The 62174-nt window shown below is 33.7% G+C and overlaps 4 protein-coding genes and 1 non-coding gene across 7 annotated transcripts in view; 2 read left to right on the top strand and 3 right to left on the bottom strand.

The window, feature by feature from the left end:
- LOC115979104 (toll/interleukin-1 receptor-like protein) overlaps positions 1 to 1444 on the bottom strand; it is a 2780-nt gene extending 1336 nt beyond the window's left edge. For both annotated transcript variants that reach the window (XM_031101071.1, XM_031101072.1), the window contains exons 1-2: positions 917 to 1444; positions 1 to 664 (exon numbers count right to left, since the gene is read on the bottom strand). The exon at positions 1 to 664 is cut by the window's left edge and continues 1336 nt beyond it. In XM_031101071.1, the coding sequence (XP_030956931.1) occupies positions 1 to 560 (560 nt within the window). In that variant the 5' untranslated portion in view covers positions 561 to 664; positions 917 to 1444. The remainder of the gene's footprint in view (positions 665 to 916) is intronic.
- Positions 1445 to 9689: 8245 nt separating this feature from the next.
- Positions 9690 to 17691, bottom strand: LOC115979102 (cell division control protein 48 homolog B-like). The gene is made up of 12 exons (XM_031101068.1): positions 17116 to 17691; positions 16930 to 16974; positions 15824 to 15879; positions 15505 to 15654; positions 14665 to 14772; positions 14046 to 14145; positions 13567 to 13851; positions 13316 to 13485; positions 12347 to 12475; positions 11133 to 11220; positions 10930 to 11007; positions 9690 to 10297 (listed from the first exon to the last, which is right to left on the bottom strand). Exons 1-12 carry the CDS (start codon positions 17275 to 17277, stop codon positions 9815 to 9817), a joined length of 1854 nt encoding a protein of 617 aa, XP_030956928.1. The 5' UTR covers positions 17278 to 17691; the 3' UTR covers positions 9690 to 9814.
- A 3297-nt stretch (positions 17692 to 20988) lies between these two features.
- Positions 20989 to 31707, bottom strand: LOC115979101 (asparagine synthetase domain-containing protein 1-like). 2 transcript variants are annotated; one of them, XM_031101066.1, is made up of 15 exons: positions 31218 to 31707; positions 30518 to 31099; positions 28982 to 29342; positions 28299 to 28492; positions 28060 to 28195; positions 26946 to 27224; positions 26686 to 26783; positions 26357 to 26471; positions 26063 to 26168; positions 25869 to 25962; positions 25238 to 25443; positions 24027 to 24126; positions 23814 to 23930; positions 21881 to 21937; positions 20989 to 21410 (listed from the first exon to the last, which is right to left on the bottom strand). In XM_031101066.1, the coding sequence occupies exons 2-15, from the start codon at positions 30617 to 30619 to the stop codon at positions 21297 to 21299; spliced, it is 2079 nt and encodes a 692-aa protein (XP_030956926.1). In that variant the 5' UTR covers positions 30620 to 31099; positions 31218 to 31707; the 3' UTR covers positions 20989 to 21296. The 2 variants fall into 2 exon arrangements, with proteins under 2 accessions (XP_030956926.1, XP_030956927.1); XM_031101067.1 differs by lacking the exons at positions 20989 to 21410; positions 21881 to 21937 and having other exon boundaries at positions 23822 to 23925.
- Positions 31708 to 31741: 34 nt separating this feature from the next.
- On the top strand, positions 31742 to 31813 carry TRNAT-CGU. Its single transcript has one exon. It is a non-coding gene; the product is annotated as a tRNA-Thr (tRNA).
- Positions 31814 to 42705: 10892 nt separating this feature from the next.
- Positions 42706 to 47690, top strand: LOC115979119 (nuclear transport factor 2-like). The gene is made up of 9 exons (XM_031101085.1): positions 42706 to 42890; positions 44134 to 44321; positions 44952 to 45249; positions 45379 to 45569; positions 45653 to 45797; positions 45923 to 46044; positions 46135 to 46200; positions 46906 to 46957; positions 47170 to 47690. Exons 2-9 carry the CDS (start codon positions 44136 to 44138, stop codon positions 47418 to 47420), a joined length of 1311 nt encoding a protein of 436 aa, XP_030956945.1. The 5' UTR covers positions 42706 to 42890; positions 44134 to 44135; the 3' UTR covers positions 47421 to 47690.
- The last annotated feature ends 14484 nt before the right edge of the window (positions 47691 to 62174 follow it).

Here is a 62174-nt window from a genome sequence, read left to right as displayed (position 1 = left end):
CTAGCATAGTCCAAAAAATGGTCAGACAGCTCTAAATAATCATCTGGGACATGTTTGTTTTTAAACGCTTTTGATAAAAATAGTAGAAGAGAATGTTCATGATTCAATCCATTAACTTCATATATTTCCTTTACATTATGTGCTATCAACACATGCTCATCTCTTGTTGTTATGATAATTCTACTTCCCGGACCAAACCAATCATGCTCCCCAACTAAGAATTTCAACTGGTCCAATTTATCTACATCATCAAGGACAAGAAGAATCCTTTTACAACATAACCTCTTCCTAATCTTGATAACTCCATCATACTTATCTCCAATTTTCAAATCTGTTTCCATCAAAATATTAGAAATAAGTTTCTGTTGCAGTCCAACTAAACCATCTCTTTCAGATTTTTCCCTAACATCCTCAATAAAACTACAAGCTTCAAATTTAATAGAAACCATATAATAAACAACTCTAGCAAGAGCTGTCTTGCCTATTCCCCCCATCCCCCAAATCCCTATAAAGCGAACATCATTTGACCCTAAAGCTAAACATGACTCCAATTCCTCCATTTGAGAGTATATTCCTACTAGGTCTTTGGCAATGTATGGTAATGCATCATACTTCAAGTGAAGAGATCCATCCCACAATGTCTTTGATGTTTTCTATCTCAGAGCTACAATGAACAAAGTACAATATGCATTGAGTTTGAGCCACCAATAGAGGTCACACGAAGAATACGACGCATATATAAAGTTTAATTCTATTGACTAAAACAAAAATATATAAATTGATTCGCTGAGGACAAAATTAAAAGAAGTAGAATAAAACATGGATGTAGATTTGCTTAAGGTTCCAAATAGAGTTACATATATGAAGTGGGTCATCTAAACATTTAAAAGAAATAAATAAGTTGAAGTTAAATTACCAATCTTCCTTTAAATACCATCCGGCGAGGTTGCCCACTTGTGTCAAAGCATCTTTCCATTTCTCAACCCTCTCTTTGTTCTCCTTTTCTTCATGTTTAACAAATGTCTGCTCAAAAGTTCCCATTTGTTTTCGTACATCGGATGGTTCCACATAATGAAAAACAGGTAGAACTATCATTCCTGTCTCATTTTTACAATGAATGATCTTTGCAAGTTCATCTAAGCACCAAATTGAAGATGCATAGTTTTCTGAGAGAATGACTATAGCAAATTTTGATTCTTCTATCACTTTCATTAGCTCTGGTGAAATGGATTTTCCTCTCTCAAGTTTTTCACCATCCTTAAAGGTGACAATGCCTTTCTGGATCAAAGCTTGGTAAAGATGACCCATAAACTTGTAGCGGGTGTAGGGATGGCCATACCTATTGGGTAATGGATATCCAACCCTACCCGATCCAAATGTTTCGGGTAATACCTGATTTTTCATGGGTAGAAATTAACCGGATAGAGTATGGATATTACCCGAATTGTTCGGGTAGGGTATGGATATTATCCAAACCCGATCCGTAAAAAAAAAAAAAAAAAAAAAAAAATGAAGGGAAACGACATCATCCCCTAAAATCAAAACAAAATGGATATCTGAACTGGTAATATTCTTATGCAACTTATACCAACTGTTCTTTTCTTTTTTCTTTCATTTCTGTGCATGGATGAATCTTTACACTTCTCTTGGTAATACATGTATATACATATATATATATATATATATATATATATTTTTAGGAAATGGAAGATCTTGCCTTTATCCATCAATATGAGATCAGCTCTTTCGGATACTCTTGATGATCTTGATTTTCATTCTTTTTCTGGTGAGAGCTACCCATCCAACCCAGATCTTAATCCCAAAAGCACATACAACTTTCATGCTTCAGTCATAGAAAATCCTCAGACTGACCTTGGGAGACCGGCAAAACAGCTCAAGACAAATATCTGGAATTCTTGCGCCACTGACCATATTCCTTCAATGGCTGCTTCTTCATCTTCCTCACATTTGATTTCAGCTTAACCAGGTAGGTAGGGTATGGATATTTTTTTATTGATTAGTTTTTTCTTTTTTAAGATTGGTTAGTTTTTATGTTAAAATGTTTTGAATTAAAAAAAAAAAATTAAATGGGTTTCGGGTAGGGTATGGATATCCATGGATAATATATTCAGGTAAGATTCGGGTATGGATATTAACGGGTATTGATAATCGGATATTCATGGGTAAACTTTTCGGGTTGGGTATGGGTATACCCGATCCATACCCTACCATGGCCATCCCTAAGCGGGTGTCCTCGCCCCTGAAACTGAGAAAGACATCATACTTCCGTCGGGCAACAGAAGAAGAAGAACTTGGGAAAGCTAATGAGTCCGTTTTCATGTCCATTAAAGCCCTTAGAAAAATAGATCTGCATGCAAAATTAAAAAAAAAAAAAAAAAAAAAAAAAAAAAAAACCAAAAAAAAAAATAATAATAATAATCAATTAGAAATTTAGAACCCAAAAACGATTAAAAAGAAAAATAAATTAGGGAACAAGAAATAACTTGATCCCCAACCAAACTTGCGTAGTTTTGAAAATGCGTCCAATCCAATCTGAAATTTGCGAATGAAGAGAGGGAGAGAGAGAAGACTGAGGAGAGAATTTGGAGAGGACCTAGAAATTTGGAAGTGATGAAATTTCAGTGCTCCTTTTAGGAACTATTACAAGAAACTTCCACTGCTCTTTTTTATTATATTTTTCTGAGTACTTCCACTTCCTAGAAATTTCAGTGCTCCTGAGAGAAAACAAAGAACTAAAGCATGAGTGTGTTTTTTTTTTTTTTTTTTTTTTTGAGAAGAGCTAAACAATGAGTAGATCCTGAGAGGTCGAGAGGGTACAATGAGAATGGAAGAAAGTGAGAGAGGGAAGAAAAAGGTCTGGTCAAGTCAGGGAAGAAGGTAAAGAGATGAGAAGGAGAAACAATAATATCTGAAAAGTTGGAAAGTGCTAAAGACATAAAAAAAAATGTGAAAGGTCACATGAAATGTGAAAGTACAGAAAATGAATTTAAAAAAAGGATTTTGTTAAGGGCATACAATAATTTTTATTTTTGGAAAAAAAAATTTCGGAAATTGAAAAAATATTAACAATTTTTTCAATTCTCGAGAAAATGATTCTAAAAATGGATAACTTAATGTGTGCCTTAACACATTAACCTAACCCTTAAAGTTCTTTAAGTAGGACATTGGCTTAAAAATCAGTATTTTTTTTTTTTTACTATTTATCATTTTTTTCTTCTATAATAAGTCTAATTTTACTTTTTAGTACTATTTATGAATTTTTTGTACTATTTCAACTACTTTTAGTTTTATTTACAATACTTTCAACAAAAAGTTTTCAATTTCAACTAAATAAACTCTTTCCAAACGGACTCTAAATAATATCAAGTTTGAATTTTTTTAACAACTAATCTCATAATTATATCACTGTATAAGGAATTTTCTTTATACTCCTAAAATAAGTAATATATATATATATCCTGAATTTTCGGAATGCTACACCAGCACACAACGATACCAAAATATTCCAATCCAACGGCCAATCCGAAAAGACATAAAAAGAATTCAAAACTTTGGTTTATATTGCTTTTTTGCTTTTTACGTTCCTTCCAAGTTAATAGTTTGTTTATATATTTATTAAAAAATTCATTATTAAAGCAAAGTAAAAAAGTCATACAATTGTCTCTTAAGAACTGAGATTTTGAAACTTTAAAAAGAAATTCATTATTAATTTTAACATTAGAACAAATGAATAAATTTTAACTTTTTAACTTTTCTCTCTCATCCACATTCGTTGATGCAAAAAATCTGTCCATTTTGTTAAAAAAAAAAATTGCTCTTTCTATTTTGCACCCCCATTTTTACAAAACTCTCATATCAATTCCCAATTATACACATTTATTCAATAAAATATTCATTTTTTTCCCACTATCATCTCTCTCACAGCCCCAACACAACCCACACAGCCACCATCATCCAACCACCCAGCCACCATCATCAAGCCACACAACAACCCAGCCACCATCCCATTCAACCAAGCTACCAAATTCACATACCCATTCAACTGAGCCACCATCAACCAGCCTCCAAAAACCCAAATCCAAAGATCCATCATCAACCTACCCAATCACCATCATCAAGCCACACAACAAAAATCCAAAGATCCAATCACTATCATCACCATCATCAAGCCACCGTCATCAACCTACCCAAATCCAAAGATCCAAAAACCATTTATCAAAATCCCAAAACCCACTAGAAACAAAATAAAACCATCGGCAGTAAAGGTCACAGAGAGTGAGGGACGGCGATGACTGTCCAACAAGATCGACGCCTCCCACTGTCCGGCCATGGAAGCTGCATCAAAGTCCAGGTGCGTCTAAACTAGATACCCATTCAACCCAGCTCTGATTGACGCCTTCAACCCAGCTCTGATCGATGCTCATGATACATAACCCCGCTGATCTGTGGGCCAGCCATGGAAGAGGAAGCTTATGAGATGAGAGAAACAGAGAGCTGAGAGGGTTGATGCGGAGAGAGAAAAAAAAATAAGAAAAGAGAGAGGTGAGAGTCAGAGGACCAGGGAGAAGAAGACAGACGAGGGAGAGAGAAAAAAAGAATAAAAATCATTTGCACATGAACAGTAGTCATGCATATGCACAGTTATTGTTCATTTGTAAAACAGTTTTTTGTATACTTGCACATTTTTTTCATTGACTGATGTGGGTGTTTTTTGAGTTAAAATATGTAAAATTGAGCAATTTTTATATTTTGTAAATTTTTGCATCCACTAATGTAGTTGCTTTACATTCAAAAAGTGCAATTGCATAGTTCAGGTGCTCATATATATTGTGCATATGCCTAGTATTAGTTATACAACTGCGTCTTTGCATGACTAAAATTATAAATCATGTCAGCTCAAAAAAACAAAAACATAAATATTGTTAGTTTTATGTATTAATTACTTAAATCCACTCTAAAAGTCTAAATTATAAATTCTTTGCACTTTGCTGTGCAAACTAATAAAACTTCAAAGTTTAAACTATCTTCTTAAATTTAATGGAGATTGTGCTTTTTTAGCCTCACTTTATTTTTAACAGTTTTTTATTTTATTTTATGAGAATTTATTTTTAATTGTGAATAAGACACAATTTGCAAGCATTGTCGAAAACATAAAATTACGACTCTTTGGTCTAAAGTCTTAAAACTTTGATAGTGGGGATGTTGAGGCAATTCTACATGTTCCCCTAACTTGTTATCAGACAAATGATGCTATGTTTTGGTCACATTCCAACAATGAGTTCTACACAGTCAAATCTAGTTATCTTGTGGCTAAGATCATCACAATAAAAGAAAAATAAATTTAGAGTTCAAATGGGGCATAAGCAAGTGTGGTCAAAGATTTGAAAGTGTACAGTGTTTGATTCTCAACACACCCATATCTCAATTTTTATAATTCAGTTCTCAATTTTCAAATTCCTGCTTGGAACCCAAACTTGAACTCGGTTTTTGGTTTGTAAAAAGCAAGTGGGGCCTATGTCAGAATGGCTACCCACGTTTCTTCTACAGACGAACCCAACCTGAAGATAAAAGAAGAATGCAAAGTTGAAAAAATAAAAGCTTTGACCTCATAAAATAAACCCAGAAAATAAAGACAAAAGATCTCAGTTTTAAGGGTTAGGTGTTGATATTTGAAGTTTTGATCTCATTTCATAAATCCAGTAAATAGCACAAACATCATAAACCCAGAAAATACTCAAAAAACTAAAATAATTTAGTCCGAAAATCAGAGCAAAAAAAGACTGTAACAACTAACAACACATCAAACTCCACAAAATTTTAACAATAGATGAGACTGAGAGAATCAAGGAGACGCACCTGAGATTGGGGCTAGAACAGGTGGATCTGAAATTAGGGAAGAAGAAATAACTTGATCCCTAACCTGAGACTTGCGTGGTTTTGAAATTGGGTCGAATCAGAGTGAGTAGAAATCCAATCTGAAATTTGCATATGAAGAGAGAGAAAAGACTGAGAAGAGAATTTGGAGAGGACCTAGAAATTTGGAAGTGATGAAAAAGGACCGAAATTTCAGTGCTCCTTTCCGGGAAAATGCAAAGCTCTCTTTTAATATTAATTTAATAAAGTTCAGTAAAATGCTAAGTGAAAAGTGTTTAACCAAAAAAAAAATTTTTTTGAAGAATGCATGGGTTGAATTTCATATAATGGTTTTTAAAAAAAATACAAAATAGAAATCTTTTTTTTTAATTCAAAATAGAAATTCAATTCTAATATAATCTAAGTGTATATATGTGTGAAACTATTTTCTGAAGACTTGGGGATGTTTGGTACTTGTTTTTTCTCCTTATATTTTGTTTCCAAAAACAATTTTCTACTTTTGAGACTAAAACTTGTTTGGCAATCTAAAATGGACAAAAAACAAAAATTGTTTTCAAAACTCAATTTGTGAAGGAAACTGAAAACATGTAAAATGCTGTTTTCAGTTTCTAATTTTCAAAAAATCAATAAAAACATGCATTTAATTTAATGAATCTGTCTCATTTAATGAGTTAGCATTAGAGTTTAAATTCTAGTAACAACATATTTTAGTATTTTCAATTTTTTCTTCAAAAAACAATTTTTTTAATTTCAACTAGCCAAACATGTTTTTTATTTCAAAAATACAAGAAAATCATTTTTTCATTATATTCCTCAAAACAAGTTTTTGAAAATAGAAAATAAAAACCGTTACTAAACATAACCCCAACCCTTGCCCCCCATAGTACTCCACAACCACTTATATTTGTGAAACCGGAAAGATCATCGCACTAAGAGTGTGCAGTGATAAAAGAAAGTGAGGTTTTAAAAAAAAAAAATTATATCATAGGTATTTAAGGATCCTATTATTAATGTTGTTTTGACTTTTCTAATATATAAATCTTACACATTACTTATCCCAAAAAAAAATCCTACACATTAATATATCAATAATCATAAAATAGAGATTACAATATGTATTTATTATGTGTTGAAATAATAGTTATTATGTTGACTGTCGACCAATTTGTAAGTATTTATTATAAATTAAACATTTTTCAAAGTGAACAACTTTCATTGATACATGGAAAGCCATCTTGCTACTAGATAGTACATAGTATTGGTTGGGTCTTTTGGTGATATTTATATTATGTTTTTAGTTTTTAGTTGTGTTTCTTTACACTGTTTTAGGCATATATTTTGATAAGGTATATTTCTACAAGTACTCGTGACCTATATTTTGATAAGCTTTAAGCTACTATATAAAGGGCTATACTGCTATTTCGAGTAAAAAACTTACTACCACGACCATGTAACAATTTCAAGTCCACAGACTACTTCTTTTCTTGATTTATAGCAACCACAAGTTCTCCTACTTGTGACTTTGAGACTCTGCTCAAAAGTTTCGAATCTTCTTTAAAATTTTTTATGCAGTAACTGAAAAGATCATCAAGTTCTTAACGCAAATCTTGATCTTGACAACTCTATGTGTGTGTATGAAGGTAAACATCTCTCAAATCTCACAAAAGATTCAACACACAACTCTCCAAAGACTTGTAAAACGTAGCTAGGGTTTTTCCTTTTATACTTGGAGTAAAACACTTAACCCTACATGTCATATGGGTTTGGGCTGAATTGGAATTTCTGTAGAAAATTAAATCTGCACGAGTTTCGATCAATGGAGTCTAATTTTTTATTGATCGAGCTTTGCAAATTTTGTCCAATAAATCCTGTAATCACTCGATTCCAATTTTACATTAAATCACACTTTGAGCAAGCCTAAACCTAGACTCTATGTTTTAATCATGGTTTGCCAACATAATACATATTGAAGTTCTAATACATTAGTTCCTAAAGTTATTATTATTATTATTTAAAATTTATGTATAAATTTATTAAACTTCTACTATTTAATAGGAGAAAATCTTCTCTTAAATTCTCTTCTATTGGTGGTTTTAAGTGGTAAAATATTTTGTCATCAAATAAGAGATTTAGTGTTTGAACTTTATCTGCACTAAAAATTAATTAGTCTAATGATAAATTGTAATTATCATGGAGTGATTCCATTATTAAAAGTCAATGGTATCTATAAAAAAATAAAAATTTCTCATTTTTTTTTTATTTTTTATAATTCAATAATCAGGGGAGTTGAAATTTGAATATGGAGGTCCAAAACTACAAGACTTTAACCAATAGGGGGGAAAATCTTGCTTTGAATTAAGCATTGGATCCAATTAACCCATTAATAGCCAACTACTAAAGCCCAATACCTTAAAAAAAGAAGAAGAGCCAAGTCTTCAACGTAAGAGGTCCCCCAAATTGGGCCTTTCAGACTTCATTATTGATTTGCTTATAAGTTCACCAGTAATTCTGGGAGGAAAGCCCTTAAAAATTAAAAAAAAAAACACATATTTCTCGCGACGCTAGAGAGAGAGAAAGTGTGTGAGATCGAAAAAAAAAAAAAAAATGTAAGCCTCTCTCTCATAACCATTTCAATCTTTGGCACATTGTCAGTATGTTATATCCAAATATTTTATAGGCCCATGACCTGTTTGATAAAAATGTTTGAAACACTGGTCCTATCTTGTTATCCATGACTGCATGACCTGTTTGATATGTCTTATTCTACTACTATTGTGTGTAGACATTGCCTCCGGTGGAGAGCGTTCACGAGACTAAGCCGAAACAAAAACCTGAGAAAGAATGATATATGGTCTTTTAGCCATAATGTAGGAGCTGATTTTAGTTTCTGGATAGGTAGATCAACACGACAATGTATGTGGCCTATCTTTGAAGCCAAATCCAAGTTTCAAAATTTTTGCGTGTTTTTCAGTTACATTTAATTGTTACGATCATTTTCTTTTTTAATACCCAGAACTGTAACCTTGTAATTGCTACTGTGTTTAAGATGTAATTGCACTTAAGATGTTGGAAGAAATGACTGAAAGAAAGTTAGGTACATTTTTAGTTTGGTTTCCACAGCAAGTTTTTTCATAGTGCTTAGCTCTAGCCAACGAATCATGGAAATAACTGACAATTCATTGGAACTAAATCTAATTCAACGAGAAAAGTACTCACTTTCTGCTAATACAGGGTTATTGTGGATCATATTTTATTAAAAGCTTTAATTTTCTTTTAGAAAGAGACTTATATGGGAATGTTAGACTAGAGGATGTTTTAATAGCTCAAAATTGAATATAACCAATGCAAATGAAAAAAACATGGCTAAATGCTTAAAATACACTTTACAATCTTCAGGTTTGGAGTCAAATCTAAATCAGTCTAGTCGCTCTAATATGCCCCAATTATTACAACGATGTTAACGTGCAAATTTTGTTACAGTCTAGCCTGACTAAAACAATGCCTTTTTCTGTCCAAAGCAACATCATGTGTATAAGTTAAAAACAAAATTCTAACCGATGTTGATAGACCACATTAATATTATTGTAATATTTGAACGTGTAAATTATAAGTTTTCATAGTTGAAAGACCAATTTAGATTGCAATCTCAAAAGGGTGTATAGCATTTAAGCCCCCCAAAAAAGATTTAAAACTTTGTACAAGCCATATGAATTTTTGTATATTTATTTTTTAAGATAACCCTCAACATTACACTGGGAAGCCAAAATACATAAAGGTCACTTTTAGTTAAGAACTCTCAAAAATCTTTGGAGATATAACATTTAAATTTATAAATTTGTAGTGACATTAAACTATGGAATTAGGGAGGGGAAAAGGCTAATTATAACAAAAAAAATAGCATACATCTCCAGCAAATTCTTCAGGTAGTAGCTAGTTCAAGTAGGGTTTGATCAGTACTAGTGAGAAAATATTTAGCAGCAGCAGCAGCAGCAAGTAAGATAAAGCTTACAACACCGACTTTTAGAGTAAATAATGGACCCAATGTTTCTTTTTTGTGCTTGCTATCATTCTTGACACTAGATACAAACTCGCCAGAGCGTTTCACAGAAGGGTTTTTCATAAACGATGCATAGGAATCAATTTCTGCCCTTGTTAATGCGGGTTTCAAAGAATCCTTAACAATCTGGAAATGCCGATCACACACAACAGTAGCAGTAATGTCTTCCCTCAAAGCAACAATTCCAGCTTCCCTACACAGACCCTCCAGTTCAGCTCCTGTGAAAAGTTCGGTATCTTCTGCTATTCTTCTGAGATCAACATCCGGTCCTATTTTCATATTACGTGTATGTACACGAAGTATCTCATAACGACCTTCTAGATCGGGTAGTGGTACATATAGTACCTACAATTTCATTAATAAAAAAAAGACAGAAGTCAAAAAAGACTCTTGCCTTAGACCCAAAAAACTAAATATTTAACAACAGGACACTAACAAGCCAATACTTTTTTTTTTATAAGTAAGAAAGATGTATATTGAAAAAAAACTGCTTAAGCAAAAAGAGCACAACGCAAACCAGAAAAATTACAAGGGAAAACCACAAAAAGACCAATACTTGTTTCCCACACTAGACTATAACTTTAATTGGAAATTTGGAACAGTATATCATACATAAAAGAGTACCACAAAAAGTTCAGGAATCTGAAGTAATATAGTGTTATCTCATGCAAAAAGAGCACAAAGCAAACCGGAAAAATAACAAGGGAAAACCACAAAAAGACCAATACTTGTTTCCCACACTACACTATAACTTTAATTGGAACAGTATATCATACATAAAAGAGTACCACAAAAAGTTCAGGAATCTGAAGTAATATAGTGTTATCTCATGCAAGATGACAGGGATGCAAACTGATTCACTAACTTGCTATTTTGAAGTTCATAATCTCAAACTTTGCACTAACTAGAGAGAGACCAACTTTACAAGTATAATACTCACTATGAACATGAAGGACACAGTGAACAAACTTTCTTACCAGATCAAAGCGTCCAGGGCGCATAAGTGCAGCATCAATTGCATGAGGACGATTTGTAGCAGCCAAAACAAGAATTCCCTTAAAAAGAAAATGAGCATAAACATGAATTAGAGGAAAAGAAACTAGAAGCTCTTTCCATTTTATCCTACAGAAAATTTTAAGATAACTGGAAAATAAAATAATTATTGCGAACAAATGCTTACTTTAGCTTCTTCTAAACCATCCATTTCAGTTAGTAAAGTAGATAGAAGCCTCTCTCCAACTGTAATGTTGCTGCTTGAACTTCCACCTCTGCCATTTAAAATAATAATAATCATATAGAGGAAGAAAAAAAAACCTACAAGTTTATTAATTGTGTTTGGATCCCATCCTAACACCTTCCATTGAAAGCCAGGACATAACCTAGCTCTCAGTGCAAAAACTGGATTAAGTCATTAATTAAAAATCTTAACAGAACTTATACATCACGCGATCATAGTTTTGCAACATTGAGCACTAATAAGGTTGTTGTTGTTGGGGGGGGGGGGTTGGTGTGTTGGAGAGTGAGGAAACAAGCCAAATTAAGGTTACATGTAGTATAGGGCAAGTTGGTTAACAAGTAAACCAGGCTAGCTGATATCATACTTAATCCTGCATGGCGATAAATAGTTAATGGTTCTCTATAGAAAATCTGGTTGTTGGAATTTTGTGGACCAACTGACACAGTTCAACCACCTAATTGTTCAGGCTTGTATCACCAGGCAACCATTTTGGGTTTCCAGAACAGCAAAACACATACATACTAGAAAGGATGTAATATGTGCTGTCCTTCTTGAATCATAGGAATCGTAGGGAGACACACAATCAAAGTGAAATCATGCTGTCATCATTTGAAAGTGAACAGATCAATCCTTAGAATAAAAGGTTTTAGAAAATTTGATGGAAATTTCCTCCTGTAAGTGATTAATTTAAAAAAAAAAAATAAAACCTCATATAAAAGGATGAAATACAGATGGTCTTATTTTAAGCATTATGAAAAACAAAATGAACTCATTTATAAAAAAAATTAGCAAAAAAAATGATTCCATTTCCCATGTCCTTTGTAAAAATATCCAAATTATCCAATATAAATTTTTACAACTAGAATTGAAACAAAAAAATTGACAAGCATGATATCCTGTGGAAACCAACAGAAAGTGAACACTTACATCACAATCCTTCCATGTATTGCATCCCCACAATCTTGAGTTCACATTATGTATTCTTAAGTTGTGTAAACATATCTTTGCATGTATCACAGAGTTTGTCTAGGCATGCTTGTGGAGGTTAGTGTCAAAACATATCTTTGCATGCACCACATAGTTCTATGCTAATGTCAAAACACGTGGAGGGTAGTCATATTTAGCATGTATTAACAACACGACACAAGCAAACTAACCGTTTAGCAGCAACAACGTCAGCCTCATCAAAGAATATTATGCTTGGTGCTGCAAGGCGAGCTCTCTGAAATGTGTTCCGCAACAAAGCTTCTCCCTCTCCAACATACATCGAATACAATTCTGCACCACTGATTCATACTTTATAAATTTCCAAGGCATACAAATCTAAAAGGTTGAACATAAAGATTTTCATAACCATAAGCCAAAGCCAGACATAAACCTAATCATAATCTGGTACGGGATCAAATGTCAGGGAGGGCTCTTTTGAAGATAACAAAAATAGCCATTTAGGGAGCGCCAAAGAGAACATTTTGCCATTGGAAATATCATTTTGTTAAATTGAGGGAGAAAGAAAAAAAAAACTCATCCAATAGCTTGTTAGTTTTTTAGGAAGGCCGATTTTATTTTTTTTTGGGATGAAATATGGGCTTTAGATAACTCAGGAGAAGATTATTTTACTGATAGTTATTGCAAGAAACCCAAGGAACTATTCAAATTAGATAAGGAAAATCCTTCATTTTTTTTCTTTGTTGATCTCTTCTTATGCAAGTCCCTAGATTAGCTAATTCTGCACAGATTTTACAGTTAAGTGCTTCGCTTGATTGAGAGCGATTAAGGGATTGTTTTAACATCTTAGTTCATTATTGGTTCAGTCACCTTGGCCACTGTTTACTACCCGAAATCTCTCCAGACGGTACAGCTCATTGACTAGCCCATTTGCTAATCTCAAGATTGTTTTGTGATGGTAAACATTTATTTTGTCTACCACTTTGATTGAGAAACCAGATAGTTAAATTTGAAGCTTTCAGTCTCAAATGCTTCTTTTTAATTTTCTGATGAGTAATCTCAATGTGCGTATAGCAGGTGATTCATAAAACAGGTGGACTTCAATGCTAAGCATATAATAACATCCAAAAAATGCAGCATGAGCTACATATCAGTTGTTGGGACAAGCAAAATGTTCGAACCTCAGGGAAAAAAAAGAAGCTTGGGCGGCATGAGCTGCAGCTTTAGCAAGGGTCGTTTTTGAGCATCCTGGAGGCCCATGGAGAAGAATTCCTCGTACAGGAGATACTCCCAGCCTTGAAAATGCAGCAGAATGTTTAATAGGCCACTCAACAGCTTGCCGGAGCTTTTTCTGTCCAAGAATTTTAAAAAAAGGTGTCCTCAGGAGTTCCACGAGGATTTCAATGCAAAATGAGAAGTTTATATTACAAACCTTCAAATCTTTTAGTCCTCCAATGTCTTCCCAAGTCACCTTTGGGATTTCCACAGTAACACCTCTTGTTATGCTGGGCCCAACTATGGTTTTTGCATGTTCCCAGTCTTCAATTGTTAAGCTGAGCACACTGGCATCTTCATTTGCATCAGAAGACCTTTTGACCGCAAATATGGTAGCCTCACGACATAAAGCTTCCAAGTCAGCCCCAACATAGCCATTGCAAGATGCAGCTAAGGTCCTTAAGTCAACATTGGGATCTAAAGGAACCTTCTTTGTGTAGAGCTGAAAATTAATTAACACAAATAATGTCAACTTTCAGCCAATAATAGTGTACTTAACTATCCAACCTCCTATCAAACTAGCTAAAAGATTTAAAATTAGTTTGAAGCACTACTGGCAGCATTTTGGTAGACTGATGAGTGTCATAGGATAATGGACCCAAGGATGGCACATAAATTTAAGAGACTCATGCTAACCTTGAGAATTTGAAGGCGTTCCTCCTCAGTAGGTGTAGTAACTTCAACTTCAGCATCAAAGCGCCCTGATCTTCTTAGTGCAGGATCAATTGCATCCACTCTTCGTACACAGAAATCAGATATTAAAAATACATTTAAAGGTTTATACAAACAGTACAAAACAAAGGAACTGGAACTGGAACTGGAAATCATATGATATTGAACTCATAGTATAATTCAATTGCCTTAAGTTCTGTAGAAGATCAGGTAGACTCGAAAGTTTAAATCACCACGAAACAACAGCCCATTGCCCACAATAAGCTTTGACATAGAACGAATGGTAATAACCAATTATAAAATTTTCACACAATTCAATTTAAGAAATTGCCATAATCAAGATACAATAAAAAAAAAAATCACAAAATTACAGCAGGAAAGCTACAGAAAAATGCGCTAAGGCAACCTGAAATCATATATTTGTAGCAACTCCAAATATATTCTATAAGTCAATAACCAGTAATGAAAAATATGTTGACAAAGTAAATTTCTTAAGAAACTTTTATAGATGTACAATAATCAAGTTTGTAGGAAAATAGAGCAGCAGAAACTCTAACTCTATAGATCTGAGAGAGACAATAACCTGTTAGTGGAGGCAACTACGACAACTTGTGGTGCAGAATTTGAGGAAGCTTTACTGGAGTCCATTAGTGTAAAGAGTTGAGAGGCTACACGAACATCTTGCTCCCTTCTGCATATGAAACATCACTTAGTGCAGCCATTACAATCAGTGTCACAGGGACACAGTTCAGTTATATGCCATGTTCCACATCATCTTATAGGCAAATAATGAAAAAAGCAAATGGCATTATATCTGCAGTGTGCCTCAAATGTCAACACACATGTGCATGCACAGAACAGTTAAAAAGATAGGTGTTGGAGAGCAGATAGAGATCAGAAAAGTTTGAGTTTTTGGCCACTAGAAATTTAATCAACAAGACACTGCAACAAGACACTAGAAATTTTATCTCATTGCTCATGATCAACATCATCCACAGTTCAATTACCAAGGATATGATACTCATAATACCACCCCTCTTGACTAGAGCCTAATGAAACTACAATAATTCCAATTCCAAAGGGCCAGAAACTCAAACAAAGCCAACCTAACAAAGTCTTGATTTGCAACACTACTTAATATATCAAAATTTTATACTTATCATAAAAAAAAAAAAACACTACCTAATAACATATTTTTCAATAAGCATATACCCACCTCAACCCACTTACATCATAAGCCCCAACTTACAGAGGAAAAAAAAAAAGAATCTTCCTCTCCTCTCCTCTCCTTATAACACCTTCAAGTACTCAATTTCCTTATGCTATTAATTTTTTTGCCACGCATATTAATAGAAAGTGCAGTTCAAAAGTCCATACATCAAATGGTGAGGTAACAAATACATCAACGTTCTCATCTACATACCTAAAATCACGACGAGGACAGAGTGCATCGATTTCATCGATAAAGATAACTGATGGCTTGCCCAACATTGCATGGGATGATGCCTCTGAAAATGCCTCCCGCAAAACTTTCTCACTTTCTCCAGCATGTGCTCTATGAACAGAGTGTGGACTGCAGAACACACCCAACAATAAAATCAATCATAAAATGATGAAACAAATAAAAAGTCTGGAGGACATGAAACTATAAACCTTTAAGAGAACAAAGGCTTCAGCACCACACAAAGATCAGTCTTCAAAATCTAAAGCAAAGAACATACAAATAAGTGATGATCCCATACCTGATAATGATTAAATGTGCACCACATTCTTGAACAACTGCCCGTACCAAACTTGTCTAGGATAGCAAGAAAAATAAAAATAAAATAAAATGGAATTAATCTCATAACTTCGAATACAAGCAAACCAAACCAAGACATCATCTCATCACCAACTATAAGCTACTCAGACTTGAATTAGACAGACAAACCTAGATACGCATACATGTAGGCAAAAAGAGAAAAATAAAGAACATGTACTGAGTTGTGAACCCTGTCCTCATCATTCCCTGCAAAGAGTCAGCCTCCATTGATTGTGCAAAAGAATGAGTTACAGAAAATTCACCCAAAAAAATTGTAGTACAAATTTTCACTTTGTTTCTCGTTTTCTTTTTGTAAACCAAACATAACACAAAACTTGAACCGAAAATTTTGAAGGATAACCAGCTTCCCAATACTAAACAGAAAAAATCAAAAAATCAAAACTTGCACAAACCTACAATGCCCACATGTCAAGAACAAAACCTTGTACCAAGACATTAACAATTTCATCAAAAGTGCGCACACATTTCTTTCCTGAGGCTGCATTTTTAAAACAAAACAAAAAAATGCCGAATTTAACATAAACACACCCCCCCACCCCCCCCCCCCAAAAAAAAAAAAAACACACACACACACACACACCATTGGACTCCATTTGCCACAAAATAAAATCTTTCAAGAAAACAAAATTGATTGCCACTAACCCAATAGGGGAAAAAATGGAAATCATTCCTCAAACTTCCTTTTTATTTTTTTATAATGTAGGGAACCTTTCTAAATAAGAGCCCTTTAGACTCGCCTCTACCCAGTAAAATTTACGGGCAACTAATCCCAGTCACCAGAACTAGTTACCAAGGTAATCCAAGGTCATTCGCCCTTGCCGGACTAAGCAGTTTATGCTCATGCCCAGGACCAAAAACATACCTCAAACTTCATTGATAAATTCCCACAAAAGCATCCCATTACCTATATATTCTTTGGCCAAGCTAAATGAATCCCAATTCACAACAGAACATATTTAAGTCTGAACAAAACAATACCCATTAAAGAATATATAAATGTATGTATAAGTTTGAAGAGAGAAATACCTTTCCAGTGCCTGGTGGACCATAGAGAAGCAAACCTTTGGGCCACTGGAAGCAAACCCAGAAACCAATTAGGCTAAAACTAAAGCTAGAACATAATACTAATTAATAACAACGATTCAGATCACTGAATACGAAATAAAAGGTAAATAAAGTAGAGTCTTTGTTTGTTTGTTTGTAAGTACTTACTTTGAGACCGAGTTTTTTAGCTTGTGAAGAGTAATAGAGAGGAAAAGTGATGAGCTCTCTGAGTGCCTGAAGGGCTTCAGCGTTTCCTGCTATCGCTTCTTCTGCTCTCCACTGCTTGTTTTCCTTGTTGTCGTTGCTGATGTTGCTGCCTTCGCTTTCCATTTGATTCGACAGAGACCCACAGTGTGTGTTGTGTGTGCTCTGCACAAATAAAAAAAGAGTGAAACAGAGGGAAAACGACCTTCGCCTGAGGATTACACAGGTTCGTGGGTTTCGCCGCCTGGTTCGTGGGTTCACCAACTGGGTTCGCGGTTGATCTCTTGCTTCATGTGGTTTCTGCTTTGATCTCTTGTTTGTGTTTTTGTTATTTCTTTGGTTGTCGTGGAATTTTTTTCAGAGGGAGAAGAGGAAGAAGAAGAAGAAGAGACTGAGGCTTATTGGTTTTCGTTTGTGGAACTCAGGGTTTAAAACTCAACTTCCCGGTGAATTTTCATTGAAATCAAGTCTCTTACCCTTGATACGTTAGTTTACTAAATAGTTTAGCAACTATGGAAACTAATAAAATTGTTTTAAAATTGGTGTTATTTTGAAAAAAAAAAAATCTCCAAAACTCATATATGATGGGGTACTATCAATTTTTTTATAAAAAGTTTTTGGATAAATTGCAAAATACACTCCTAACATTTGGAGTTAACTTGAATTTAATTGAGTTTTACACCCTAAAACTTATCTCTATTAGTAAAATTAACTTCTCCATTAATGGTTTGTTGACATATCCGTTAAGTGCCACATTAGCAAATAGAGCACTCCATTGGTATACCTACCAAATCTCTCCAAAAGTTACTTGGGCAAGTTTCTCCAAAAAAAAGAAGTTACTACTTAATAGTGCATTAATTTCCAAGCAATTGAAATTTGGTATCATTCACTCATGATCACCATCAAATTTCAATATTTATCATTGTGTGTTCCTGTCTATGGCAATCTATGGGGCATGATATTGATAACACCTTCTAGCCACTCAGGGATACATTTTTCATTGCTTTCCACCAGGAAACCAACCTCTTCCATATCTAGTATAAGGATCTCTTTAATAAACCTGCCCCAAGTTATTTGATGGTACTCATATCTCAAAATTTGTAAAAGTTCAAACAAGCACCTACAAGGATCACATGGTTCTAAAGAGGGACAAATCGTGTACTAAAAACACACACAAAAACGCATATTGGACAAACTATGCCTTTCAAAATAGAATGCTGATCCAGGAACAGTGAACATGCTAATGATGTATGTATGACTGAAATGAAATTATGAAAACACTGAAATGCAGTAAATATTCCTCTCTAAAGCATGTAGTAAGTCATCATTTTGACTAGCCTCAATGAGCTCGGTGCAGATAAGGTAGAGATGTCACGATGCAATAGTGGAAGGAGATGCTCAAGATGCTTTTTCTCATGGGAATTACTATCAATCTGAAACTTGATATGGAATTGATTTGAAAGTAAAAGAATTCTCCAATTCATTTAGTATAAAATATGATACCATAAGCTACGAACACAAGAGGAGTTAATCTATCATTTTCCTTTACATGCAAACTAACACAATGGTGCGCATAAGAACTTGGTGATATAGATCACACACAGCTTGGTTGCATGCAGTACGTGAGTGAAGACATGGGAAAATGTTTAAGAACCAATCACAAAAAATTAACCTAGGGCAAAAAAAAAAAAAAAAAAAAAAAAAATTGGGGTTTAGATTATTGAAAACAATGTTGAAGCATACAATTAAGAGCATTCATATCTGTGTATGTAAAATAGCATAAGCCCCAAATTTTGCTAAACCAAACCCAAAAATTACCTACATCAACTTACACATCAATTGTGCAAAACGCATGTTTGCTACCAGACTTGTGCAAATATACACAAGCATTGCGGTTGCGCATTTTGTTTTTTTATTCTTTTTTTGTGTTTCCCAATGATGTAGGAAAAGAGTGGATGGTGGTTGTAGCATGTGCAGAGAATTGAAAAACTTAAAAAAATCAAGAAAATTTGATATTTTAATGAAATGGAGTTTGGAATAAATAATTTGATATAAATGTTCTGAAAAGTGATTTTTTAAAATAGAAAAAAAAAATAGGTTCTTATGTTAAAATAGATAATAATAAAAAATGAAATAAAATTTTGTACGAGCTGTTATGAAGGCTAAAAAATGCAGCTACCTTGAGCAAATGAATATATTAAGTGCTCGATGATGGTATAATGGATATTTAGACAGACTTAGGGGCTAGTTTTTGAGAAAATATTATGTAGGCTTAGACTTAGGGTATAACATTTCTCTCACATAAATGTGGATTTATGTGCAAGATCCACATGTAAGGTCTACTTTTATGTGAAAAAAATGTATGGTACACACAATAATAATTTAACTAGTTTGTTTCTCAAAAAAAAATTTAACTAGTTTAAGGGTTCTTGTATCTAGACATTCATGATTTAATTATTAAGACCATCAAAATATATTCAATAACAAGATTCAAACTGGACGACATTTTGATCACATCCCTAATGAATAATGATGGAACGTTATCTCCCCCCAACTGAATACTTTTCCTAAAATTATACTCCGTCCATTAAGAATGACACTCCTACTCTACCTATAGAAACAACCCATTTATGATTCCAGCCAAGAAGACTAGTAAAAGGATAAGATTTCTATGCTTGTAAATAGAATAATACAACCCATTAAATACTGCATTTAAGATCTCTAATAAAATTAGCACAGATGCAAATTCCTCACATGTAACATTGCAAACAAACCAGAATTAACAAAAACAACAAAATAATGTGACTAACATATTTAATCCAATGAAAGAATGAACAGAATAAACAAGACTAAACTCTTTAAACAAAAAGAAACTTACTATAGAAAGACATTTTGGCTTCTCTCTCTAACTCTCTGGGTGTTGTTGGTTTATGTAGTGCAATTTGATAGTGTTTCATTTTCATGCAGTGTTTGGCCTCTTTGTATGTTTTTTTTTTTTTTTTTTGTTGATAAGATGCCTCTTTGTATATTGGTCTTTGTTGTTGTGTGCCACTAGATTATCTGAAACTTATCCTTGACATTTCGAGCTTCCTCGAGAAGAGAATTCAACAAGTCTTCTCCCATAAACTTTGGGATGAGTATGATTTGCAATAAATAAGGAGAGAGAAAAATAAATCTCTTCAAAGTAAAAAATTTAGGTACAGCTTACCCTGAACATCAACTGTTATGACCCACGGGCATAAGGAGCTAGAAGATGGACATGTGGAATTGGAAGCAGCCGCTGAGTCAGACAGTGGCTAAGTTATTGGACTTGTGATGTTGCCTTACGGAGTAGTTATTATTGTGTTAGGATAATTGTTATCATGTTAGGATAATTGTTATTTAAATTTGATTAAGTTGTTATTAGGATGAGGTCTATCTTGTTATAGAACCATAAGACTAGGAGTTATCTTGATTAATTGTATTTAAGCGTTAAGATGAATAAACAAAGGAGGAGAATTTAACCCAAATACTCTTTTCTTCCTTTAATTCTAGGAGGGTAGTCACCTCTAATACGACTAAAACCATTCTATCAACTGCAGATCATTGCATCAACCATACACTGGTTTTTACAAATAAGATGGCTCATGATAAACAGCAAAAATATATTAAGGTGACATCCTTCCTCAGCTAACTAATCTGCATAATTTTGTACTTTCTATGCAAGTTGCTTCAATTTTTCTCACCAGAGACTTGTAATCAGAAATTATGGCACTTAATTGTCAGATAATTCATTATTTAAGCTCAGCTGGTGGCTATGATAAAATGCAAAAGTGTAAGAATTAGTCAAAGCCATGGCTGTGAAATGACTCTTCCAACTCTAATTAAAGAATAACTCAGGATCAATTAAAAAGACTAAATCTTCTCGAATCTCAATTCATACAACAAAATCATTTAAATTCTAGTTACAAAGTAATAAGGTGCTTTATGATGCTGGAGGAACGGAGATCTGTGTGCATGTGCACAAAAACAATGTTGGTGATGGCTCATTGTCATCATTCATTTATAGAGCCGAGACCAAAAATGCAGGAACTCCAGATTGAAGCAGATCAAAGCTCCAGAAAGAAAGAGAGGAACACATGCGAAGAATTAACCCAAGGGCGGTATTAAGTCAAGTTTGATGGCAATTGAATTACTGCACTTCCAGCAGACGCCTGATTTGCCGCACGGTTACTACCAAAATTCTTTCGATTTGACTCCCTCGCAATTCTTGAACCAAACTACACCAGTAAAGAACAAAGATTAAATCACTTTTTTTTTCTTTTTTTTGAGAAAAAGAGTAAATCACTTAAGAATCAAATAGCGTTTAGCAACATAACTTTCTTCTAGATAAAGCTCGTGAACAATTTGTATTTAACCCAGCTTGAAAGTTCTTTTGCATGTATTTGACTTACGACTTCATTGCAGAACCAATTCAGAGAGATTTTTATAACTAGAAAACTAGTCCAATTGATACTATGGATTTAATCATTGTTCAAAACGACAGAATGCTGATAATAGCATAATCAGAAAGATTGACTGTTAAATGCTATATGTATAGTAAAATTTAAAAAACACAGCATCCCCTTGAGAAGTGATATTACTATCTACCTAGAAAAAGAAAAGAATTCATAGTGCTAAGTGCTGCATAAACCCAAAGCATGGCAATTCATACATTTAAATGTTATAACATCTGTATAGGTATGCATACCTGAATTGCTCTTTTGGGCAGAACTGCTGCTTCATATAAACCAAGCAATCGAGCAACCTTCAACAAACATAATGCACAAACAATTAAACATCTGGCCAGGATTCATGACATGAGATACTAAGCCTGAATTGAGAGCCATTGATTTAGTAACGGATTTCAAATCCAAAAATGAACATGTAAGATTTCTTTGCATATAACAGTAAAAGAGAAATCAGTACCAAAGTTATAATTACTGTACCATACCAGCTACAGTGGTCAATAGATTTCATACTGGTTAGTAAACCTGTACACTTAGACCCTTGAAATGTATCGGGTTTAAATACCAGGATGTTTCAGCCTATACAGATTGTTTCAGCTGTTTCCAGCTGGTACAAAATCATAGGTTTTTTTTTCATAATTTTTTATTACATGGGAGAATAATTCCTTTTGAGTTGAGACGATATGAGTCTATTCTTAATAAAATGATGAGTCAGGTGAAACTATTTTGAATTCATGAATAATGGATTACACTGTTGATCGGAGTCAATAATCCTTTGGGCAACCAACCAGACCCTGCAGATCAAATTTTGATCAACAACTTGGAGGCATGGCTGAGTGGCTTAAGGCATTGGTTTGCTAGATCAGGCTTTCATCCATTGTCCAAGATTTCGCCGCTGTTGTCCCCCATGGGAATCTGGGCCATGTCTTAGTCCTAGTTCTGATCATCCAAAAAGACCAACTAAGCACTGTTAGCTTGGCTACCCTCTACCGTATGATTTGGAGGAAGGGGCAAATTGGTAGTTTAATGCTAAATTCCGTTAGACTTAACCCAAAAACAGCCGATAGGGGGGTAAGTATTACAGAGTTATAACTTTGGGGGGTCAATCATGCATTTTGATGGTTCAAGGGGCAAAGTGTAAAATGGGGTATAGTTCAAGGTGGAAAAGTGTAATTTCCCCTTGATTATATTAAGATAGCAAGATGATGAATTGGAATGGAACCTCAAGAAACTTCAACCTGGATCAAACCAGAATGTCTCCCTAACCCCATATAAGGTTTTTGTATTCCCTACACTCCATCAGAGTCCACTTCATTCAATAGAGCAGTTCAAAGTTCTTTTTTTGGATAGGTAATAGAGAAGTTCAAAGTTAAATCCTGTTAGACAGCAATAAATTTTCTTTCCACAGAACTTTATGTCACCCACACGTTTGGCTTGACATCTCAACTATAACCATGAACAAGATATCTTTTGGTATAATAATGGGCAATGAATAAACAGTTACTCATTTAACCAAATTATGGTCTAATATTTTCAAATGACAACCTTCAGTTTCCACCACACACAGCTTCAACTTGTCGGTCATGGTAATCATATTCCTTCAACCATCACCAATTTTTGAGATAGGTAGATAGGGGAAAGGGGGACGTGGGCTTCGAACCACAGGTATGGGGCACCACAAAGGATGCCATTACCACTAGGCTATCACTTGAATCCCAACCATCACCAATTTTAAGCCAGATGACTCCCCAAATTCGAGAATATAATATCAATAGAGATTGGGATGCTACAATGCAACATATGGAACTTCTCCCTACAGATGGTTTGTCAAATACTCATCAGCACAATACTCATGTTGACAACAACTACAAAGCCATTTCCTTAAAAAAAAAAAACTGTATTCATTTTTAACACTACATTTCTCTGGGGCATAGAAGGAATTCAGTCACATTATATAGTGTTATGCATTGTAAAGTACAAAAGTAAATATCATGCATAAAACCCAGAAGCAGATGCTCTTACAAAACATGCACGTATGCCGGCACATTCCCAGATGATATATATATATATATATATTCAGAAACATGTACATAACCGTATTTCTGTGCCCGTATCATGTCTCATATGTTAGGGCACGACAGAGAATGTAAACTAAACAAAAGATATAGCACTGACCTCTCTCAGAATCTTTTTATCACCAATTCCACTAGGTTGATCAAGGTTGGCAATCTCCCACAGAGGAATATCAAGCAAAGTCCTTATAACATCTTCATCCAAGAAAGGAAATCTAGCCTTTTTTAAAAAGCAGAAAAGGAAGAATTAGATAGTTGCCACATGTGACCAGTCAATGATGTAAGAAATTGTTTTTGTCCAAGATGTTAGCAATACCTCCTTCCCATTATCAGCAATACATCTGTCATCTCTTCCTAGGTTTCTCTTCCAAATTCTTTGCATGTCCAATTTCATTTCCTCATGTAGCCCAAGCCAACTGAAGACAGCATATGAGACCACCAAAACGAGTAGGTATATAAACATCAATTACTCCAAACATTACTTGGTTCAGTGATAGGTCACGAATATAATGAATGATATCAAATCACTGCTGCTCTAAATAGGAGAAAATCAAATAACAATGCACAGGAAGCTGGTAATTCTTTCAGTTTCTTAGAATGAATTTAGTACTGAAATTCCAGAAGACCCTATTCCTGTGGATCCATTTGGCACAGCTTATTTTTTCGGCCTTCAGAAAATGGATTGTTTGAAAAGCCTGTATCTAGAAAAAAAGTGAAGTTTTTAAAAAAAGACTACTTTTCAAAATAGAATGCCAAACGGGCACTAAAACTAATACATACAACAGAAGAATACAGTTCCTGTTAGTGAAGCGCAGTAGCCACTGAACCACACACACAGACACCCTCGCACATGCATGCGCATTCACATACAAACAAGCTGAATACAGTATTTCTGAAGGCATTGGTCCAAAATCAATTTGATTTTGCCAAGGCTTTTTTTTTTTTTTTTTAAGTAAGCTTGCCAAAGGGTTGTACCGGCAGCAGGTGCATATATCAGGATACTCTTTTCTGCCGCATCATTTGGTCATGATTAGCTATCAAATTGACAAGGATCAATGCAAGTACCAAAAGAAATTTCAGGGGCCTTGCCTAGATTCTGAGGCCCAAGTTCAGAAATTTTCAGCAACTAAATTTTGTTTGAACGTTCTCAACCATTTTATTACCACACTTATTTTCTCATTACTATAATGTGATAACATTCACCTACTTTAGCAGCAAAGTATCTAGGGGCCACAGATTCTTTACAGCCTCTTGAAAGAAGCATTAGGAGCCAGTTCCACACATTAAATTGCTAGTAGGTGAAGACTTATATGATATTCAAAAACAGGTTAGAATATTACAGCAACTTCAAGACCTATATGATACACACTGATATTAACAAAAGAACTACTTTAGAGCAAAGTAATTACATGAACATAAACACAGATCCACACATGTGTGAATACACACACAAATTGGTTTCCAAACATGCAAAAAAAAAAAAAAAAAGTGACGAGATTATTTAATTTATTCATGAAAAATGCATACCTTCCCTTTCGATATTTTGTTTTATGCCTACCATATCCAGCACATTGCTCATCAGCACCAGAACCAACAAGGACAATCCTGGCCTTTGACTTGTATTTAACACGTTCATTGCACTGAAGATCCTTATCAAAATTATTGTTATTTCCTTCATACACCCAGCCACTGCCTCTAGCAGCCAGCCATAAAGCTATTCCTATATTCAGGTCCTGCAATATTAAATAAGATATAAGACTCTATCCATTCAGATCAATAGCACTTATGTTGGTGAGAAGAGAGATCTAGAAAGATGACATTTACTCTGTTATTTTGTTATTTCATGGGAAAAAATAAAAGACAAATTAAGCTAAAAGATCATAAGACACCTTTGAGATCTAAGGGTGAATTACAATAAAAGCTTATGCTAAAGGAACATCAAAAGTATTGGAAAATTTCATTGAGAGGAATCAGCAAAGAAAAGACGCGAAGGGGATAATTATGTGTATCTATGATGTCCTCCCATAATGTCAGGAAACATGTATAAGTTAGAACAACATAAGATTATAAGGCCATTTATCTGATTCAGTGGAAGCTTAAAACAAAACATATATAGAATAAGGAAAAACTGCATTATCTGTTGAAAGAAACTTTGCACCATATAAGTATTTGCAGGATTTATTAGTGACATGACGTGCTTTGTTTCAAGGTCCAATGTTGATAAATCAGCATCAATCTCTACAAGTTTCCACCTGCAATTAAAATATCATGTGAACTGATGGCACAAGGCAAGACAATTGCAGAAATTCATTACACAGAAAGCCTTTTAGTATGGGAAATCATAGTCCATACCTTCTCAAGGGTGCAATTCTTCTCAACTCCATTACTCCTGCCTTGGCAGAGATTCTATCAGGAGCAGACTGACCGTCAAAACTCACATTAAGTAGATCAATCTCATCTGTCATTAAAATTGATAGGACATGAGCTTACAGGTACGATTGACAAAAGGATTTTATAATGCATGTCATTATTTAGCTTTACAGTTTCAACTCTAAAAATTGGAGCTCATTGAGATTCATACAAATATAACACAGAACATTAAGAAGGGGGAAAAATAAATAAATGTAGCTTTTACTGAACACTCACAGCTGGGATCAAGGCATTCATCTAGTAATGCTGAAAGTATCATAGAATCTAATCCTCCAGAGAAAAGAACTGCCACTGGTGTGAGTACCTCTTGTCTTATATCACAAGTAACTGCCTATGCATTTCATGTCAAAAGAATTCTATTAATACAAAAGGAAATAAATCAAATAACCCAAAAAAGAAATAATTGAGCCTACTCAAGGTTATTTAGTTGGAAAATATTCCTTAATTTTCCATTTTACAATAAAATGTTTAAGAATAATATCTGTCCCACTACTCTATAGCATGAAACTAATGCAAATGTAATTCAGTTCAATCAGATCATGAACCTTAAATATTCTATGCAGTGAAGTGCGCCGCATCACAGATTCCCTTAAAGCAAACAGTACAGTCTCTGCCATCCCTGAAATTGAAGCTTGGATGGGCCCTACTTAATCAATACAAAACGACAGTTACAGCATCATTACAACAAAACCTACAATTATAATTACTAATCATATTCATGAGACAAAAATGGTAAGTAGTTTATATTTTAACTAAAATTTGGAAGTTCCACATGCAACTGCTTACAGAATGGTATGAAAATCACCTGATTTGGATGGCAATATATTTGAACAAGCTGAATGCACATCATGTTGCTCCATAAGAGTCTTGCCATGAGAAGAGTATAAATCTTCGGGTTTTGGTTCAACAGAAGTTCTCTCCCAAACAATCAGTTCTTTTAGCATGGAATTTGTCCATTCATGTTTTCTGACCTTACCAACCAGGCACCCATCCAATTTTGGAGCATCAAAAGATATGCTGTATATCCCACATGTAAGCTCTTCCCAGAAATTGTGGTTGTTAATTTCATTTTCAGCTTCAAAGCCTGGATTAAAATAACATCACTTGATATAAAAATCTCACTCATATCAAGAGTCAAAAATTGACAAACTGCAAGAAAAATTAAAGGGACTTGTGGGTTAATATACTTGTAATTTTAATGGTACTAAATGCAACAATGGTAAAAACTTATGCATTTGGAAAACAATATACATGTATGCAGTGCCCTTAAAATATATATATATATATATATATATTCATGGCAGTACTTGCTCACTTTGGCTCAATAAAGCCTATGGCTAATTATAAGGAACAGCTGTATTAAGAGTCTTGCCAATAAGCGCTCTTCCTTTGCCATTAATTACAATTATCAAAAAGAAGGTTTATCAAGCAACACTCCATAAAGAATACCTCCCACCCTGCACATTCTATGATCACCTAATACATATAAAAGTTCATAGCATGTCTTTTCAGATTGCCCAAATTCACTCAGCTTGGAGATATGTCATATTAAGCAATGTTTAGAGGGGAATCTATTTTCAAAGTAGTGAGATCCACTAAAGCAATGTGTACATCTGAACTAATAGACACAAGGAGACTGGTGTGGAGAACAAAATTTCAGAAAGGAAAAGACATGGAATACAAGGAGAGTGGCATGAAGAAATATCGTATCACACAAATATTTAAAGATCAGGGAATAGAAATGGGAGAATGAAAAATAAAACAACATGCATAATTTACTTGACATTTTGTTTCAGAATTACTCCAGAACAGAAATCAGCTTCAGCACACTGTATTATCAATCATCATTACAATGCACTAAACAACATAAGCCAAACCCTAAGAACCAAATGAGTAAAGTTCTACTGAGCATAGTATACCAGAACTCTCCTCAGTGGAAGAAAATGGTGATAAAGAAGATAGCAGGAACCGATGGTCCTCCAAAGTAGGCCAGTGAACAAGAAGGCTCCGTCTGCCAAATGCATCTCGACCAAACCACAGGGTTCTTGAACTTTCCTATACATAATGTGACAAGTAAACTTCAGAAATAAGATTCTGGTAACGAGAGATACTGCAAAAATTTAATTGAAATAAATAGAAACTTACCACTCAGAGTTACCTGCCAATAGATGACAGCCCATGGCCCCTTAATTGTAGAGAGAACCTCTGGAACAGAACTTTTTCCTTTTTCAAGACAGTAGCTTGTTCTTGTGTGCAAATGGGAATTGCACGAGCAGCAGTTTCCAAGAGCTTGCATTAGAATTTCAGTATCATTGCTATCACTATCAATGTTAATTCCTCCAAATATTTCTCCTTCAAAGTAGAACATAAAATCAGAACCCAAGATTATATCTGAAAACTAAATGAATGAAATTGAAGAGACCAGTTTTAAACATCAAGTGTCTTATATAAAATCAAATGCATTTGATCATTAATTTCTTGTTTAATTTAGCTTATTCATCCTTAAATAGGATGTACATTGTTTTTTTTTTTTTTAAATAACTTAGAATGTACATCTTTTTAAAGCCTCACCTTTTTCTAGGTATAGCTATACTTTTGCCCTGCCTATTTTTTAAGCAAAGTAAAATGAAAATAAAGATAACCAATCAAAAAATATGAGATTACATCTACTTGAAGAATGTCATGTACCAACAAGAAACACAAGTAGGACCCATATCCAACAAAAACTCAGTGTAACAAAATAGGCCAAAAGTGTGTGAAAGAAATATATGCAGCACAAAGGTCAAACCATTATGAATACAATCCCTCTGATCTAATCCATTAAGAGACAAGTAAGCATACCATTATACACAAAAATATTCCCATATGTATCCATCAAGGGCTGAACAATAGGATTTATCCCCCGGAGCTGTAATGTGGCACCAATAAAGTGAAGTTCTGCCACAACATTGGACATGCTAAAACCATTCTCTACCTCACGAGTTTGTCCATGTGTATCAAAGCAACAATCATTTTTCTCCTCAACACGTTGTGAACAGGACTCGTCCCTTTCTTTTGCCTCTTCTCCACCAGTGAAGGATACAATTTCTCGCTCCTCAATGGAGCTTGAAGTCTTTGAATAAAGGAAAACCTTCTTGCTACCCAAGCTATCAGGACCCCTCCTCCCTAGAGCTGCTTTAAGATCATCTATCGAGAATACCAGCTGATGCACAGTGCACCAATAAAAAATATTAGTCACTTTTTTTGAAACAGCAAGGATTATAAAATAATTAGCACACTATCAAAATTCAATTAACACTAAATCATATACTTTCACTAGCAACATATTGAGAGAGAGAGAGAGAGAGAGAGATTAACCCCAAAAAAACCGCAACATGCTATTTTCTAACCAGTGGCTTTTGAACCCACAAAATCACCTTTCATGTTAGAATTGGGATCAAATAATTAAACTTCCATTTCCTAGCCATTTAAGCTTTTGGGATCAGTGACAATTTATCACGATATCATAATAGATGATCATAAGTCGAACACTGTCTCCACTTTACCTCCCATTTAAAAAGTTATAAAGCCACGTGTCGGGGAGTTTGGCCCAAACGTAAGGACGAGTGTTAGTAACTAATAAATAATTAAATTAATCAAATTTCCAAAAAACTCAAGCTTTTGGGACAAGCAGCAGTTTATCACTCCACTCAATTCTTGTGTTTCAAGAAATAATGTCATCAGAGTCATAGCCCTTTAGCAAAAACAACCAAAACACACACCCAAAAACTATTGCCAGTTTGCCACTCATATAGACAATATCTACAGCAAGCTCTTCCCCCCACATTCAAAAGCAATCATTCTAAAATTGAAAATATTCCCTATAAGTGAATAATACCCCACAATCCAAAAAAAAAAACTATTAATTGAATTATGGTACACTTTTTTTTTGTCTAAATATAATTAAATCATAATAGATGAGCATAAGTCAAACACTGTCCCCACTTTACCCCCATTTAAAGACCCATATGTCGGGGAGTCTGGGCCCACACATAAGGAGAAGTATTAGTAAAAACTCAAACTTTTGGAACAACCAGTAGTTTATCACTCCACTCAAAAAAGCAATAAGTCTAAAATTGAAAAAGATTCCCCATAAGTGAATAATACCTCACATTTCCCAAAAAAAAAAAAAATACTATAACTGAATTCTGGTACATATTTTTGATTGCTCCACTTTTTCTTTTCTTTTTTTGGGTCTAAAAATCTAATTAAATTATGAAACAATTTATGACACATTGTTAATATCAAATTCTTGTTCTCTAAATAGAAAAATGAAAAATTTTGACCAAACAAGAATTTAAAAATATAACAATAAAAATGAAAACTAGAAAAACCTACTTGGTCATCAATGGAAGTAGAGGAGGCTGAAGGTACAGAGTCGAGAAGCAGAGATGACAAGTCAATACAAGTTCCAGAGATGATCAAAGCTATTCCACACATCTCTCTCTCTCTCTCTCTCTCAGCTTTCAGTTCTCAGTTCTGGGTTTTTGAGTTGTTGTGGGCGGGTTCTACCTACGCTAAAACCTTTGGTTTTCATTGCGATGGTGTATTTGAGGGTTTTAGCAGGAGATGATAATGGTTATATATAATTAGGGACAGGCTCACCTCCCGTTCAATACTCTCCTGTTTTCTCCATTTTTTAAATAGATGAAGGACACGTGTTAGTGAAGCAATCCAAAGGCCAAAAAAAAAAGAAAAACCCACAGAGCAACTTTTCTTTCATTCTCTCTTCGTCTCTCTCTATCTCTCAACTCTCTCTAGAACTCCAGAACTGAGCATCAAAGGTGTTTCTCTTTCTCATTAAATTGTGACTTGCTCCTTCCTTCATCTTCTACACAAAGACAAATTCCCTTTTGTTTGAATCTTATATTCAGTTTTTTGGGCTTTTGGGCATCGTTACTTACAATGGAACCCCTTCATCTGTAAGAATATATATATATATATATATATATATATATATATATTTCATTTTTAGGTGAGTTTAAGCCAAGCTTTTGTATTTTCTTGAAACCCAAAACAACTATAGACTAGGATTTACCTGCTTTGGTGTTCTTGTGGAACCATTTATGATTGAGTGGTGAGGTTTGGGTTCAATTTCCTTTCCCTGATCTTGTTGGAGATCCCATGGAATATTTCATCCAATGTCCCAATTTCGCCCTTTCTTCTCTGGCAAGCACCGATCTTCTCAAGTAAGGTCTTATCTTGGAGCGTTTGATGCTCAGCTCTGAATAGAGCTAGACATAGAGACTAATGGAGATAGTTGATTTTTTCAGTAATTGCTGTAGTACTGGAGATTTGTGCACTGCTTTTTGGATTTTTACCATCTTTGTGTAGAAGATGAAGGAAGGAACAAGACAATTTACTGAGAAATACTCAGTTCTGGAGTTTTAGAGAGAGGAAGACGGAGAGAGAGTAACTTGCTTTGTGGGTTCTTTTTTAGCCTTTGGATTGCTTCACTTACACGTGTCCTTCATCTATTTAAAAAATGGAGAAAACAGGAGGCCATTGAACGGGAGGTGAGCCTGTCCCATATAATTATCATGTGACAAGCGAAGTCAAAAAGCTTCCGTAGCATAGTGGTAGTGCGTTCGCTTCGTAAGCGAAAGGTCGCGAGTTCGATCCTCGCCGGGAGCTTTTCTCTTGATCTTTTTTGCCACTTTCAGGTGCTTGTCTTAACTCACTCCTTAAACCTTTTTACAGCCACTCAATTTTATTTTATTTTTTTTATTTTTTTAAGATAGCCCCTAGATTCATGTGTACTAAGCTAAAGAGTTGATAAAATGCATAGGTAACACACCAACCAATGAGAAAATTTATAGACACAATTTTTATTTATTTATCTTTTATTTTTTAAGACAACCCTTCAATTCATGTGTCCTAAGCTAACACTTTGATAAAATGCATAGGAAACACACTAACCAATGAGAAAGTCTATAAATACAAACAAACAAACAAAATTCGGAACTACATTATTCAGTGTTTGTTGCAAACCAATAAAAAACTTATTAGTTCAATTGTTGTGAAATTTGTTGTGTCTTTAGCCTTACTTTTATAGACACACAAAATTCGCAACTGTTGATTTATTAGTGTTTGTTGAGAACCAATAAAAATTTACCAACTCAATCGGTATGAAAATTTTTTTTTATAGGAATTATTATGAAATTAAATAAAAATTTCATAATCTCTATAATCTTTTCTTTTGAACTCATCATATGTTTGGGCCATGAGTTTAGGTTGTGTTGCACATGATTCTTGTGGCACTTTGACTCATGGATGGCTCGTGGTCATAACATTTCTGGCCTATATACCTTCCGTGATTAATAGAGCCATTGGGCCCTTCAAGTCGCCTGTGTTAGAGACATAAGATTAACGGCCTAACGGGGCCGAGTGTTGTCTAATGGTCTGATACAGAAAAAAGTGCTCTTTCGTCCATAAATAGATCCACAACCCTTTGGGCCTGTTCTTACTCATCCGCTGACTTGGGCTTCAAGGAATGACTTGTAGTCAGACAGGAAACAAACCATTTGTTCATTATGAGGCATGTAGCCCAAAGGAATCGGTCTTGCTCTTCTGCTCACTTATACTAAAGATATTTTTACTTATAATAATTATTTTTTATTATCAAGCTAAGACACCAATTAGTTTTATAATGTAGATGGTATATCTCTTTTTCGACGACACCAATTAAGCTAACTGAAACTCATCATTTACAAGATACTTGTGTAAATAATGTTTGCTTCTATGTATTTGATGTTTCGCTAAGTTTTTACGTATTTTCAAGCATAATATGGGAAAAGGGGGATGGGGTTAAGTGTCCAACTAACTTAGTGAAGTATCAAATATTCAATGAGCTTGAGCTCATCACCAAATTAGATTGCAAAATTTTAATTGGTTCATTATTTAGTTTAACAAGTTCTAACTTGTATATGAAATACTTGATCAACTAATTGTTTTCTCATATAAATCAATACTATGAATATAATCTATGCTAATGACTGATAATTAAATTATGCTTGGGAATATTTTATTTGAGATAATTAGATAGAATAATTTTAATATATAAACAAAAATGAACTAATATTGTATTCTTAGGATTTATACAAAAACTTATTATAAAATGGATTGTTTATAATTATTAATAAGTATAAAATTTGAATACTAACACATTGTTTTTTTTTTTTAACTTGCCTTTAAATAATTAAAGGGTAAACTGTAAACATGAACTCGACATGTTTGATAAATAAATGAACCTACATCTTCTTCTTTTTTTTTTTTCTCAAAATTCAAAGTATTTATAAACAAATTGGCTCATTTTTTTAACTTATTTACACCTATATATCATTGCATTTTGAATTGTGTCATTATATATATATGACAAAATTTAATTTATGGTGTCCACTCCATAGTTTTGCTCTTTATCATTAGGTCAAAACATTAATTAGTTTTTATTATAGATGAGTTTGAACCACATATGTCTTATTGGACATCAATAGATTTTACCAATTTAGTTAACTAGAACTCATGACTTATGTCATTTATAATCTATAATCTAATATATATATATATATATATATATATAACTAAATACCATTTGATTTTCAGTTGTGACCCAAGACGTATTTAGGCTCAAACGCTAACGGCCCGAACAATAAATTTTTAGAGAGTGGGCAAAAGAACTAGATTTATCCTAGAAGAAAAATGATTAGGTTTAATGTTCTAAGACGGTTTGATGCAAGTGCTATCAACAATCTCCCTTTGCTAAAGCTTCCATTCTTTCTTTTATCTGCCTTTTCTTAAAGGTAATATTGTACAGGATTTTCAATGCCCTTCCCTCAATGCATTCTTCCATGTTATATACCGCCATCCTGGTATCATCCTCACCACACACGTGTAGATTGGATTCGGGGGATTCCTTTCTATACCATCCAACACTTCCTAGAATCTTCAACCAGTAACTGTAAGGCTGTTTTATCACTGTTCAGGCATCACCTTCACATTAATGCGGCCAAAGAGTTGGTTGAGAGGCAATTAATGCGGAGGCAGCAGCTGTTAAAAATATTTGTTTATCTTTCCTTTCTTTAGCCTTGGCCCAATGTCCCTCCTTTAGTGGTAACGTAGCTTCGAAGTAAGTCTGTAATGATACGGGGCTCAGGTTGGTCTCGGACACATGTTGCTGAGAATGATTTTGTCCTTGGACGAATACTGGACCCATCTTAAATGGTATCCACTCCTCTTTTCATTCGGTTCCCCTTATAACTTTATGTGGGCCTCCTCGGACGGTCTAACGTCCTCGGATAGGGCCATAGGCCCAGTTAATATTGTTTTTAATAATACTTCCTGATTACCTGACCCCCACAAGTTGACTTTATAATATTTGTCACGTAAGCTTTTGAGACCTTACAAATTTACACATTAATATTCTACAGTAATATATATGACCCCTCAATTAGAAGTGTGTTCCAGTTAGTTCAACTGGTAAAGTCTCTAATAATTAAATAAGAGATATGAGGTTCAATTCTCAAAGGTTCAAACTCTATTAAAAAAAGAATCTATGGTGTTCATTCCATATATATTTTGTATGTTATTTTATATTTAACCCCTCAATTAGAATCTTGTCGCATCATAATTTCTTTAAATAATATAATAGCTAGTTCATATATAAATACAATCGAAATAAATACTTATTAATAATTACCATAATTATATATTTATTAGCCCGACATAAATACAAAATCATAACAAATATTAATAAATAACTATCATAATGATAAAATTTCGTATTTTTATACAAAATGAGGGGAAATTATTGTGTACCCCCGGAGTACCATAAATGCGTACTCCCTCATTTCACATGAATGGTAAGATCCACTAATTAAATTCATGATAAGACCCACCATTATGTGAAAGGGAGGAGTATGTATTTATGGGACCCATCATTACCGCCATCTCGGACGATTCTAAATTGCTTTCATTTATTCTGATTTATTGCTTTCATTTATTTTGAATTATTTTGATATATACTGCTTGGCTGGTTCTACCGCCTTATTATTGTTCTAACTTATTTATTTACATTTACTTTCATTATATTACACTGTACTTCCGTCTCTCTCCCTTTAGTTGTGTGTCCCCTTCCCCCTTTATGGTATCAGAGCCACTCTTTTCTGGCCGGTGATAGTGTGGTTGTGTTCTCTGTCTCTCTATCTGTGTCTACCCGAAACTTTGATACTCCTTTGTTGTGTCCCCTTCTTATCGTCATTGGTGCCACCTTAGTCGTAAAATTAACAGGCCATAAACAAGCTAGTCAGCTTCCACAAATTATTCAAACTGCTATTAAAGGATTTGAAAGTTCTTCCACTAGACCTTTTGTTTCCATCAGATGCTGGGATACTTTGCCAATATGGGAAAGAGATAATTGGATAAATGTCCAGCTCTCCAAACATCTCATTCTCATCAATGGTCACACTTACCAAGGGCAATGGCTTGAAGGGAATTCTCAATTGTCCTTCGAAGATCCTTTTGCTCTTGCCGAATGTTGGTGAAATTATTTTAATAATCAAATTCTTGAAGTTGCTCAGAATCTATGGAAAAATTATCATTTCATAAGAAGCACAAATAGAATCTCTGTTTTTGATCTCAAACCCTATGTTAATGCCCTTGTTCACTTACGGATAGCAGATCATCCGAATCCAAGAAGTCTTCTCATCCCAATAAAAACTCCAAGATTTGAGCCACTTCTATATTGCGGACTATGTAATAAATATGCTATCTATCATGAGCAAGCATGTGATGATAATGCCCCATGGGATTCTTATGATGGCTATCCATCCGATGCTCCTTCCACTGATTAATGAGTTTGCTCCTTAGGTTACTACTATTTGAAGCTGTTGTTACTTCCCCTTATTTGACTGGCTTGCACAAAGGCCAAAATACTTCAATGTCTTTGAAGAATATGTTGCTAAAAATCCGAAACTGTTTCAAGATACCTCAGATTTGGTAGAAGATTTTGATTCTCCTATTTGTCTGGCCTGCATAACGGCCAAAACACTTCAATATTTACTACTGCTAAAAGCCTGTTTCCCACCAATATGATGCTTCTGAAGATTCCTAATACTAGTGCTTATTTGAAGACAAAAATGCCAATACTTCTGAAGGATGGTGCTTATTGGTTTCTTTTGGCACCAAAGGACACCAATAATGTGTGGCCTAGACCTTAAATTTGTAGGCCTCTTGTTGATCTCTACGGATGATTCCCCACAATCTTGAGTCAAAAAGAAGAAAAATTATCTTTTTACTATTCATCTGTTACTGTTCACTTGACACTGTTCATCTGTCACTATTCACCTGTTATTGTTCATGACACTGTTCACTCTGATTTTGCCTATTAAAGGGAGGTTGTCCCTTAAGTTAGAACAAGCTTTTTATTACAGAATTTTCCTTAGAATTTTCTAGAGAGAGTTTTCTTTCCCTAGAAGCCTTCTTTAAGAGAATTCCTTGTTCCTACTACTATTACCTTGTTCCCTACAAACCTTGTAACTAGGACTAATTCAAGCTTTGTAATTGTCAACTTGTTCTGAGATCTTGTATTAACTATTACTACTGTTGTAAGTGTTTTATACTATTTTCAATAACAAGTATTTTCAGTTTTCTAATCATTATACTACTTGTTGCTAACAGCCACCTTGGACGGATTACCGTCATCTCGAATGATTCTAAATTGCTTTCATTTACTTTGAATTATTGCTTTCATTTACTTTGAATTATTTTGATATATACTGCTTGGCTGGTTCTACCGCCTTATTATTGTTCTAACTTGTTTATTTACATTTACTTTCATTATATTACACTGCGCTCCCGTCTCTCCCCCTTCAGCTGTGCGTCCTCTTCCCCCTTTATGGTATTAGGTACTCCTGGAGTACCATAAATACGTACTCCTCCCTCTCACAAAAATGGTGAGTCTCATCATGAATTTAATTAGTGGGATATATCATTCATGTGGTGAGTGATTATTGGTAAATAAAATGAATAATGTTACAACTATAAACTATTTTACAACATTTTTACGAACTATTATTGTGGCTAACTTCTTATTTGTTTTTATCAGGGCCCACCAATAACATTAATTTTTATTTACCAACAACCACTCACCACATGAATGGTAGGTCATACTAATTAAATTGATGATGGGACCCACCATTTATATGAGAGGGAGGAATACGCATTTATGGTACTCTGAGAGTACCTAATAATTTTCCTAAAATAAGTAATGTTACAACTACAAACTATTTTACAACATTTTTACAAACTATTATTGTGCCCAACTTCTTACTTGTTTTTATCAGGGCCCACCAATAACATTAGTTTTTTTATTTATCAATAATCACTTATCACATCAGCATTTTATAAAAAAGTTTGTATCTCTAGCATTTTTCATACAAAATATAAGAGTGAGAAAATCATTTTTTAATAAAACCATTTTATTAAATTCTTTTTTAATATATTTCATGGGTTGTTGACTAATAATCTATATAAAATCAAAATAGTTTAACTTTTGATTGAGCTTATAATATTGTGCCACAAACTTTCAAGGCCTGGTAATTTACACGATATTATTTTAATTTATATTTTTAATTGAATTTAAATTTCATTATATATTTAACACAACAGTCAAGAGTTTTTTTGGCTCAACTAACACCTTTTGGTATTTCCAATATAAATGTCCCGAATTCAAATCTCTCAATTCCTAACTATTAAATTATTAATATATATATATATATATATATATGTACAGGGACGGAATCAGGATTCATACTTGGGGGGGTCAAAGCTTAAAACCAAAAAAAAAATTATGAAAATAAAAACTAACATCTATTTCATATTCAACAAAATACTACCTACAAAATAAGTATTTCTTAAACATTTCATATTATAAAACACATCAACAAAGTATAAAATACAAAATAAGTGTTTCTTATACTAGTTTATTTTTATTTATTTTGGTTTTGTAGTTAAAGGGGCATGAATTTTATTTATTTATTTATTTTCTTGTAGGTCAATATCTAAATATTTTAGAGGAGGAGAAACAAATATATATATATATATAAGGGCAAATCTTAATTTTTTTTATACTAGTTTTTTTTTTTTAATTGGGGGGGGGGGGGTGAATGGCCCCCCTCTTGCATACTGTAGGTCAGTCCCAATGTATATATGTGTATATATATATATATATATATATCATCTTTTCACTTAATGATATAATATATATATAATTTCATATATGAACGCAATAATAATAATTGTTTAATACTAGAATATATATATATATATATATATATATATATATATATTTATTTGAGGGGGAATGCTAGAATACGTACTTCTATATGGAAGTACCTAATCTCCGCTTATTATTGTATAGGTTATGAACTAGTGGTATATAACTTTTCTAATATTGTTGTATATATTTTTTTGAGAAACTAACATTGTTGCATATACTATGACAAACTTGGTAAACTTTTCTAGTTATATTGAGAAAGAGGAGCTAAAATTCACTGGGAATTTGAGCATGTCATGTAAAATTATTAGACAGACCAATTTAGCGTTAATATATCACTGCATCTTGCCAAATTCTGTGATATTATGAAGAGTTAAATCGAATTAGTATTCTTTTCTCAAAAAAAAAAAAAAAAAAATCAAACTAGTATTCATGTCGAAAAATATATTTAAAAAAAAAAAAAATCAAATTGGCATCTCCATTCTCTCGTTCCATTTTTCTTTTTCTTTTTCTTTTGTTGGTAACATGGAAATTAATTAAAACTAAAACTCAAGATAAGATTCAAGACGGAGGCTGTCTAGTACATAGAAATTAGAATATTTAAGATGTCTACAGGTGGATTATCATACAAAATAAATCTCTATCTAAATTCACACTTAGGTGGTGTTTGTGTATAACGTTTCCTGCGTTGCATTTTCTGTGTTTTTTTTTTCTTTTTTCTAGATATGCGTTTGGCACTGTCTATGAACAGTGATTTTAGGCTTATGAATAGTGCAAAACACGTGAACAATAATTTTTTTTATTGTTTTCAGTTTTCAGCAAAATAAGCGGTATCCAAATGGACCCTTAGTGTGTATTTGACAAAAATTATTTTTACCAACTTATTTTACTATTTAATTTATTTTTACTACTATTCATGAGTCTTACTGTATTTTTTGATTTTATAAATTATACTGTACTATTTTAATTAATTTTTAATTTTATTTACAATATTTTTAATAAATTTCTTTTAATTTTAACAAAATAAACAGCTTTTAAGACCCTTAAAACTAAAGCACTTGCACGTTTATTAGCTTCGATTTGACACTTGGAAATCCAAAAAGCCATCTGCCGGCAATCATCTACCAAATTTTGCAGGCTTGGATGAAAAGTACCAATTTTTTTTTTTGATAGGATAAAAGTAGCAATTAATGTACTGCAATCCAACAAAATCAAAGAAAATCTTGATAAATTATTACAATATTTCTAATGGAAAAGATTGGGTACTGCAATCCAACAAAATTAAAGAAAATCTCGATCTTTAAAAAAAAAAAAATCTCTCGATACTTTATTACAATATTTCAAATGGAAAAGATTATCCTTAATTAGGACATACACCATACACTCCAATATGAATTCAGTATCTCTTATTGTTTGCTATCATATTATAGATTAAATTTCAAATCTATAAACCATAAACTAAATCCACAAAATTAGTTTTTAATACCATTATTTCATGACATGTTTTATGTGAGTAAAGTAAAATTAAACTTTATTTATAAGAAACACATACTAGCTAAAATCATCACAATGATCAAATTTTAGCATAATGAGCTGAAAATAGATTGAAATTTAAGTTGAGTTGGAATAGAGGTGATTCATACCCATAAGTTAACTTATACACAACTTTCTGAGACAAAATACAGTGCAGTTAAACCATTAAAATTTCTTTTTTTTTTTTTTTTTTTGTTTAAAACTAAACCCAATACATTGAGTGTATTCTAAAATTTCTTCTCAAAAAAAAAAAAAAAATCCTAAAATTTATAAAGATTCCACCGTACGGTTAATTATTATTGGTATAAAAACATGAAACTTTTTACTTTTGAAAAAAAATTTAAAACTAGTATTTGACTCTGGTGTCTTTATAATGATGTTGTAAGAATCTAGTTGCTTTGAACAACTCCACTAGTAATGAGTTCTGTTTCATGGGACTTAACAATGCATACGTGGCAATCCACAATTGGACACAAAAAGTTCAGTTACATGGGGTACTGTGTCCGTAACTCCTGTCAGTGCTCAATGAGTCGGTTACAGGCTTACAGCCTACGCTAGCCTGGACTTTGTATACCTTTTCGCTTATGCCAAAAAATCTGAATAATCACTCTCCAGTGTCAAGTCTCCACAAAAGGAAAATAAATTAAAAAAAAAAAAAAACCTAAAATCTAATAATTTCTTCCTTTCAAATTTAATTTTAGGTGAATTATTATTTAACAAATCTTGCTAAAACTCGTGCTAACAAGTAAATTGAATCAAAGAACTTCATGGTATTATTAAAAATAAAAATGAGGGGAAGTATTCTTGACTTCATTGATCTAAATTTATACCATGAATTATGTTTTATTTGTAGAAAATCATAATACCGTAATCGAGTTACAATAAATAATTTAGTCGTTGTATAACAGTATTAATGATTTTTAAACTGACCTAATAGTATCAATGACAAAAAAGAAAAGAAAAGAAGAAGCCCTAACTGCTTATGTTAACGGTATTGGCCAATTGAAAAAACCCTAATGGTTTGCACTAACGGTATTGACCAATCAAAAAAACCCTATCCGCTTATGCTAACGGTATTGACCAATCATATACAAGGTAAATCTATCAATGATTTTTAAACCAACTTAATAATATCAATGACCAAAAAAAAAAAAAAAAAAAACCTAACTACTTACATTAATTGTATTGACCAATCGAAAAAACCCTAATTGCTTATGCTAACGGTATTGACCAATCATATAAATCACGTGAGATATGCGAAAGTGATCAAATTAAATTAAAGAAAAAAAAAGTCTTTACATAAATGATTGGTAGCTCTTTGACTTACTGAAATGTGACTTGTGGTTAAATAATAGTCTCTCTTGCACATGGTAAGCTACACGTTGTGTCTTTGTTTTTCTCAACCCTAAACACTCCCCCTCAAAATGGGAGATACAAATTTTGATCATCCATATTAGAGAGTAAAGTAGAGAATCGATTACAACCCAATGCTTTAATGGACATATCAAACAACTTATGGTTAGTGTGCGAACCAAACCTCCTTGAATTTTGTCACTAATAAAGTGATAGTTAGTCTCGACATTTTTGGTTACTTCATGGAACGCCGAATTGGTTGCCATGTGTAGGGCGACTTTCTTATTACGGAAAAGCAATGTTGTCTGTTAATGAGTGACTCGTAGATCTTGAAGAAGTTGGAGAAGCCAAATTAACTAACAAACTGTTTAGGCTATTGACCTATAGTTTGCCTCAGTTGAGGATTGAGCTATCATTACACCAATCATCGTCAACCATTTGCAAGATTACTACCGATTATGTTTTTCTATTCAAGTTTTGCGAAAATTTCAATTTTTTTTATTGGTAATATCGCTAATCCACATAATGTTTCTTATAACATAGCCAATCTTAAATATGATTTTATCAATCTTAATTTGGATAACTTATTTATGCATACGCAAATATAAAATGCATTATTAGTTAATATTTTATAAGCAATACATGCACTTGAAAAAGAATCTAGCTTTTTTACATAACCTAATTTTTTTTTCTTCTAAGAAGAAATAACCTAATATATTAATTGGACTACTCTCATCTATATATAATATGTATTTTAAAATCTTTAATTCATAAAATAAATCTAAAAAATGAGTATCATAATAAATATCATGTTTGAGATCGTCAATATTTCTCTTAGCAATATTGGACTTCATGTATTAAACAATGGATTTTAGTAATAAATTTGTCCAGAAAACTATTAATTCTAATTTATATTTTGATTGAGAGAGAAAAGAAGAGTAAAATATTTGGAAGATCAAAAATTTTGTGTAATGTTGTTTGAGTGTTTTTGATATATGTGTAGGTGAAAAAATGTATAAAAATGTGTATAATGTTATTTAAAATACTCAAAAGTGTGTTCAAACACACTTAGTCACTTATCAAAATGCTCAAAATGCTTAAAATACGACATACATTGTAAAACGTATTAAATTGTAAAACGTATTAATAAAATGGCCATTCAAAACGTATATAACATTTTAAAAAATAATCTTTATTCATTGAAAATTTTCTTTTTAGTAATAATTGTTTTTTTAATATTGAGAAATAGATATAATATATCCTATTTTAAGCGGCCTAGCGGTTGAGGCACTACACACGGCTGCGTTTGCTATAGTGGTGGCTTGTGGCCTAAGAAATCCAATTTAACATTAAAAAACAAAAATTAAAACAAAAAAATAAAATAAACCCAAACCAAATAGGAAAAGAAATCCTTGTCTCTCTGGGACGCTGTCTCCCTATATATATACACACTAGGCTGTCACAATTCTAAACACCGTTTTCAGAGCCGCACGGTCTTTCAATCTCTCACTCTCTCTTTCTTTTTTTTCTAGGTGTTCTGATCTCTTCGCCGAGGTACCATTCTCTTTCATTCACGCTTTTGTTCTTGAATATAAAAATTCTTTGATTATGGTTTTAGCTTCGAGGTTGGTTTGATAGTTTCAATGCTTTTTTGTTGTTGTTGTTGGTGGTGTTTTTTGTGTGGATCTGGGGTTTAACTTTTGTATTCAAAAGCTAATGTCTTTGTTTAAATTTGTTTTTGTAAAGGTTGTATCTTTGCATTGTTAAACACATGGAATTTTTGTTATTGTTGGAAATAACAGAGAGATTTAGTTTTGAGTGTAGAGAATTTTTAATGTTGTTTTGTTTGTATTATTTCATGTATTGGAATTTCCAATAAACCCATTATATTTAAAAGGAAAAGAAAGAATTTTGTTTTCAAAATTTAATTTTGACTGTTTTCTGAAGAGCTATAACCTTGAAAGCTGAAGAATTCCTATATTTAATTTTGATAGTTTTTTTTCTGAAGAACTATAATAATAAAATGAGAAGAAATTTTTTTTTAATATAATAATTTTAATAAATACAATGTTTTCTGAAGAACTTTCACCATTGGATGATTCATATGTTATAAACCCTTGTTACTCTGTGTGTGTGTGTGAACCTATTTATGTTAGTTAAGGCCATCAAGCTACAAGGCTATTTGCAAATCAAAATTTAAATGTTTCATGTTATGTTGATTGTATTTTCATACAGATTGTCAAAGTAGGTTTAAGAATTTGATCCTTGGTTTTTCTTAATTTTTTTTGTTTTGTTTTAATCTGCTATGTATTGAAATTTCTTTAGTAATATTTGCCTAATGTCATTGAACTATACTTGTGGCAAATCAAAATTATATATTTAATATTGTCTTCATTGTTTTTTGATACAGATGGTTAAAGTAGGTTTAAGAACCTGATCCTTGATTTTTTAATCTGCCGTGTGGATGGACATCCACATATTAAAGTTACTTTACTAATATTTGCCTACAAATTATGCTATTTTTCAGTCTTCAATGTCATACATATTATTATCTCAATGTTGAAGATTTGCGTTTCACTATGCAATTAGCCTTTTTTTGGGTGCATATTGTCCTATATGTTGTAATATATTTTCAGTATATTAGTTCATAACTTTTTATTGCTATTCTGTTGGTGCAGAAAAGATTTCTTTTTGGTAGATTAGTTTATGGTTGTTTGTTGTCCTTGTGTTGGTGCAGAAAATAATTTCTTTTCAGTAGATTAGTTTATGATTGTTTGTTGTCATTGTGCTGATGCAGATATGGCAAATCAAAGTGAAGATGCTTCCGACACCGCAAGTGCGCAGGTTGTTGGCAATGCCTTTGTGTCTCAGTATTATAGTATTCTGCATACAAATCCAGAGGAGGTTCACAAGTTTTATAACAGTTCGAGTGTGCTCAACCGACTTGGGGCTGATGGTGTGATGAGCTCGATTACTACCTTGGAGGTAAGTTTTGTAAAAAGGAAAGCTTAAATTACTAAATGTCTCACTGATGTTCTTCTCTAGATTACACATTTTCTTCCACATGCAAAAGAATCAATATTTCCATGCAGGGCATATTAGAATTACATAATTCCCACAAATGCACATACACAACCATACACATTTACATATTACTTGTGAATGCTTAAGCTATTTAATTTCATTGTTGAATGTTTGTTGCAGTTCATATTTTCCATCGATTTGTGTTTGTGGATTGAAAAATGTTGAATGCTTTATGCTTTAGCCTTATTGTGAGTTTTGTTGCTGAGAGAGGGGTTATGGAATGTAGTTTGGATTTCCATGAAAGGTGATATTTAGATTCTTTATATGTTTTGGGCTGTATGGATTTTGAGAAAAAGTTGAATCTTGGATGCTCAGGAAAAGTGGTGAAGCATGCACATATGTTTGTGTGTTTTAGTTTCATTGTTTCATTTGTCCAAATTAGAAAATACAAAAACTAAAATAACGGCCACATTCCTTTATTATTTTTGTCTAAGCTTTTATCTTCAAAGGGCTTTGATTTTTTTTTTCCCCTGTAAATTATATATTTACACATGTTGATGAGTAAATTGTCTTTCTTTCTTTTTGAAATAGGCCATTAAGGACAAGATACTCTCCTTGGATCACCTGAACTATCAGGTTGAAATATTGACTGCTGATTCTGAGCTTTCATTTAACAATGGGGTGATTGTTCTAGTTACTGGTATTTTAACTGGAAAGGAAGATACTGGAAGGAAATTCAGTCAAGTTTTCTTTCTAGCCCCTCAAGAGAATGGCTACTTCGTCTTGAACGATGTTTTTAGGTTCATATCTGAATCTGTGGAGGTTGATACTGTGGAAAATAATCATATTGAAGAAAGTGCTCCAAAAGCTCCTTTGATAACTGATCCTAGTAAGTGTCATGTTTTCATTTGTTTGCTCTCTTTTTTTGGTCTCATTCTCTCTGGTTGCCTCTTTTTGTTTGGGCAAGGGTGTCTTATTTTTGAATTTATAAAAGATTTATTATTTTCTTTGATTACAGAACCTACTGTTTCTGTGTCAAATCAAACAACCTCATTGGCCAATGGGAAGATGCCCATTAGTGAAAAAAGGGTTGCTGATCTTCCAAAGAAAGCTGAGGATCTTCCAAAGAAAGCTGAGGATCTTCCTAAGAAGTCTGAGGATCTTTCAAAGAAGTCTGAGGATGTTCCGAAGAAAACCTTTGCATCAGTGGTAAGTAAATCTATACTTGTGTAGTTTTCTAGCTATTGTTATCACCAAACATACTTTATTGCCTTTTGTTGTGCTTGTTCCAGGTGCAATTATTGAAGGACAACAGTGCTCCATTCCAATCGAGGGTTCCACCTGTTAAACCTGCTGAACCATCCCATGTATCTGCAGCATCTGAAGCTACAGCTCCTAGTAGCAACAGTACCAGGGAAAAGATTGATGATCATGCAGGTGTTTATTTTTCTCGTGATCTTATTTATTGATACCTTGAATGGTGTTCAATTTAAGATGTTATACAAACTTCCCTTTTCATACCCAGCTTGTTTCTTCTAATATCTATGATTGTACATGTCCAGCTAAGACTCATGCCATATTTGTACCAAATCTGCCTATGAATGCAACTGTTGAACAACTTGAAGCGGTTTTCAAGAATTTTGGGCCTATTAAGCATAATGGTATTCAAGTTAGAAGTAGCAAGGTATGTTTCATATTTAACTTGGTTAACTCCATTTAGATTTCTTATATATAATGATGTTCACATGTTGTGTATTTGCTATCTTCTATCCAGCAACAGGGGACATGTTTTGGTTTTGTGGAATTTGAATCTGCCAGTTCGATGCAAAGTGCTATTGAGGTATTGACTTTTCTGTTTTATATTCTTCGCCACCTTATTTGTTGTTATCTTGTATATTGGGGATTAACCTTTTAATCAACAATAACTTACTTGTCTAAACTAACATTGTATGCTCTAAGCTTCATTCTCACATTTTTCACCAAGCAAGGACACACAAAACTTCATCCTCTGTTTTCTGTATGGCTGTCATGATCAACTTTTTGTACTCTGTGGATATGTATGGTACGCTTGTTAACTTAATGTTGTGAAGTAACTCGTGTTTTTGTCTCATGGATTCAGTTATTTTATGTGATGAGTCTGGAGTCTTTGAGTGCCTACTGGATGGGCCATGGCTACCTTTGTGCTTTCTTTTTCATTTCCGTTCAACTTTCATGATCTTTCTACTTGTTTGGTTCATAAAGGCTATAATTGTGTTGAGGCCTTTAGACATTTCTTCTCATCCAATTTTCTACTTCAGATGCATGCTGATGTTTTTTTCTTTGAGCTGTGGCCTTTTGTGCGTGTGTAAGTTGGTCTTTCATTTATGAGTAACAAATTCTTACTGAAGCTGTAGTTCTTATAGTTTCTGTATGCGTATAAAATTTGTGCAATGCCCTTGAGTTTTTGATTGAGCCTCAAGTTATCTACATCTTTTTTTTTTTTTTTTTCTTTTTGGAAATTTCTCCTATTGTTCTACATCTAACATTCCACATGTTACTATTTCAGAAGTCTCCAATTGAAATGTTGGATCGTGAAGTTCGCATTGAGGAAAGGCGAGGCAAGTTGAAAATTTCCTGTCATTCATCATTATTATTTAAACAGTTCTAAATTTGGTTTGTGGCGCGCTTTCCATAAAATTTATCAAATATCCCAGCCAAATTGGATAAAAATCTACTCTCCCCCCACCCCCCTCACAAAAGAAAATCATCCAACAAGGCTTGTTCATGTTTTTTCATATGGTTGGAATTGATGGTCTGGTGTTTCTTGCAGCTAACAACGACAGAGGGAGGTTTTCAGGACGGGCTGGTTATCGAAACGATAACTTTAGGGGCCGTGGAAACTTCAGTGGTGGGAATTTTAGCGGAGGCCGTGGCTATGGGAGAAATGACTTTGAGAGGCGAGGTGATTTCTCAAATCGAACTCGTGGTAATGCTGGACGGAATGAAGAAACTGGCCATAGGGTCTACCAAAATGGTGGAGGGAAAGCCACCCGCCAAGCCAGTCAAGGCAGCATGAGCTAGGTTGTGACTGCTCCTTTTGCTCCAGTTTTGTTGAGAATAGTACCTTTGTCTTTTGATTACATAGGAATTTTAGTCAAACAGCGGCATTATAGGGGGTTTTTTTTTTTTTCCTTTTCTGGCTCAAGAGTTTTTAACTTTTTGGTAGTTTTATTTTATATTTTAGTTTCTCAGTTAAATTGGAAAAATTGTAACTACGTTATTTATGGAATAATTTTTTTGAAAGGTTAATTAGTGATGTGTTTAATATAATTGTGTGCTTGTCTCCTTGTTTTGATCAATTGCTTATTGCACAAAATTCTGTGCACTAGCTAATTACACACTTTCTCTACACAGCTTTCTATAATGAAAGAAGTTTACAAGATGATTTACAAGCATCAGCTAAAGCTCAAAAAAGTGGTACTATAAATAGATTAACCTTTTTAACCATTGATGATGTCTCAGTACAATTTATCTTAGTGTCCCTTAAGTGATCATGATCAGTGTATATTTTGAACTTGTATAAGTAGATTCAACCCTTTTAACCATTAGTGATGCCTCGATACAATTTATCATAGTATCCTTTAAGCGATCATGATCAGTGTATATTTTGAACTCAGTATATCTGTCAAGGTAAGATGACTTTTTTTTTTTTTTAAACTGGGAAAGTATCAAAAGTCTCATGAAGATGACTTTTGTTTAGCTGTCCCTCTACCCTGATTCTGAATTTTTACAAGGATTGGTTGATTGTTTTAGTTACTGTGGTGTTGTATATTGTGGTTGGTTACTAGATGTTTATGCTTCCACTAGGTTATTCTTATTTATTTTTCTCTCTTTCTGAAACTCAACATGTTCTGAGTTTTACAAGCTGAGTAAAGCCTTCATCCAGTGCTCTTGTGGATTTCGTGCAATCAATGAAACGACACATGGCCATTGTAGGACGTATCATGCCACTGTCTCCTCCGGTGCACAAACCCAATCCCATACAAGCCACCCCTGCAATGGTCAAGTCTCGGTCTGTGTCTCCTCCAGTGCATAAACCAAACCCTTTACAACCTACCCTTGCATGTTTAAAGCTAGAGCTCAAGCATGTTACTGACCAATTTCATGGCCAAAATGGCCCATTAGCATTAATTTTTGAAATATTTAGCAACAGAGCACTGTTTCGGAAATAATTAGGGAAATACCACTTTTTCCGAAAACGCCGCTATAGGGCCCGAAAACGTCACTATAGGGCTTAAAAAACGCCACTATAGGGCCCCTTGAACATGTTATGGGACTTCTAAAAAAATTTTGCAGGAAAACGCCGCTATAGGGCCCAAAAACGTCACTATAGGGCTTAAAAACGCCACTATAGGGCCCCTTGAACCTGTTATGGACTTATAAAAAATATTGCAGGAAAACGCCGCTATAGGGCCCCAAAACGTCACTATAGGGCTTAAAAACGCCACTATAGGGCCCCTTGAATCTGTTATGGGACTTATAAAAAAATTTTGCAGGAAAACGCTGCTATAGGGCCCGAAAAAGTGGTATTTCCCTAATTATTTCCGAAACAGTGCTCTGTTGCTAAATATTTCAAAAATTAATGCTAATGGGCCATTTTGGCCCCAATTTCATACTTCATCCACTGTTTGGGCTCTGCGTGAGCGTTTGGGCTCTGCGTCCGCTGCGTCTGCATTTTTCCAGTTCGCGTTTTCTCTTTTTTTTTTTTTTTTGGCCCGCTTTTGTTGACTTTGGGAGACAAATTTCACTATTATGAACAGTAAATATACTGTTCACGCACTGTGCTGTTACTGTTTACATATTAAAAAATATTAAAAATGGGTCTCACGGTACTATTTACACATTTAAAAATTATTTTGCTACAGTGTTTTCAGTTTTCAGTTTTCAGTTTCAGCAACAATAAGCTCAATCCAAACGGAAAATACTTTCTTTTATTATGTATAATGTTGTATTTTTTTTTGTTCATGAACCACAGATTCAGCAATCCTTTTGGATTGTGTCTGACCACAACACTAGCCATCTTAGACTTCTACAAATGGTCACAAATCACTCAATCAAACTCTCTAACTTCTATATAGATGTGTTTGAATAGCGCTTATTTTGCTGAAACTGAAAAATTATTACTGAAAGTACTGTAAATAAAAATAAAAGTTAGTTGAAATAGTATAATAGAGCTCATAAATAGTGCCAAAAAGTGCAATAAAGCTTATGAATAGTAATAAAAATAAACTGAACAGTAAAATAATTTTAATTTTTAATCCTAACCCAAAAACACACATAATCTATATAAAATGGGCGGTGCCAAATACATCGTGTTGTCTTGTTTTAGACGGAAGTAAGCTTAAACTTCTTGCAACCATGTCTACACCTCACATCATTCATTAGGACTTGAATGCAAAACAGACAAATTTATTCATCATGGCTTGGAAGTATTAATTCTTTAGTTCTAATTATTTCATTGTTTATTCTAGCAGTCCTTTCCCACTAGATATGATATATGATTGTGATATATGATTGCTGCCTAAGCTAGTTTAGAAAATCATAGGTCTCAATCCTTTGTTTTAGAGCTAACAGCTGCCTAATCCAAGTCAGCAGTCCAGTCTTGGTTTGCTTTCTAATCATACTCTTGCACAATGTTAAAAAATAAAAAATAAAATAAAAAAACCAACATTTCCTCACTATAGCTTTGTTAGCGTGGTTCACAGTGAGTCAACAAATTGGTACATCATCATGCAGAATATTGGAGATTTTAGTAGAAATCAGCTAGTTGCATCATACACAAGTCTTGGTCCAAATGTCAGATATTAATGGCCTTTAAGTTTTAGGATGTCAATTATCATGCCAGATTGATAGAATTACCTCGTTTTACCTTATGCTTATGCTTGGCAAACTGTCTTAAGTTGAAAATTTCTCCCCCAACTTAATGAACAAGCAATTTTGACTAAAATTTATTATAATTTTGAGAGCACCTCAAAGTTGAGAGAATGAAAAAAATGTAGGGAAAGACCCAAAATAATAGTAATAAAAAAAAGAATTGTCAATTATGGAAGTAACAAAATATGACTTTGGATAAAATAAAATTAAGGGAGAGAATACAAGTTGAAGATCCATAGTCGATACCAAAAATTTGGGATTAAAACTTCTTGGTGGTGTTGTATATTTTTGTGAGCGTCAAATTTTTAGTGTTATTACTAACATTAGTGTAATTTTGTCCCATTATATTGACTGAGAGGTGATGGATTCGAACTTAGATTTGTTAAATTGGAGAATCGAGTAATCTCACTGAATCACAGTTTTTTTTCCCCATCTACATTACCTCAATCCAACTGAGTACCTGGCCATGATGAGGTCCCAAAATGGCACCATACCTATATCTAATGCTCTGCCTGAGGACTCTTAGGCCAAGTCGGAGATTGTTTCCGTGCTAGTAATGACTAATAAATGAACTTAAGGTGTGTTTAGGTTAGTTTAGTTTCTTTGCTTAGTTGCAACTTTTAAAAAAAATTTATTATAGTATAATGGTATTTTCATCGATTTTGAACAAGTACACATAAACCTTAAACAAAAAGTTAATATAAATAAATAAAACTTTTAAAAACTAAACACTAATAAATAAATATATAAAATTAACAAAAAAAATAACAGTTAATACATCATATTTCTTTTAATTGATTGATTGAAGTTAACCCAAATTGGTTTGACAGCCGCAATTTTGAGCATGACCATGACCTCAACTCCAACAGCCAGCCCAGTTTGCTCAAATTGTAGACTTGTATTAACCCAGAATTGTAGAATATAATAAGCCCCATACATATGGCTAATTTTTTTTTAGCTGAGGGTATGTTAAAGTATACTTATACTTTAAAGAAGGTAGAAAAAAGAGATTTTTAAAAAGCTATATATAAAAGCTAAAAAATAAAAAACTGGCTTATAATTTATTCCACATTTTGATACTATTTGAATATAAACTTGGATGTCCAGTGTATTAGTTGCAGTAGAAACAATAGAATACGGGCATGTATTCAGTTCTGGACACATGTCTTGTTTTAGACACTTGTTTGCATCCTGACGTGTCCAGTGTACTAATACACTAGACACAAGCAGTATCCTTTGAACAATTTTTAATCTTTTTTTTTTTTTTTTTTGGTAAATAGACGATTTCATTAAACAACTAAATAGAAACAAAAGGTTCGGTGCACATCCTATCAAAATGTACACCATTCAAGTCATCCTCAAACACTTTGCAAATGTCCACAGGTGGACTAATAAAAGAAATAAAATCACTTCCCTAGACAACACCCATTCTAGCAAGCAAATCTGTACACCGGTTGGCTTGACGATAGCAATGTTTGAATTGGATTTGTTGGAAGCATGCTGCCAAGTGTCTGCAATCATCCAATAAGGGAGAGACAATGTTATTTGCATACTCATTGTTCTTCAAGACTTCCACCACGGCTTGAGCATCCAATTCAACAACAAGGGCTTCAATATTTAAATTGCAGCAAAAAATAGGGCCCTCTCGCAGCCCCCATAACTCTGCTGTGAAGCTGTTTGTTGAACCAACATATCTAGTAAAACCCGCAATCCACTCCCCTTGATCATCCCTTACTAAGCCGCCACAACCAGCTCTATCCGCCCCTCTCAACCATGAACCATCAGTATTAAGTTTCTTCCAACCCAATGGCGGCCTTTCCCATGAATACTCCTATTAATTTTTTGGTTCGAGCTCCTTGGAGAGTGCACACAATATATGAATTCCAAGACTTGGTTCAAAATATCCTTAGACAGATTATGATTCACCCTCTTCCCCTTAAAAACATCCATATTCTGGTTTAACCATATACACCACACAGCAAAAGAGAAGGTAATTTTCCAGGGAGGTTTTTCTTGGGCACGGCTACACTTGACTTTCCCATTGAGGTTGATCCAATCTTGGAGATTACTCCTCCAAAATTCCTGATTAGTTATACTCACACCTAGCTGCATCCAAACTCCCTTAACCCAATCACAATCTCTAACGGCATAGATGATTGTTTTAGGTTCTTTATGGTAAATTGGGCATACCTCATCAACTTCCACCCCTCTTCTAGCAAGGCAACTCATTACACCTATGCTGTTATGCTGACATCTCCATAGGAAAGTTTTGATTTTAGGTAGCGTTTCAAGCTTCCAAATCCACCCAAAATCAAAGGGCTGAATAGCTTCCTCAGCCGTGGCAATAGAATAGGCACTCTTGAGGTCAAAGGTACCCCTTGGATTGCTCGACCATGCTAGCTTATCCTGCCCTCTACTCGTACAAGAAATGGGGATGGCTTGGATTAAGGATTTGACCTTGAAAGGGAGATCGAAAGGAATCCGCTCCCAATCCCAACTAAAATCTGAAAGAATCTCACAAACCTTCCATTGGTCGGCTCCTCGGGTTAAAGGACCTTGAATCATACAATGGAGAGGCCCTTTGCCTGTCCAATTATCCCACCAAAACTGGAGATTACTATCCCTACCAATCGTCCACATGCTGCCCTCATTGAAAGTACCCTTCCCTTTCTTAACTGCTTTCCAAATCTGTGAACATGGCAACTTGTCTGCATTGGCTGAACTGATTCTCCTCTGGTTGCAGTACTTATGCCTTAAAACCCGGGCCCATAAAGCTTCTTTTTCAACATTCAACCTCCAATTAAGCTTGGCTAGTAAGGCGGTGTTTCTGCCCTTAGCATTTTGCAAACCAAGGCCGCCTACCTCCTTCGGTTTTGTTACCTTTTGCCACCCAACCCAGTGAATCTTCTTAGACGACTCCGTCGACCCCCAAAGAAAATATCTATTCACCCGATCAACTCCCTCTAGGATTTTATTTGGAATGTAAGTGCATTGCATGACATATGCAGGAATAGCCGCTGAAGAAGCTTGAATAAGGATTGCTCGACCAGCCAAGGAGACCAAGTTAGCTTTCCAACCCGCTAACTTATTCTTCACCCTATCAAGAATGTAGTTAAATTCTTGAGAAGAAGAACCAGGGTGCTTAATAGGAATTCCAAGGTACTTGCCAAGCGACGGTGTTGAGGCAAATCCAAGGATATCACAGAACGACTCCCTCGAGTCCCTATCCACATTTGGTGAGAAATAAACTCTAGACTTAGAGGCACTCATTGATTGACCCGAGGCATTGCAGAAAGCATCAATGACATCCCTTACAGCCAAGCAATTGATGTGGTCAGCTTTGGCGAATAATACCAAATCATCTGCAAAAAATAAATGAGAAAAGCCCGGCCCGCCACACGAAGCCTTAATAGGCTGCCAAAGATTAGCATTACATTTCTCTTCAATGAGTTGACCAAGAAATTCCATGCATAGGATGAATAAATATGGAGATAGCGGGTCTTCCTGCCTTATGCCTCTCGAAGGATAGATCGGGTCAAGAGCTTCTCCATTAAATAAAATAGAGGTCGAAACTGTGGATATGCAACTCATAATAACGTCAATCAAATCAGCCGGAAAATTTGCCCTAATGAGCATATCTCTTATGAAACTTCACTCAAGTTTGTCATAAGCCTTTTCAAGATCAATCTTAATGGCCATGTACCTCGCCTTTCCTCTCTTCTTACTGAGAGTGTGAATGATTTCCTGCACTATAATCACATTATCAATGCCTTTCCTTCCCGGGACAAAAGCTGTTTGGAGGGGGGACATGAGCTTATCTAAGAAAGGTCTAAGCCTAAAAACAATAATCTTTGTGATAATCTTATATACGGTGTTGCACAAACTAATAGGCCTATAATTATTCAACGTCTCAGGGCTTTGAATCTTAGGAATTAAAGCAATAATAGTTCTATTCAAGTATTCCGGCACAGACTTTTCCTCAAACACCTTCTTTACCACATCAACCACTGAATTACCCATAATCAACCAAAATCTATGAAAAAACTAGCATGCAGCCCATCCAGTCCCGAGGCTTTGAAAGCTTTAAGAGACCATAGGGCAGCTTTTATCTCTTCCTTCGATGCAACCCCACCAATATTCTCTCTCTCTCTCCTCATTTGTTAAGCTAGCCTGCCATTAGGATATATCGGGAGCACCTCGAGAGCCCGAAACAAAGGAAGAGGTATAAATCCCATTGAAACCGCTTCTAAAGACCTCCTTAATAACACTCTCCTCATGTACCCACTGCCCTACAGAATCCTTGATAGCTAAGATTTGATTTCTTTTCCTTCAAACAAGGGTGGATACATGGTAAAAGGTAGTGTTACATGACCATGACCTCAACTCCAGCAGCTAGCCTAGTTTGCTCAAGTCATAGACTTGTATTAGCCTAGAATTGTAGAATATGATAAGCCCTACACATGTTGCTAAATTTTTTTCACTGAAAGTATACTTATACTAAAAAAGAAAAAAAAAGAAAAAAAAAAGAAAAGAAAAGAAAAATGAGGTTTTAAAAAGTTAAATATAAAAGCTAAAAAACTAAAAATTAGTTTAAAATTTAGAGTCATGCTAACAAGTGCCACTAAAGTATTTGTTAACAATCCAGTTAAAGAAAGTTTTTATGAGAAAAGAAAAAAAAATTAATGTTTTGATAACTTTTTTCATTTCTTATAAAAGTGATGTTAAAACTTTTATAAAATGAATTGTTAACCAATATTCTAAGAGCACTCATTAGCATTTCCCTAAAATTTATTCCACATTTTGACATTATTTGAATATAAACTTAGATTATAGTGGAACATTAAAATACAGACATGTGTTAAGTTCTAGACACATGTTCGGTTTTAGACACTTATCTACATTTCAATGTGTCCAGTGTACTAATGCACTGGACACAAGCCGTACCCTTTGAACATTTTTTAATCTGTTATTGGCTTCACACATGTCCACATTTCGACATATTTAATGTACTAATGCACTAAACACAAACCATCCTTTAAACATCTATTGATATGTATTTGGACCATCACTTATGCACAGGTTCACTTGGTACTTATTGAAAAGTACCGAGTCCGTGAAAAAAATGTGCAATCTAGTGTTTTTGCTCAAATATGCATCATCGTATATATATGTGTGTGACATTTTCGGCTTTTACCTGAGTAATGGATCTAGGCTAAACCAAACATGAATGATTGTCTATTTTTTTACCTTTAACAATCAACACATGGCAATGAAACGAGTGTAGAGGGAATCTTTCAACTCCAACATCAAAATCAATGACGCGTCCCACCAAATCATATTACAAAGATATTTTTTTCTCATACACCTTTCTACCTCTTATTGAACTTTGTGCTCCGTACGATGTGTCGTTTTTTTAACTTTTACATGTGAAAGTATTCATTTTTTTAATGGGGTGTGTAATAAACTTATATAAACTAGTAATTGTTCCTCAAAAAAAAAAAAAAAAAACTAGTAATTTAAAAATAATATAAAAAAAACTAACAAAATTGTTTAGGCATATGTCCTAATTAACAATATCTATTAAGTTCTTATTTCCTACAAATGAATGCTAAGAAACTTAAATGAAATAAAAAAATGTGGTTGAACATCAAATAGAGATTTTTTTTTATTAAATAAAAGATTTTGGATTTAAATCATGTCTACATAAAAAAGAGATTTAAATTTTATTATATCTATAAAAAAAATGGAGGTGCTAAATTTATTAATATGTATTGATGAGAAATTACACTTTTTATTTTATTTAAAATTTGGACCCTAATGTTACATATCATTTTGATTTAAGTCATTCTGTCTATACTTTGTGATAAGGTGTCCGTTAAATGCCACTTCAACTCAAAAACGGCACGTTATGAATCCAAAATTTGAAGCAAAAATGTATAAAATAAAAATTACCATGAATTTTAAGTGTGTAAATTGCATATTAGTCTATATTTCATTACCCCTCACTTTAAACAATCCAGCTTCAAGATTATATAATTATATTTTTAGATAGGTATATATATAGACACATAATACAACATAAATTTAAATCGACTTTAATGTTCAAGAACATATTATTAATTTTAGGCCTAGTTCATTTAATTGTCGAGTCTAAACTTACACTTGAATTTAACTTATTTTTTAAACAAATAAACATAAACAATTTTTCTTTTTTCTTTTTCTGACTTGAGTTCAAGCTCCTAGTAAGCAACTGGATTCATTTATAGTCAATGCTTCTTTTGATTGATTACACCCAAATGGCCCACCAAAAGATCCTCTGATCATAAAAATTCACAAGGAAATCTTGCAAGTATCGTATACCTTTGCAACTTGCATTATTGTAAAACACAATCAAACATTAAAAAATACGTACGAGTGTAGAGATAGAGTGGTCGCACTCACTTCACTTGACTTGGGGGGGTGAATGCATCATGTACTGAGTACTAACTCATCAAAGTGAGGACCACTATCCCATTTCAAAAACTACGTTGTCAATCTTTAGGCATTCGACACGTGGCAACTGTACCAACGCCAACATAGTACTTGGTCTTTTTTTTTTTTTAGGGTCCGTTTGGATTAAGTTTATTGTTGTTGAAATTGAAAACTGAAAACACTGTAGTAAAATAATTTTTAAATGTGTGAAAAGTGCCGTGGAACCCATTTTTAATATTATTTAATGTGTGAACAGTGTTACTACAGTACATAAACAGTATTACTACAGTGCAAAACAGTAATTTTTGTCCACCAAAATTAACATATGCGGGCAAAAAAAAAAACAAAAAAAAAAACACAAAGAAAACGCAAAATCAAAACGTAGACGCAGGATTCCTTGGAATCCAAACGCCCTCTTATAAGATATATCAATGTTGTGCAACTTGGATGGTTGGGTCCCACTTCTTAACACATGACATGCCTCTTGTCAGAGGGACCACGTGCTTCACACATGTTCCTCGCTGATTTAAGGTCACCCAGTTCCGCGTTGACTTCTTTGCTAATTAGACTGTAGTCAAATAAAAAAAATAATGCAAGGATACGTTTCAAAGTTTTTTCAAATTTTGGGTTCGTTTGAGATTCATTTATTTTATTAAAATTAAAATTTTTTTGTTAAAATTATTGTAGATAAAAGTAAAAGTTAGTTGAAATAGTATAAAGAGACTCATGAATAGTATAAAAAAGTACAGTGAGACCCATAAATAGTAGCAAAAATAAGTTGGCAAATATAATCTTTGCCAAACAGACACTTCATTTCAGTTATCTAATTTTCAAGTTTATCAACTTTGTTCATATGTCGTGGTTAATTTTTCAATTTTTTAGATTTTTCTTCAAATATTTTAAATTAAAAAAATTTCAATTAATGATTGAAAAATATTTTCCAGTTTTTTTTTTCAAAAAATTTTAACAAAAGTTGACAAAAAGACTTTAATTGAATAAATCTGAAACTTAAAGGATTGAAATGAACGAAAACAAAGTTAGAAGACTGAAATAAAATTTGAAAAAGTTTAGAGGACCAGTTTTGCATTTTAACATATATTGTAAACTAGTAATATAAAAATTTTAATGAATAATTGTACTGGTAAATGGTAATGAATAAAATCTAGGGAAAAATCGAGTTTCACATCTAATTTCATAACATACTAAAGCGATTGAAGTGGGTGGTTGATAGTGATACTTCAATGACTCATAATTGACAACTTCATCAAGCTGTCAAATTTAACTTCATCAAGCTGTCAAATTAAAGTGTGTGTTTGGAGAATGATTATAATATAAGCTAGATTTTTATTTATTTTATGTACTGTTGGTGGATTTAAGATTACCTTTTGTCTTAGTTTTATTTCAAATAATACAACTTTCTACTTTTTAAAAATAAATTAGTTTTAAATTTTATTTGTCTCAAATTGTGTAAAATAAGCTATCAAAAATAAACCATTCTCAAACGGATACTTGATGTGTTCATATGGTTATTAGATTATATTTGGTGCAGTGAGTTTTAAGTAACTTAAAGTCCTTTGTTATTCAATAAAAAACTCGGAGTCGAATCCAATTTAAACAAGTGTCTTGATTTAGTGGAAAAGAACAATGAATGGAAGTTATAAGTTTCAAACGTTATTGCATATTAAAAAGAAAAATATTGCAATTATTATTATTTTTTGGTTAACCAAATATTGCAATTATTGTACCACTACTTTCCCACTTATCGATTACTAATACAGTCTCTATCATGTACTAGCAACAATATACCACTTTAATGGTTTTGTAGAAAAAAGATGAAATCTTTCTGTTACTAGATTTATTGTTTTTTCATTGTGATCAAAAGTATGGTCATATAAATAAAGGGATGGATTAGCTTGATTGCTGACCAGTTTTTTGGAATATAGAATAGTAATATAGTTTGAAAAGTTAATTTGGAGGTGTGTAGAAAAAGTACGGGGTTGTTCTCAATAAGTTAGGCCGAAGATTCGAACTCAAGCAAGATATTTCGTACCATTAACAAAGATATTAAATTGGGATTACATAGACTTCTTTCATCACTTAATCATTCTTTGAAAAAGAAAAGGACAATCTTAGATATGCTTTTGATCTTTAAATTTCAAAATTATATATTTATTTATTTTTAGGTTTAACAAATTATAATATGCGACAATTAAGGAAGACATGAAACATGCCATTCAGCTTATTATCTCTTCTTTCTGTGTGTGTGAGAATAATATAACTAAATTCCAAATTTCACCTTAGAAAATATATAAATGATTTTCCAACATTTTATTTATTTATTTTAGTTTGAATGTAGAGTAAACTAAATAAATTTGACTTTTAATTTAAATAAATTATTATGTTGATTTGAAAGAATTTTGTTTCAAACCATGAAAATGTAACTTTTTACAAGTAATACAAGCACCGACTTTCTACAATACATATGTTTTGAATTGTAATAAATTTTTTTTTTTTAATAAAAAAGGTGTTCATATCATCGATAAGAAACCTAATTTGTTTTTATCAACACAAAACATGTAAACAAAACTCACCTATCAATTAAATCTAACAATTCTAATTCGACCGATACGAGTTGGGTTAGAGCACTCACATTAATGCGTGTATGATAGAGAAAAGAGCACATTTTAGCCAATCAAGTAAAAAATTCACCCATATTAAGTTATGCAAAATTGTATAAAAATATATATAATTACTACAGTATAAGCACCTATGTTAGTAGGTATATAATAAAAAAATGTATAAATTTTACATATTTATCTTTAAAAATAACCCACAAGTATCATGTGTATAATTATATAAATTTACAAGTTTTCTATCATAACTATGTAAATTTATATTAATACTATTCATTTTACATTTAGTATTTTATTCTTTTTTACGTATCATGAGAATAAAAGAATAAAAAATTTAAAAAAAATTTACTATTTTAATGAAATATAATATAAAATAAATAATCTAGCATAAATTCTTATACTAAAATTAAAATAAAAAGAAATTTTTATGAGAGTGTTTTAATAGTTTGGGTGAGTCATGCAACCCGAACCACGTGTACCTAAAAAGATTGCTTAATATAGAAAGAAAAAAAAAAAAAAAAATAGTGTGTGTGACGTATATAGAAAGAGAGAGTGGGAGAATCTAGAGGACAGCTAAGTGGAGAGAAGTAAAAGTGGACCAAACCTCAACACCCACGTGTCGAATTCTCAGAACGGAAGGGACGCGTGGCCTGTTTTCCCTGCAATTCTCTTACCACGACACGTGTTTCCGCAGTTCCCCCCACAAAAGCACAACTTGATTTTTTGATTTTTGTTGTTGTTGTTGTTTGTAAAAAGGACTAAAGAGACGCCCAAAAAAAAAAACACATCTCTAGCTCCTACTACTTCTACTATTTACTCTATTCTATCTTATGGTGGAATTGGATTTGCTCAAAAAAAGAAAAGAAAAGTGGAATTGGATTTTTTTTTTAATTTTTTATTAGAAAATGTAAAAAATGATTTATTGTAAAGTTTACTTAATAAAAAATTGATATAAATTGATAGAATAATTGAAAATATGACTAAAGTGACAAAAGTTAGTGTGGGGCCCAACAATTCGTGGACCAGGCCCATTTATCCTTAGAGCGTCCGAAGGCCCAATCCGAGGAGAGCTGTGGCCCAAGCTCTACAACGCAGAGCACAAAACAATTTTTGGGAAGCAGCCGAGGACAGTTTAGTCCTCGGCAGATCCATAATCCCACCAGAATAAAGGGGCAAAACTGGTATAGGGACGAATTAGTAAGGAAATCCAGAATATCTTGGGGAAGTTATCCATACTACCCTTCTAGATAAGGCCCGACGCCTGACAGAGCCGTACTCTGCAGCTTTATCAAACCATCCCCAACAATTCCGGGATTGGACTGATGGGACAAATGTCAGTGTTCGTAAAGATTGACCCTACACGTGGACGAAGGGCAATGAATGCAAGCTAGTATAAAATAAGGAAGTAAGTAGATCTGGGGAGGCCCCTTTTTTCCACCTCCGAAAAAAGAGAGACTAGATGGGAAAACATCTCAGGAACACCGGACTTCATGGAAGAAAGTCCGTCGTTGGGCAACCGAGGGAAGACCTCAACAGGTCCTCGGATCAACTCCGAGGAGCTCCATCCCACGGGGTACGACGCCTCAGGGCTTAAATGTTCATACCCAATTCCCTTTTTCTACGTAGATTCCTCTAAAGCCATGACCGGACAACGCCACTTGACCAACGGCTAGCTTTTCAAGCCCACTCTCTACAAATCATATTGTGAGGGATCTTTCGTATGCGAGCCCAACATCCTTATTGGGCCGCCAGAGAATTGTGTCCTTACAATTGGCGCCGTCTGTGGGAAAGCTTGCGCGTTGGCGCAGGAGGCGGTAGAGTCAGCTCTCTAACAAGCAGAAATTTCCGGGATTTCACCCGTCTCCGGCGGCATATAGTTGTTGCTCCGACGTAAGCCTCTGCTAGGGGCTACGCCTCGCAGTGCTAAGGGCGCGGGCGTCTCTAGGGGCTTCCGGCCTCAGGCCAACTATCCCCGCCTTGGTGAAGGGGCTGGTGGTTGAAAAATAAAACAAATAAAAGAAATCTCACAAGTTTTGGACAGAACCAAGGTCTTGCATGGTCCACGGACTCAAGCCTATGGGGAAACCAAGTACATAAAAGAAATCTTATAAGTTTTGGACAGAACCAAGGCCTTGCATGGTCCTCGGACTCAAGCCTATGGGGAAACCAAGTACATAAAAGAAATCTTATAAGTTTTGGACAGAACCAAGGCCTTGCATGGTCCTCGGACTCAAGCCTATGGGAAAACCAAGTACATAAAAGAAATCTTACAAGTTTTGGACAGAACCAAGGACTCAGCCTATGGGGAAACCAGTACATGAAATCTTACACAGGACTCAACGGACTCAAGCCTAGTGGGGAAACCAGTACATAAAAGAAACTTATAAGTTTTTGGACAGAACCAAGGCCTTGCATGGTCCTCGGACTCAAGCCTATGGGAAAACCAAGTACATAAAAGAAATCTTACAAGTTTTGGACAGAACCAAAGCCTTGCATGGTCCTCGGACTCAAGCCTATGGGGAAACCAAGTACATAAAAGAAATCTTAGAAGTTTTGGACAGAACCAAGGCCTTGCATGGTCCTCGGACTCAAGCCTATGGGAAAACCAAGTACATAAAAGAAATCTTAGAAGTTTTGGACAGAACCAAGGCCTTGCATGGTCCTCGGACTCAAGCCTATGGGGAAACCAAGTACATAAAAGAAACATAAGTTTTGGACAGAACCAAGGCCTTGCATGGTCCTCGAACTCAAGCCTATGGGGAAACCAAGTACATAAAAAGATCATAAGTTTTGGACA

This window comes from Quercus lobata, chromosome 3 (assembly GCF_001633185.2).
Source record: "Quercus lobata isolate SW786 chromosome 3, ValleyOak3.0 Primary Assembly, whole genome shotgun sequence".
NCBI lineage: Eukaryota > Viridiplantae > Streptophyta > Magnoliopsida > Fagales > Fagaceae > Quercus > Quercus lobata.
The sequence above is the reverse complement of the archived record's forward strand: the minus strand, read 5'-3'. Positions and strand labels throughout refer to the sequence as shown.

What these genes read in the sequence shown, in the direction of transcription:
- LOC115979119 (XM_031101085.1), top strand. Translation starts at nt 44,136, where the DNA reads ATGGCAAATCAAAGTGAAGATGCTTCCGACACCGCAAGTGCGCAGGTT. An exon ending in GCTCGATTACTACCTTGGAG is followed by an intron (nt 44,322 to 44,951) that starts GTAAGTTTTGTA and finishes TTTTTGAAATAG; the next exon opens with GCCATTAAGGACAAGATACT. An exon ending in AGAAAACCTTTGCATCAGTG is followed by an intron (nt 45,570 to 45,652) that starts GTAAGTAAATCT and finishes TGCTTGTTCCAG; the next exon opens with GTGCAATTATTGAAGGACAA.
- LOC115979101 (XM_031101066.1), bottom strand. Translation starts at nt 30,619, where the DNA reads ATGTGTGGAATAGCTTTGATCATCTCTGGAACTTGTATTGACTTGTCA. An exon ending in CACTGCATAGAATATTTAAG is followed by an intron (nt 26,472 to 26,685) that starts GTTCATGATCTG and finishes TGAAATGCATAG; the next exon opens with GCAGTTACTTGTGATATAAG. An exon ending in TGCCCAAAAGAGCAATTCAG is followed by an intron (nt 21,411 to 21,880) that starts GTATGCATACCT and finishes TTACTGGTGTAG; the next exon opens with TTTGGTTCAAGAATTGCGAG.
- LOC115979102 (XM_031101068.1), bottom strand. Translation starts at nt 17,277, where the DNA reads ATGGAAAGCGAAGGCAGCAACATCAGCAACGACAACAAGGAAAACAAG. An exon ending in ATGGTTTAGAAGAAGCTAAA is followed by an intron (nt 11,008 to 11,132) that starts GTAAGCATTTGT and finishes TTTCTTTTTAAG; the next exon opens with GGAATTCTTGTTTTGGCTGC. An exon ending in GCCCTGGACGCTTTGATCTG is followed by an intron (nt 10,298 to 10,929) that starts GTAAGAAAGTTT and finishes ATGAAATTGTAG; the next exon opens with GTACTATATGTACCACTACC.